The sequence below is a fragment of the Aquarana catesbeiana genome, linkage group LG01, assembly GCF_042186555.1.
Source record: "Aquarana catesbeiana isolate 2022-GZ linkage group LG01, ASM4218655v1, whole genome shotgun sequence".
Classification (NCBI taxonomy): domain Eukaryota; kingdom Metazoa; phylum Chordata; class Amphibia; order Anura; family Ranidae; genus Aquarana; species Aquarana catesbeiana.
In genome coordinates, this window is record NC_133324.1 from 439,581,709 (window position 1) to 439,653,797 (window position 72,089).

Here is a 72,089-nt window from a genome sequence, read left to right on the forward strand (position 1 = left end):
TGGGACACTCCCAAAATGTGTGAAGTAGGGAACCTATATGGCCACAACCTCTGAAGCAGAGGGGCGAAGAATGTGGATAAAATTTAGTAATTCGGGTGGGTACCAGGTACCACCTGGTCATGACTTTAAGATCCGCCTCCATTAGAGAGGAACTAAGCATGCCCTTAAAGGATCGGGAGACACAAGTATGCCAGGTATCCATGTCCCAGTCGAGATGCAGATCCCGCTCCCATTGCAACATATAATTCGCTTTCTCCCAGGGCTCCGCTAGTGCAGAGTATATTAGGGAAATTCCTCCCCTTACACCCATGGCTGATGAGCACCAAAATTCGTAGGGGGTAACCGATAGTGGGGTTGGCGAGCTTTTCCAGACTCCCCGCAAAAAGTGTGATAATTGGTAATAGCGGAAAGTTTCTGATGCTGGCATCTCCAATTTAGAGATGCAGTACTTAAGTGAAATGGGACCAGAATTAATGAAGAATTGCCCTATTCTGTAAAGGCCCTTGTCGAGCCACCACCTAAAGGCCTCGATGTTCATGCCCGGCTGGAATTGTGGGTTGTGGAATATGTGTGCCAGGGGTAACCATGGGGAGGTGAGGTAATGTTTTTTATGTAGTGTGTCACACAGGGCCATTGAGTGAGACAAGGAGGGGGAGAGAATCGGGGGTCTGTCCTTTTGTGGTCTCCAAACCAGGAAGTCTAGAGTGTGGTTGGGAGTGGCCTGGCGTTCAATATCAACCCAATCAGGCTTAGGGCCTTTAGAGTAAATAGCTGAGAATTGGCAGAGTTGGGCAGCTTGATAATACCACCATAAATTAGGGAGCCCTAGGCCCCCTTTTTTCTTTGGACGGTATAGCACCTGTTTGGAAAAGCGATGTCCCTTCCCCCCCAGATAAATCTGGTGATTGAAGCCTGTAGTTTGTCTAGTGTGTGTTTCCGGATTGGGATAGGTAGGGAGCGAAAGAGATATAGGATCCTAGGAAGTAATGTCATCTTGACCAAATTTATTCTACCTATCCAGGACATTTTATACCGGGCCCAATGCGCGAGATCATCGGAGAGTTTCTTGAGCATTGGGGGGTAATTGTGGTGGTAGAGATGTTCTATTTTTGCTGATAATGAAACACCTAAGTAGGGAAGGGAGGAGTCACGCCAGGTGAAGGGAAAGTGGGTCTTGAGCCTCTCCACCAGCTCATGGGGGGAGGAAATGGGGGGAGGAAATATTCAGAGCCATTGATTTAGCCATGTTAACCTGGAGTCCAGAGATGCCGCCAAACAAGTTAAGCAGTTGTAGAATGTTGGGGGTGGAAATTAGAGGGGAAGTGACAAACAGGAGGACGTCGTCGGCAAAGAGGGCACATTTATGTGTCTTCTGGCCACATTGCACTCCATGGATGTCAGGGTTTTGTCTTATGGCCAGAGCCAAGGTTTCTATCGCTATTGCGAATAGGATCGGCGAAAGAGGGCAGCCTTGTCTAGTCCCCTGCAAGATAGAGAATTCTTCGGACAGGTGACCTTGTATTTTAATACGTGCTTTAGGGAGGAGTAAAGGGAGGATATAGTGGTAATGAAGTCCGGGCCAAAGCCCCATTTCCGTAAAACAGAAAAGAGGTATGGCCAGGTGACCGTGTCGAAGGCCTTTTGGAGGTCTATCGAAAGGATAAATCCTGGTTGAGAAGGACCCCCATCCCATGTTGATTGCATAAGGGAAATTAAGTCTACCGCTCTCCTAATCTGGTCCGGCCCCTGTCTTCCGGGGATAAACCCTACCTGGTCCTTGTGGATATAATTAGCAATGAAGGAAGTCAGTCTGTTTGCCAGAATTTTCGTCATAATCTTTAAATCATTATTGATCAACGAAATTGGCCTATAGTTGCAAACGTCACTGGGGTCCTTGCCCTGTTTGGGGATTACTGATATGTATGCCAAGTTTGCTGACGGTTCCAGGGGGGACCCCGCGCGAAGTGAGTTGAAGAGGCGGGCCAGATAAGGAGAGAGGGCGTCTGAAAAAGCTTTATAATAATGTGCGGAGAAGCCATCAGGGCCTGGGGCTGATTCTGTTTTGAGGTTCTTTATGACTTCATGAATTTCCTCCACTCTGAAGGGGGATTCCATAATGGACCTATGGGAGTCCGAGAGTGTAGGAATATCAAGGCTATTCAAGAAGGAATCAATAGAGTCTGCGCTGTGAGGGTCGGGGGCTGAGTAAAGCTTGGAGTAAAAAGCCTGAAAGGTTTCCAAGATCTTTTGGGGATTTTGGGTGAGAGTTCCCGACTGGGATCTGATCTTGGGCAGGTTTTTATTTTAGGGGACAGTTTAGTAGCCAACTGGGGACCAATTTTATTTGCTTGGATATAGAATCTGCCACTGAGCCAGGTAAGATGTTTGTCTGCATTTGATGTAAGGGCCAGATTAAGCACTACTCGGGAGGCTTCTAGCTTGGTTAGGGTTGTGGAAGATGGGTTAGCTTTATGGGATTTGCTGAGGGAAAGAAATTCCCTTTCCATTTTCCCTCTAAGGACAGCCTTGTGTGCTCCCCATAGCACACTAGGAGAGATGTCTCCTGTATCATTAAGACGGAAAAATTCCTTGATTTCTTTTTCTAGAATTATGCAGTGGACAGGGTTGGAAAGTAGAGATTTACTTAGGCGCCACTGTGGAGGCCCAGAGGGTAAAAGGGAGCAGGAGATTTTAAGTGTTACTAAGGAATGGTCTGACCAGGGGACTTCCTGTATGGATGCGTGGGATGCTGTGTGGATATCTGAATTTGGGAGGAATATATGGTCAATTCTGGCGTAGGTATTATGAGGTGCTGAGAAATGGGTATAGTCCTTCACCGTGGGGTTTAGTTCCCTCCACATGTCTATCAGGCCCATATCATGTAAAAGGTGGGCAATTCTGAGGCTTTGAGTGAGCGGATTCCTTAGCCGAGATCTCCCATGGGAGGACTTATCCAGCAGTTGATCAAAAGTGATGTTAGAGTCACCACCCATGATCAACCTGCCTTCCAAATGCGGGGCTAGAGTTGACAGCATAGAGGTGAAGAAATGTGCCTGTCTTTGGTTAGGAGCGTAATATGAAATGAAAGAGTACAAAATCCCCCCTATGGTTCCTTTTATTAAAATGTACCTGCCCTCTGGGTCTTTGATCGTGTGTGTGAGTGTGAAGGGGGTATTTTTAGATAGGAGAATGGCGACACCTCTTTTTTTGGTGTCAGCATTCGCCAGAAAAAAGGTCGGGAATGTGCGGTGTAGGAAGGTGGGGTTATAACTAGCTGGGAAATGGGTTTCCTGGAGCAGAACAATATCGAGGCCCCTAGAGTGGTAGCTCTGAAATGCCTTGCGGCGTTTAGAGGGGGAGTTGAGTCCCTGGACATTATGCAAGGCTATTTTTAACTAATGTGTCTGGGTAGTCAGATCAGCCATGGGTGCAAGGAGTTTGGAGCGACATGAAGCAAAGGGGACTTACCTGCACCATCCGGGAGTGGTCAGCGGCTCGGAGAGGAATAAGTTCAGAATTCTTCCTGAGGGCTGGGTAGAGAGGTAAATTCCGCAAGGGTTCCTGGAGAGAATGGGATAGAGAGGGAGGGGAGTGGGGAGGAGACACAGGAGAGGTTGAGAAAGAAAAGGGAGATAGAGGAAGGGAATGAGAAGAAAGTATGACATGTAGATTAATCAGGCATAATAATACCGCAAACATTAAGTGCAAAACCAACAGTTAATGAGGTCAAAACTAGGAAACAATATATATAAGAAGTAATCAAAACTCGGACTAGTAATACTAGTCCTAGTCCGGATTTCCCTAAGCGGGGGAGCCCGGAAAAAAAAGGGGGAGAGGGCAACCTCGAGTAGGGTTGTCTACCTGATGTCACCAGAGGGGTACTGTGTCCCCTCGAGTCACAACAGAGAGGGTGGAATGCAGGGCTGCTCCGGCCGTCTGGATCCCCCAATGAAAGGGGAAAAAAAAGGTGGTATCGGTCACCAGGATGTAGTGTAAACTAAATTACTAAATTGCAAGTTGTTTGTAGGTCAATAGGCACAAATTAAATAACCGAGATCAAAATGTAATAAAAGAAGGGGAAAGTCACTGCAGGGGGGGGGGGTAAAAAAAAAAAAAAAATGAAAAAAAAAAGTATAGTCTTCTTTTTTGAATTTACAAGGGTCTCCTTTGTATTGTCTACTGTGACATGCCGTGAGGTGGATGTCCTCGTCGGAATAATACGGTGTAGCCCGGAAAAGGAACCCCCATAGCTATAAAAAGGGGCTAGAGGGGCCTAACTGTGGGCATAGACCGGCTTAAGGAGGTTGCCGAGGTTAGTTTGACGTAGGGACTCCCCTACTCAAAAGAGAAAAAAAAGGAAAAGAAAAAAATACATGGTCCTCGGTCCATCAGGTAGGTTGGAGAAAGAAATTCCATTCCAGACGTGAGGGGGAACGTTCATCTTGTGGAGCGAGAGTCCCGTAGCCGCTTTGGTAGCTGCTTGTTCCACAGTGGAGTAAGGGGGCTGCCCGGGGGGGGGCCTCTTGGAAGAACCCGGGGTAGGTGATTCGTGCAGAGGGGCCAGGGTCTGTGAGATCAGGCCTAGTTGCAAGAGCAGGTGCTCCCCCTCCTGGAAGTTGGAGAAGTGGTAGGGAACATCTTTGAAGTGAAATTGAAGGCGGAACGGGAATGACCAGCGATATTTGATGGAGTTTTGGGCGAGTATTACCAACAGTGGCTTGAGCGCTCTTCGTTTTTGAACCGTGGCTGGCGAGATGTCCGCAAAGATTTGAATTTTATGCCCTTGAAAAGACAGGTTATCCATGTTGCGGGATCTTCTCATGACCTCCTCCTTTACACCATAAAAATGGGGCTTGACTACAATGTCCCTCGGGAGGCCATCTTGGTGGGGAAGCTGGAGGGCTCTGTGTGCCCTGTCCAGTTCAAGTCTGTGACTTTGGATGTCTGGAATGAGGTCTTTGATAAATAATTGGACGGTATTCGGTATATCCGTTACTGTTTCGGGTATTCCACGTATACGGAAATTGTAACGTCTATTTCTGTTTTCCAAATCGTCTATTTTAGATAGGGCAGTATCTAGCTGGTCTTGTAAGGACTGAATACAGGCCGTGTTCTGGTTGGTGCGTGCAGCAGTGTTGTCCACCACCTGTTCAATCGCATCTATGCGGGAGCCCAAATTTTGTAGATCAGCCTTGATAACGGCTGTAATCTGCGTAGCATTTTGAGCTAGGCCTGCTGCCAGCATGTCTGAAAAGCTCTGTAGCAAGAGCTGCATGTCCTGGGTCTGGGGCTGCTGTGAGGCTGAGGGAGGGATGGGCCCTGCTGGGCCTAGAGGAGAGTGGAGCCTTGGTGGGTGAATAATATCACCCAGGGTCCTGTTGAGGAGGGAGTCTGTGTTAGCAGGGGGGATCCCTTGAGCGATGCTGTGACTTACAGTTGTTGCCAGCATGTCAGCGCGCTGCTGGGAGGGGGGTGAGTGATCAGTGACTTCCATGCCGTCCCTCAGATAAGCTGCGGTCGCCATCTTGGACGGGTCAGGGGCCGCCTGATTAAAGATCAATTGACGGCTCACCTCGCTCTTCTGCGTGCCGCTCGGCATATGAAAGTGGGCTGGAGGGGTTCGGTGAGCCCAGGGGAAGTATTGGTGCCGGTTCCGCTCGATCTGAGAGCTCTGGGGGAGAAGAAGGGCCGGAGCGGTGCGGAGCTCTCGATTAAAGCGTCTTCTCGGGAGTCCCGCGCATGCGCACCTCTCCATTTTGTTTTTTAACAACATTTGAAAAAAGGCATTTTATCCTCATCACTTGTTATTAAAGTCTCATGCACACTGAACATTATAAAAATGCCAGTAGCGTTAGCTGTAGAAAGCTGTAGCTGTAGAATTATTTTTGCAGCATTTTTGCAGTGGTGGTTTTCAGCGTTTTTTAGCTGTTGTGTTTCTTTAGATTTTTTGAGGCAAAACTTTACTCCCATGAAAGCTTATGGTTTAAAAATACTGATAAATGCAGAGTAGCTGCATTTTTCAGCATTTTTAAAGCGGTGTTCCACCCAAAAGTAGAACTTCCGCTTTAAGCACTCCTCGCCCCCTAACATGCCATGTTTGGCATATCATTTTTTTTGGGGGGGGGAGTGTGTACCCTCTTTTTAGTGGAACTTCCTGTCCCACTTCCTCCCTCCTGTTCTCGGCCGCCTAGGCGACTCCTCCTCTCGCCCTAGGCGGCCCCTCCCTGCCAGCGATCTTCTGGGAGACACCACAGGTCCCAGAAGATTGTCTGTTCAATAGTAGAGCGCAGCGTGACTCGCGCATGCGCAGTGCGCGCCCGGCCGTGAAGCCATAAGCTGTCATGGCCGGGTGCCCACAGTATCAATAGAGGCGCCGAGGAGAGAAGGGGGAGAGGAGCGAGGCCCCGGGCAGCCGCATCGCTGCACCGTAGGACAGGTAAGTGTCTGTTTATAAAAAGTCAGCAGCTACAGTATGCTTTTTGTAGCTGCTGACATTTAATAAACTAAAACACGGGTGGAACTCCGCTTTATGCTGTTATCAGAGTTAGAGCATTTTACAGCTCTAAAACTCCTCCTAAAACCCACTAGTTCTGGGTTTTTTTCCAGCAAAAAAAACGCCCCTGCCAAAAACGCTGATAACAGCCTATTGCCCCGTACACATGGTCGGATTTTCTGATGGAAAATGTCCGATCGTCACGTGTTGTCGGAAATTCCAACCGTGTGTGGGCTCCATCGGACATTTTCCATCGGATTTTCCGACACACAAAGTTGGAGAGCAGGAGATAAAATTTTCCGACAACAAAATCCGTTGTCGGAAATTCCTATCGTGTGTACACAAATCCGACGGACAAAGTGCCACGCATGCTCAGAATAAATATAGAGATGAAAGCTATTGGCCACTGCCCCGTTTATAGTCCCGACGTACGTGTTTTACGTCACTGCGTATAGAACGATCAGATTTTCCGACAACTTTGTGTGACCGTGTGTATGCAAGACAAGTTTGAGCCAACATCCGTCGGAAAAAATCCTAGGATTTTGTTGTCGGAATGTCCGAACAAAGTCCGACCGTGTTTACGCCCTATAAGAATGGAAAAATCCACAACATTGTGGTTTAGCATGTACCATCTCTGATTTTTGGGGTTAGCCCCCTGTATGTAAGTCCGACCGTGTGTACGGGGCATAAGTGTGCATGGACACATAGGATAACATGCTGGGGAGTTTATTGGCTGCAGGAAAAAACTGCTGAAGCCAAAAACAGCAGCTGTAAAAACGTCCAGTGTGCATGAGGCCTTAGGGTTATGGCTGTTCCCATAACTTTGTATAGAATATCAGTACAATCCCCTTCCAATTATGCTCATGTCTTTGGCTAGTATTTGAATATCTTCAGTGTCTCTAAATATGTCTGTATTTGTGGTGACACATCTTATTGGCTGATATGATACCAAATAGTATCCACAAGCAACATTTATTAAAATTACACAGTGGAGATCATGTTTTTGTCTTGATATTAACCTGCCAGTAGTCATCTTTCAAAAAAAAAAAAAAAAAAAGATTATATATTTTTTCATTGATTGATTTCGATTTTACATTCTCAGGCAATCGAGCAGGAAAAAATATAAGTGAATGTCAATTTCACACAAATAAAGTGCTTTCCTTGTAAACAATGAAGCACTTAAGAAACGTTATGATCTTTGATACTAACTTCCCCTTTGTTTCTGGCATCTTTATGTTTATCATACCAATCAGCTTAACCGCTTGCCGACCAACTCATGCTGATATACGTTGGCAGAATGGCAATCCTGCTCAAACTGATGTACCCAAAAGCAGGAAAGCGGGCACGCACGTGCCCATTGCAGGAGTGTGCTTACGTGTCCCACGGACTCGATGTCCGCTGGCACCCCGCAATTGCGATGAAGAGAGGCAAAACGGGGAAGTGCCTATGTAAACAAGGCATTTCCCTGTTCTGCCTAGTGACATGACAGAGATCCACTGCTCCCTGTCATCGGGAACATCGATCTCTGTGATGTCAGTGGTAGCCCATCCCCCCTACAGAACATGGAAAGGAAACACACTTAACTTAACTTTTTAATTCTGATTGCGGTATAAATGTCAATGGTCCCAAAATAGTGTCAAAAGTGTCTGATCTGTCCGCCGCAATGTCGCAATGTCACAGTCCTGCTAAAAATCACTGCCATTACTAATAAAAAAAAATTTAATAAAAATGCCAAAAATCTATCCCCTATTTAGTAGACGCTATAACTTTTGGGCAAACCAATCAATACGCTTATTGCGATTTTTACCAAAAATGTGTAGAATACATATTGGCCTAAACTGAGGAAGACATTTTTTTTTAAATATTTTTTGGGGATATTTATTCTAGTGTCAGTTTAACGCTGGCCAACACAGGCATGCTCACAGCAACCCTGTTCTTCTGCTTCCTACACATGTCTTGTCTGTTTACTCCCTTCCGGACTGCGGCACAGGCTTTTATAAAAAATATTGAGCCAGAATTATTCAGGAAAACCTGTTCTGACACCTCTACAACTCCCAGATTATAAATAGACATGGCAGCTGTGAGCACCACAGGAACAATGCTGCTGTGAGTACAACTACTGTATGTTGCTCAGTGTAAACTAATGCCGCGTACACACGAGCGGACTTTACAGCAGACTTTGCCCGGCGGACTTTTCAACGGACTTTACGACAGACTTTCTGAATGAACGGACTTACCTACACACAATCAACCAAAGTCCGACGAATTTGTACGTGATGACGTACGACCGGACCTAATTAAGGAAGTTCATAGCCAGTAGTCAATAGCTGCCCTAGCGTGGCTTTTTGTTCGGCGAACTAGCATACAGACGAGCGGACTTTTCGACCGGACTCGAGTCCGTCGGATAGACTTGAAACATGTTTCAAATCTAAGTTCGTCCAACTTTTGAGAAAACAAAGTCCGCTGGAGCCCACACATGATCGAATTGTCAGACGAAATCCGGTACGCCGGACCAAGTCTGCCGTAAAGTCCGCTCGTGTGTACACGGCATTACATTCCTTTTTGTAGCAGGAAATTAGTGGACAGAAATCGAGGCGCACTTAATTACAGCCATTTCACAGATTAGGAAAATGGAAGTAATTCAAATCAATTCTAAGCTGTACAGAATTATTTCAGTATTCAGAATGAGGCGTGTCTGTGCTGGAAAGCTGTCATGTATGTAACTGTTTCCTACACAGGGTACTACCCCCAGTCGCATTCAGTTGTTGGCCCGGGAAAGCTAAATGTAAACAATGGGGCCGGGGATATTGGTGATGTCATTGCCCAAATAAGGCAATGCTCATAGTTGGGTCCTGATTTGAGTCAATGGGTGGGTGGAGCCTGATGAGGAAATGAGAGTTGATCTCACCCATCAGTCTGCCTTACTTTTGATAGGCAGTGTATGACAGTAGGTGCATTTGAAAGCAGCTAATGGACTGAATAGCAGCTATTGATACAACCACTGCAATGTGCTGTTAATCAAAAGCAAGGAGACCATACAGAACTAGTCTCTCAGCCATCAAGCTCCATCCACCCCTACTACAAAACTCCTTGGCCATGCACTTGTCAGTTTGACGATGCAGTGCCTGGGGAGGTAGCACACTGAGGAAGTCCAGTATGGGCACTCAGGCCTTAGTGCTAGATTCTGACAAGCACTGCAGTGGCCTTATGGTACCCCCCCCCCCAGTGCTTAGCTTTCAGGTTCATCTATATCAGAATAATAAAAATGATTTGCACCTCTGTTGTTTGACACGTAAATAGTTACAATAGTTGATAGTTAATAGTTGACAAAAAATAGTTACATTGGTTGTATTCTGCTAACACCTATTTTTTTAACTGTTGTGTACTTGGAGATCACTATACATCACACTCTTGGTGTTTTACAGTACAACTTCAAGCTTCACAGTTTTCTAGTATTTAGGGTAATTTTAGTCAGATGGGTAGTTCTGGTTTTGGTTATTTTTTTTATTTTGATGTTACAGTCTGGAATCAGGCTTGAAGGCCAGTAGCTATAGCAGTGGAGCAGCACCCACTGACAAATGGGACAGGTATACAAGCAGGCCACCCTAGCTGATGATATGGGTTCACCTGAGGTGTGGAGACTAAGTACTAACTGATATTCACCAGAGCTCCAGACGGTGGAGATGGGTTTTGCTGCGTGTTAGTACCAGGTCGCGGTCCTCAGAATTGCCCCACCAGAAGGTGAGCAAGCCAGTGTCCAATAGCAGAAATAGCGGGTAGGGATCAGGCAGAAGCGTAGTCAGGAAACAAGCCAAAGGATCAGTAACGAATGGTTTCAGGTTGGGATTAAGCAGAAGCATAGTTGAGGAACAAGCCAGAGGTCAGTAACAAATGGTAGGGAAGATATGGACGGCAGCAGGAGAGACAAAAGCGGGATATTGGCTGGAGGGAGCACAATAATCTGGCAAACAGGAAGTGCAGAGACCTGGGGTTGATTTACTAAAGGCAAATACGCTTTGCACTTCAAGTGCGCTGCAAGTGCATTTGGAAGTGCACTTGGAAGTGCAGTCGCTTTAAATCAGAGGGGAAGATCTGAAATGAGGGGAAGCTCTGCTGATTTTATCATCCAATCATGTACAAGCAAAAATGCTGTTTTTTATTTTCCTTGCATGTCCCCCTCTGATCTACACCGACTGCACTTCCAAGTGCACTTCCAAGTGCACTTGCAGTGCACTTGTAGTGCAAAGTGGATTTGCCTTTAGTAAATGAACTCCATGGTTTCAATCAGGAAATTCATGGGAGGAGCCAAGTGTTCAAGACAAATAATATTCAAGGCAGAATCTTTCAAGGTATTGTCCAGGGAACTGTACAGCACTCCAGGTGGCTCAGCAAGCATTGCCAGACAGAGCAGAGGTCACAAGTTTGAGTCCAGGCCCTGACATTTGTTTTCCCAAGGTTTTTTAGGGATAATTAGCCCAATGTTTGATCATTAAATGTACATTCTAGTACCGAGTATAGTCACCTTAGGTTACTCACAATTCCATTGTCTTGCTTGCACACACACACACACACACACACACACATGAAAGTTTGAAAATGTTATTTTGCAAGACAATGAACATTAGCTTTTTTTTAGTTGTTCCTACTATTTTATTGCAATCCAATAAAAAATGACAAGCCTCATCCATCTCTTGTTTGCCCATTTCCCCTTTAGAACTAGGGAAATAAGAGCAATTCAAGTTCATCAAGTATCAAGTATTTTGTTTATTAGTCTATACAGAAAAGCTTCTATGTGCACCTTACTCTAATGCCCCGTACACACGGTCGGACATTGATCGGACATTCCCACAACAAAATCCTGGATTTTTTCAGACGGATGTTGGCTCAAACTTGTCTTGCATACACACGGTCACACAAAGTTGTCGGAAAATCTGATCGTTCTGAACGCGGTGACGTAAAACACGTACGTCGGGACTATAAACGGGGCAGTAGCCAATAGCTTTCATCTCTTTATTTATTCTGAGCATGCGTGGCACTTTGTGTGTAAGATTTGTGTACACACGATCAGAAATTCCGACAACAGATTTTGTTGTCGGAAAATTTTATAGCAAGCTCTCAAACTTTGTGTGTCGGAAAATCCGATGGAAAATGTGTGATGGAGCCTACACACGGTCGGAATTTCAGACAACAGGGTCCTATCACACATTTTCCATTGGAAAATCCGACCGTGTGTACGGGGCATAATAGTATTTAAAAATTGGAGTAGTGGCCATTTTTGTCTAGCTTGCTGGAATTGATGTGGATGCCTTCATCTGCCATTGTGATATGCTAAGCTTCTGGTGTATGACTTTAAGGAATGGTCTCACTCCAGGCATACCTGTCCTTCATTTATCCACTGATATATATCCTCTGACACTGAGACTCTCATAGACTAAAAGTAGAACTGTACCACACAGAGGGGCCTTAACGAGGCATTACCTCTGTTTTTAACACATATTGTTAGACAGTGTAATTCTGTTTTTTTTGCTGGATAGCTGGTAAATGTGCCTGGAAATGCATTTAGCTTTGCTTGCTCTTTGCAAAGCTTTTCTATGTGCATATTACTCTTAAAGTTAGTTATATATTGAGGTGGTTGACATTTTTTAATTGGCTTGCTGGAATTGTCATGGGGACACCTTCATTTATCCTTTGCCTGCCCTTTGCGTATCCATTGCTTTAGATGCTTTTCCATGTGCATCTCAGTGGTTGCCATTTTTGCTTAGCTATACAGAAAAGCTGGAGCTTTGACTCCACAAATTCCTTTAAAGAAACATATCAAGGGCATGGACTAAGCACCACCTACTCTTTAAATACACATTTATGGATTACCTACAGATATATTCCACAATGACCCACATGCATGTATGTTGGAACAACCTTTATTAACCTGTACAAATTCAACATGTATGAAACTAAACACACTAAAAATGGTAAAATATTTTCTCATTCATTGCCAGGGTGAAGGGGAGGGATTTTGTGGCAATATAAATTAAGAACATTTGTACAAAAAAAGGGTTCAGGTTATTTGGTTGTGCTTTCATGCTTAAGTCCACTATGGGAAGCTATACAGAGACAGGCATTAGTAGTGTACAAAAAATTATAAATACTGCGCTATCTGTGAAACAACAATTATTGAGAAAAATTAATATTATTTTTATTAGTAGTGTACAAATTGGTACTTTTTACTCCCAGACTATTTCATTTATAATTAAACAATGCAGAAAAGACAGCTAGGTGCACAAGTGCCATCTCCAGCCCTGATTATGCAGACTACAATCACATCATATAGAGGATTTATTATGTGGACAAACACTATCTTTTCTTTTCTTTTGGTGTTCTTACCTTACCTGCTCTGCTCAATAGTTTTGCACAGAGCACCCCTGATCCCCCTATTCTCGATTCCCCCACCGTCACTTCTGGCTTCTCCCCCTTGCTCCCTCATCACTGGCTGTGATTGATAGCAGTGGGGGTCAATGGCTCCCAATGCTGTATCTGAGCAATTGAGGAAGGAGAGAGCCGAGAGAGCCTTAGCCCTTGTGCACGCTGCTGGATTAAGATCGGCTCAGGTATGCATTTGGGGGGCAGGGGGCGCTGTGGGGGGAGCTGCATTCAGAAGATTTTTTTACCTTACTGCACAGAATGCAATAAGGTAAAAAAAAAAAAAAAGTTTTGCCTTTACAACCACTTTAATTTAGTACTTGCACAGCTGATATAATATATGTTTTGTTTGGATTAATAGCCACTAGAGCTTTTACAAACATGTGTTAGTAAAAAAAAAATGTTTTTTAAAGACATTCGCATAGTATTTAGTAATGTTTGTTTAGTATATGGCTTATTAAAAACCAAGAAAAGCAAACAAACATTGTTTAATATCAATAAGTCTCAAAGCATTTCCATGTTTTTATTGTCAAGCAGATTATAAGTGAAAACCATAATCAAAGATGACATATTACAGGCTTCTAGCCAATATATCTATACGATGGCCTAGAGAAAGAGAGTCCTTAAGTGATCTTTGCGTTAGTATTTTCCCAGAAACAGCTGACGTTCTGTACATTCTGCATCTTTGGCAGCAAAGCTTGTGAGAGCTTATAATAAGAGACAAATGGCATCCATGTTCATTGTTGGGTGACAAGTTATAAACAAAAAAAGATCCTTTCAAATATTAACTGTGAAGTGTAAAAGAATTGTAAGAGATCTCCAAGTATATTTTGGTTTAATATTCAATGTTACATGTAGTTCACAGTAACAGAGTAATAGTGTTAGCAGTCTTAGGTTTTTGGTTGTTTTTAACATGCACATATACTGTACATGTACCTGAAGTTATGCAACTTGATGTAGAATCAGGTTGTGCAGGGTGACCCCAGTTCACCCATATGTGGAATGTAGATTATCAGCCAAATGCAGTGCAGGTATTACAATCATTTGGTATAGACACCTGGGGCAGATGCTGTGGGTTTCCAGTCATCTGAGGAGAAACACTGCAACCAATCTCATTTTTAGTAAAAAGGTAATATAAGTTGTACCTGATCAGTACAAGGCACCACTCAGAGCTCAGTTCACCATCAGAAAAAATTTCCAAAGATCCCCTATGCAATTCCAAATCTTCTAATTGAAATGTAGTACAGTCTTAAATGCTGCTCCTCCCATTACACATACAGATACAAACATTTCAATTGTGCACCCTCTACTGCCCATTCCTAGTGGTCCATTCTAAGATTAAGATTGAGACAAAACAGATCATCTTGAAGCAATTCAGTAGTATCATAAAATCTCACTAAAACATTTCAATGGAAGTAAATTTCCATTAGCCAGAGACACCTAATGTTGTTGTTCAGTCGTTTAGTTGTGTCTGACTCTTTGTGACCTCATGGACCATAGTGCGCCAGACTTTTCTGTCCTCCACTGCTTCCCAGGGCTTGCTTAAAGGGGTTGTAAAGATTCATGTTTTTTCACCTTAATACCTCCTATGCATTAAGGTGAAAAAACATTTGGCGACTGCAGGCCCCCCAGCCCCCCGTTTACTTAACTGAGCCCTCGAAAGTCCCGCGCTGAGAACACGCTTGATGTCGGCCCGGTCTTCTCAGCTGTTCTTGGCTCTTCATTGGATAGATTGATAGCAACGCAGCCATTGGCTCGCGCTGCTGTCAATCAACTCCTATGATGGGAGGGCCAGGGGGCGGGGCCGAGTCCTGTAACTGGCGGCTTATGGACGCCAGATACAGGACTCGGGAGTGCTCCCCCAAAGCTAACCCACTTGGGAGAGCGCTTCCCAGAGGGGGTTAGCTGATGTGGGAGGAGCCGAGACAGCCGCCAAGGGACCCCAGAAGTCGGGGATCGGGGCCACTGTGTGCAAAACGAGCTGCACAGTGGAGGTAAGTATGACATGTTTCTTATTTAAAAAAAAAAAAGTGAAGCTTTACAACCCCTTTAACTTTGTGTTCATTGTTTCAATGATGCTATCTATCCATCTTGTTTTCTGTTGTCCTCTTCTCCTTTTTCCTTCCATGTTTCCCAGCATCAGGGTCTTTTCTAATGAGTCCTCTCTTCTCATTAGGTGGCCATAGTATTCGAGTTTCAGTTTCAGGAAAACCTCATGAACAGAATCAAAAGACACCTAATGGCCCTGTTGTAAATAAGTGTAAACAGTCTAGTAAAGGATACATATCTGTTAGAGGAGTATTGACCTATACTGACATACAGATGAACAACACAGAATTACGTTTTTATACAAATACCTTAATTCTTACAGTAATTGAGGTACGTTCAAAAAAAGTGGTTCTTCTGATATTTGAGAATATGCCAATTGGTTAGACACCAAATACACCTACACTACCTGGTCCAGCAGACTAATCAAACAAATTAGATCATAAGATGCATATCATACTTTGTCTCTAACAAGTTGTAATTTCATTCTGTTCAAATTCTGTTGGCTGTCAGATTGTGAAATCTTGAAATTAATGCCCTGTACACATGACCGGTTTTGCCGTCGGAATAAACCATGAAGGTTTTTCAGATGGAGTTCCGACAGAATTCTGAAAGCTGTCTTGCATACACACAGTCACACCAAATTCCGACCGTCCAGAACACAGTGACGTACAACACGTACGATGGAGCTAGAAAATGGAAGTTCAATAGCCAGTAGCCAATAGCTTCTGTCTCGTACTTGCTTCAGAGCATGCGTCATTTTTGGTGCGTCGGAACAGCATACAGACGAGCGTTTTTTCCAATAGTAATTTGTTCCGTCAGAAAAATATAGAACATGTTCTCTATCTAAGTCTGTCTGAATTTTCGACAGAAAAAGTCCGATGGGGCATACACATGGTCAGAATATACAATGTAAAGCTCCCATCGGACTCTTTCTGTCGGAAATTCCGCTCGTGTGTACGCAGCATTAGATATACTGTAAATAAATAGAATATAAATGAGAATAAATGGCATTAAAGCAGTGCCCACTGGAGCATATTAAAACATTTCAACACCTTTTCAGCACACCCCTCAGACTCAATTGTTTGTATTAAATCTGTAAACTCCCTCTACAGGAACATGAAAAGATGGCTGCATTAGCAGCACTGGAATTAATGTCAGAATCATAAAGGAATGCAAAGGCATTATTCACATGGCTGAATCAGCCATGGTGCTGGTAGTGTCTTGTGAAACACTATGTATAGGAGCCCAGGTGTGTTGCAGACAGCTGGTGGTGTGAAGCCCATAGAAAGCAATGACAGGCTGACCGTGACTGCAGCTGTTCATCGGTGCATTCAGCAGGAGGCAGAGAAACAACAGTATACTGTTCTACCCAGTGAAGAGCTGTGCAGAGGGGTGTGTCAGTAGGAGGCAGAGAAGTACAGTATACTGATTTTCTCAGGTAAGAGCTGTGCTGGGGGGTGTTTCAGTAGCAGACAGAGAGACAGCAGTACACTTATCTTTCCAGTGAAGTGCAAGGCAAGGGACATGTGTCAGCAAGAGGCAGAGAAACAGCAGTAAAGAGAAAATTTGTATTATGGATGGGACTTTACAGGCACCGTAAGGAAAAACACAGATAATATACAAAAAGTTTATTATACAAATATATTAAAAGATCAAGGGGATTAAAAACAATACAGATCCCATATACATAATTGACATATCAAAAGACAAATGAATACCCATCAACAAAGATCCCTTTGGGGTTAACTCTTAGAATTTATGATATTGGTCTTTGTTGATGGGTATTTACATGTCTTTTGATATGTCAATTTTGTAGAGTATATAGGTCCTGTATTGTTTTTAATGCCCTTGATCTTTTTTTAATATATTTGTATAATAAACTTTTTGCATCTTATCTGTGTTTTTGTTTACAGTGGCTGTAAAGTCCCATCCATAGTACAATTTTTCTCTTTATCTCTTTAAAGGATGTGGCGCCAGCTACCGTCTGACATAAATTTTTTAGAGAAACAGCAGCACACTGATCTTCCCACTGAAGAGTTGTGCAGTTGGTTATGTCAGCAGAAGTCAGACCACTGAAGTATAGGCAGGATGTGCTCTCAAGTAGAATGCGAAGAAGCAAACCAACCATAATTTGATGGATGAGTTTCCATGTCCTGGTTTGGTCAGTCAATAGGAAAGCAAGGGGACTGGCAGGATCTCCAGGGATTTCAAACAAAGGAAGAACTGCAAAGAGAACATGACACTTTTTAGTACAGTATAAGTACATGGTAACACAGACCATATCAAAAATATGAAATGCTGGGTGGGATAGTATACATTTTAACAATCAGTATTAGTCTGCTGGTGCTTAGATTGTTGTCTCGTGAACTTTGATCATCGCAGTGGGCTCTATAGGCTAAATGCTTTTATCTAACGTTAAGGGTGCACTGAAGTGCAACAGGACTTTAGGAGTTGTAGCATGAGGGCAATACTGCAGTTCCTGTTACTACCCACTGAAAGGTACTGTAGCACTGGCCTATTCTATATGTGTATAACAAGTAGCTGTAATGGAAAAGGGTCATTTAATAAACAAAAAAAAAGCTCTATAAAATTGAAAGCTGGAATCTAAGTGGTTGCAATTAACCACACTCATTTTCTTTTCTTCAACACATGACAACAGGAGCATAATAAAAAATGTATATATACTCCTAAATTTAAAAAATTTATATATTCTAATGTTGCTGATCAGAAAGGAAAATTACATACTTTTACAAGTTTTTCATAAAATGTGTTCTTCATTAGAGTTGTATGAAACATTAACAGCAGGGGTGGGCTTTGTGGTTATCCAGATATTGTTAAACTACAAGATCTTCACACAGCTGCTGAGGAGTGATGATGGGACTTGTGGAACAGAAACAGCTGTAGGGTCACACATTTCTAGATTAATAATTCAGCTTTCAGTCATTTTTCACTAAATAACAAAAACACAACTGAAAATGAAACACAAATCAATTTTAGGGGGAGACAATTAGGCAAAAATATTTGTTTCCAACTTAAATGATAAGAGATAAATCCATTATTGATTTGGAAAAGGGATACAATCTTTTTTTTTCTGGGGCCCTATTTGTTAATGGTACTCAGAAATGTCTGAAGGATGACCTACCTGCCCATTTGTTGTCTGTTTAAAAGGACCCCCAGACCCAACTCAATAATACTGACCTTGCCAGCTCTCACCCATAACTTCTTCCTCTGTCAGAGCCAACACCAAAACATGCCCTGTGTAAAGGGCCATGTGCACTAGGCCTGAGCATTGTCACATGGGAGGATGTCACATTCTCCCCCATACCCAGAAGACTAGGCAAATTGCATTGGCTGGGGTGGTGGACGGAGCAGTGGTGATGCACAGGCAAGGTAAGTATCAATGTGGGAGAGAATTTAGTCATTCATCTGACTCTCCCCATTCACAGATCAAGTTATTTGCAGTTTAATGCACAGGCTTTCCTCAATAGATGAGAGGTGAGGAGAAGGTGGGCAGGCAGCCGTAGAATGTTTTTTTGCAGCAGCTCACAGTAGACTCTGAGATACCAGCCCCCTTAGTGCTGGAAGTTGAGCAGCAGGAAGAGGACTTGCCATCACTTCAAAAAAGATTTCTATCTGTACCTGACAGATGTGGGACATATACCCATTAGACTCAATTCACAAAGCTTTAACACAAGCATACGTATCTTTATTTTACCCATGTGACTGTACTTTTCAAACCTCATTGGTCTCCGCTGAAATTAACTAGCTTTTGAAAATAAGTATCCTTATGCTGGTGTGTTAGCTTTGTGAATTGAGCTTAATGTTTTTTTTCTTCTGGATTCCGTAAACTCCAAGTTCAAGTTATTTGAATTTGTCAATGCTCCCAGCTAATACCACTACTTGGGGAAGGGAGTTCCACATTTTTCCTGCTCTGACTATAAAGAACCTTCTCCACAATTTCAGTTAAGTTGTGACCACATGTCCTTCCCTTCTGCTGTCTGTGTATAAGAGCTTTGCCCGATATTTCTATATAGAACAAAAAAGTACAAAGGAGAATTTAGTAAACTTTCCATATCTCTGGAAAATGAATTGTGGATGTACACTATAGGCCCCTTAACCTCCCTCAAGGATGATGAATAGACACATCTTGCCAGACCAACCTTTTATCATTCTTTGAGGAGGAAAGCTGTAATTTAAGTAGAGGAAGGAATATGGATGTAGTGTATCTAGATTTCGATAAGGCATTTGATACAGTAATCAACAAACGCTTCAATTAAAAAGGAAGGTATTTTAGTATTAATGAAATTGCATGAATCTGGATAGGAAACTGGTTGCAGGAGCACATCCAGTGAGTAGTGAGAGTTGTGAGTGATGTGCTCAAGGGGTCTGTTCTGAGACCAACAAGATATTTGGGGGGCACACCCTAAAAGATGCATTAAAGATGGTGCAGTCATAAGGCCATACAACAGAACAAAATATTACAGCGCACACATGCAAAAAAGACATTTACCTCCAGCAAGGCTTATTAAAAACACCTTGATACTTTCAAAAAACATTATCAAAAAATATGGGGATTTGGTCACACCATATTGCTATATGGTGCTTAAGCCCACTTACTGCGACAAAGTACTACATGATTAGTGGGTCCTACACTATCCATAAATTGGGAGATCCTGCTTCTCTGAACCATGACAGCAATACACTCTTCTATATGGGAGAACTTTGAGGTCTGTTCTGAGACCAATTCTATTTAACTTGTTCATAAATGATATAAAAGATAAAATAACTAGCTCAGTCTATTTGCTAAAGATATAATGCTAAGTAGCTCAATAACTTTGCAACAGGATAGAGCAACCTTTCAGGTCAGACTGTTGAAAACAAAGGAAGAGCCCAGCCGTCATTACCTGACATAGAAGCATTCCTTAGCGAGATTAACCTCCCCAAACTAACTGCAGAACAACTAGACTCCCTGAACACCCCATTTACAGATCTAGAAAACAGAAATATAATTTCCTCACTACCCACTAACAAATCTCCAGGACCAGATGGTCTTACAGGAGAGTACTACAAACAATTCGGAAGTATACTAGCACCCTATCTGACCAAGATGTGCATCCTTCACGCTGCTTCATCCTCCTCTCTCCCCCCAGAAATGCTGAATGCCCTAATCGTTATATTACCGAAGCCAGGGAAAGAACCTACCTCTCCACAAAACTTTCGGCCCATATCTCTTCTCAATGTGGACACAAAAATTTATACCAAGTTAATAGCCCACAGATTACTTAACCTAATGCCCCTTCTAATACACAAAGACCAATCAGGTTTTACAAAAGGGAGACAGACAACTGATGCTACTCGCAGAATTATCAACATAATCCACCATGCTGAGATGTCTCGAACGCCTTCTCTGCTCCTATCCTTGGATGCAGAGAAGGCGTTCGACAGAGTTCACTGGAAATACCTTGAAGCAACCCTAGGCAAATTTGGCTTCCAAGGTTCAATTCTGACGGCCATAATGGCCCTATACCCCATCAGCGCAGGTATATACCTCGGAGATGCTATCCAAGCCATTTCCCATCACTAATGGCACCAGACAAGGTTGTCCACTCTCATCAATCATCTTTAACCTAATCATGGAACCCTTAGCAGAACATGTCAGATCCCACTCCAACATATCAGGATTCACCATTGGCACCATGGAACATAAAATAAAACTATTTGCAGACGACGTGATAATGATGATCACACACCCACACTCTTCCCTGGCTTCGGTCCAACTGTTGTTGAAAAGGTTTAGTACTCTATCTTACTACAAGGTTAATGAACATAAATCCTACATCCTAGACCTAGGCATTGATGCAACCACTAGAAATCTACTTCAGACCCAATATCCCTATCCGTGGGCGGATGATGGTATTCCCTACCTAGGCATTACTCTTACCAAATCCACTAGAGGGCTTTTCGCACACAACTATACGGGCGCCAAACAAATGATGATTACTGAAACCACAAGACTCTCTAAACATGAATTCTCATGGGCAGGCCGCCTAGCAGCCTTTAAAATGATGGTGTTGCCCCGGTTGCTTTACATCTTTCGCACACTTCGAATACCACTCTCATCGTCCTACCTGAAATCTCTCCAATCCGTCCTAAGCCAATTTGTGTGGCAAGGGAAAAAATCCACATGTAGTCACACTAAACTTATTAAGCACAGATCCACAGGTGGGATGGGATATATAGACATCAAAGATTACTACTATGCCACCATTCTATCACAAATAAAATAATGGATGAATACATCACCCACAACTCTCTGGAGCGATGTAGAAAATCACATGACGCCGGGCACAAACCTCGCCAATTGGCTATTTAGTACCTCTACACACAATACTCACCTTTTCCATTACTCACCGACAGTCCAAGCCTCAGTTAAAGTCTGGCATGCACTGCACATTACAAAATGCGCACGACTGATGACAAAACCATTACACATTCCTTTAAATACCCTGAAGCTTCTTACACCTGATTTATCAATCCCATCTTGGATTACAGACCGGGTAAACCACACACAAGAACTTCGCGACCTCACAACCTGCAAATCCTTTTCGCAAATCAGCAAAGACCTAAAGGCACCCTCCAAAGACTTCCTCACTTACTTCCGACTACAAAAATGTTTAACGGCACACGTATCTATAGAAGGAGCACTGCCCCTAAAACTTTGGAACTACTTCTTTACAGAACACTCTAACACAAGGGGGACCTCCCTTATATACTCACATGTACAAGAAAAAAGTATGTTCATCAAATCCAAACCCCTCCTTGACTGGGAAAATGACCTACAAACACAATTCACAGACGCCCAATGGCAAACAGCAATCACATCTATTTACAAAGCAACAAACTGCACCTCCCTATGGGAACTCACACAAAAAACCTTAATGAGATGGTACCTAACTCCGATCAGACTGGCCAAATTCCACAAACACACCCCACAGGAATGCTGGAGAAACTGTGGCCACTCAGGCACACTCCTCCACATTCTTTGGTCATGCCCACATGTAACACAACTATGGAAAAATGTGGAAACCATGCTCCGTGAAATACTCCATTGCTCGATAACAATTACCCCACAGCTAGCCATTCTTCATCTAAACATAGACGATTTTCCACCATACCAGAGATCAATGATCACACATGTTCTCCTAGCTACCAAACTCTTGATCACTAGAAACTGGAAATCAGACTACATCCCTACCCTCACTGAAGTAACCAACTTAGTTCAAACTCATTTCACGTATGAAACCCTCCTGTCACGCAGCAAACAATCTCACACAAAGACACTGGTCCGTTGGAATCCATGGATTCTCTGGTACAAAACTAAAATGATGTAAGAACTGAAAGTCCTGCTCCACATCTAAACATCCACTTGAGGCTCTCCCCCCCCCTTATCCCTTCCTGCTCCTTTTTCCTTGTACCCCTTCCCTCCCCTCCCTACCCTACCCCTCCTCCTACCATACCAGGTTAACTGTTCTGACTTATGTTTTATACACACTTTGTTAACAATTTATTTCTTCTTTAGGAACGTTGTTCATATACTCTCTAATCAGACCACACTTGCAATAACCAATCTGTATGCTTATACTTGCATGTTTTTGTTCCTCACTGTGACCACATAACCTGTAATTTGTAAAACCCAATAAAAATCTATTGGAAAAAAAACAAAAAAAACAAAAACAAAGGAAGAGAAACACAGTGCCTCTAAGTGCAGTATTGGTAAACCATTTAATGATAAGTCAAAAGTGAAACTACTCACAAAGGGAGCATAAACACAAGCATGATAGTAATCCTGAAGTAAAATCTGGGGGTGGTTTTTTCCTAAACGTCCGTGTCTCTGAAGTGCAGCTGACAGCTAGTGCGGATGGATTCCAGCATTCAGAGCCTATGGGAACAGCAGGGAGCACAGGGACGATCAGAGATGCCATCACTTCCGGTTGCAGGGTGAGAGGAGGCGGCTTTGCATTTGGAGCAAGCTTGCGCCTTCCTCAGACTCCCTTTGTGAGTAGTTTCACTTTTGGGTTATTAAATGGTTTAGCAAAAATTGGTGTCCCCCCCCCTCCACCAACTATAGTCCCCCCTCAGTACAGACTCCCTCTCTCGGTATACAACCCCCCACTAAGCACAGATCTTCCTCCCGCAGTATAGATCCCCCTCCCTCAGTACAGACCCCCCACTAAGTACAGACCCCCATCCATGAGTATAGACCTCCCCCTCAGTACAGACCCCCCCTTCAGTATAGAGCCCCCCAATAAGTACAGATCTCCCTCCCACAGTATAGATCCCCCTCCATCAGTACAGACCCCATTCCATGAGTATAGACCTCCCCCTCAGTACAGACCCCCCTCCATCAGTATAGACCCCCTCAGTACAGACCCCCCTCCATCAGTATAGACCCTCCCTCAGTACAGACCCCCACCTCCATCAGTATAGACCCCCCTCGGTACAGACCCCCCTCCATCAGTATAGACCCTCCCTCAGTACAGACCCCCCCTTCCATCAGTATAGACCCTCCCTCAGTACAGACCCCCCTCCATCAGTATAGACCCCCTCAGTACAGACCCCCCTCCATAAGTATAGACCCACCCCTCAGTACAGATCCCCCTCACTAAGTACAGCCCCCCATCAGTATAGACACCCCCTCAGTGCAGACCCCCATCATATAGACACTCCCCTCAGTGCAGACTCCCTCATCAGTATAGACCCCCTTAGTGCAGACCCCCCAATTAGTATAAACACCCACCCTTAATGCAGACCCCCCATCAGTATAGACACCCCCCCTCAATCAGTATAAACATCCCCCCTCAATGCAGACCCCCTCAGTATAAACACCCCCCTCAATGCAGACCCCCCATCAGTATAGACACCCTCTCTGCCCTCTAATAGCGCCCCCCATGTCCAAAGAGACTACACATAGTAAAGTGTACAGACCTCAGAAAAGTTCAGATGGATTCACACAGCGGTGTTCCTCGGTCTCCTCTCCTGTGTGGATGTGGGAGGAGGAGGCGGCTCCGCTGAGGGACACGAGAGATCTGAGAGGAGCAGATTAGTGTAGGGCAGTGGGCAGTGGCGGGTGTCACCCGAGTGCGAACCACACCCCCCGCACCCCCCTAGCAACGCCTCTGGACTTTGTCCCTCTTATTAAGAGACTTTTTTAATCTTTTTATTTATATTATTACATTTATTTGATCTGTGTACACCTCCAGGGTCTCTCCTCAAATGAGCGCTGAGTTTATTTTTTGTCTTTTTTAGACTTTTGAAAACATGCAACAAAGTGAAAGCAAAGGGAGGGGGAGTGTGTGCTGTGCTCTCTGCCTGCCCCTACAGTGCAGTACCCAGCTGTGTGAGGGAACGTACTGTACTGCAACTTTTTAGAAAGCTGTATACAACTTCCAGTCTGCCTCTCACCCCCACAGAGGCTCAGGTGGATTGACAGTGTTGCTGCAGCCTCCAGCTCAGAGCTCCCCCTTCACACAGCCAACTTGGTGGACGGATGCCTCGTGCATCTCCACAACCCCTTCAGACTCTGCTAATCATACGGCAGCAGTGCCCCCTCTGCCCGAGGAGCAATATGCGGGCTTAGCCCAGGCAGTAGCAGCATTACTGTCTCCCACAATAACTGCAGCGGTTGAGAAAGCCATAGCTGCAGGGATCACACAGCTGAGGAAGGATCTAGACGAGCATGCCACTAGGCGAGCACGCCACTAGGCTCTCTGAAATAGAGCACCGTGTATCTTATCTGGAAGATGAGATGCAAAACTCCTTCACCACAGAACAGCAGTCCAAACAGGTGTAGCAGTTTATTTTTGACAAATTGGATGACCTGGAGAACCGCTCCAGACGCAATAACCTGCGGGTTTTTTGCCTCCCACAATCATACAACGCTGAGTCACTGGTGCATTCCACGTGCCCCGGGAATTTCATGCCCCTGCACAGTCGAGAGGGCCTACCAGCCAGGGGCTCCTTTCAATGACAGACATACACCGAGACCCATCATTGTCCACTCTCTGAATTATGCTGACAGGGTCAATATCCTGAAATCATTCAGGAACTCAAAATCCTTACAGCTGGAGGGCAACAAACTACTTTTATTTGCAGACTACTCTCAAAAGGTCTCCAGGAGACGCAAGGCATTCCAACCTATATGTGCTGCTCTCTTCCAAAAGGGAGTTAAATTCACTATGGCTTACCTGGCAATACTCCGCTTTTCAGATACTGCAGGCGATCCCAAAACCTTTTCTCATCCGGAAGAAGCTATGCAGTACCTTCAAGCCTATCTCCATATTCTAATGGATACCTCTGCACCCCCTACCCCCTATCGCACTACCGATCCGAAAGAACAACGCAGCCTGAGGAAAGATCCGGCTAAGAAACTACGCCTCTCTGATTCATCTGGCTGTAACAGAATTAGTTGATTCCTGTCCTTGGTCATTGACTTTGCATCACTAATGTCTCCTTCTTAGTGCAACCACACTCTCAAAAGTATCTGCATTTAAGACTCCTAGTTCCAGCAAAACGTATCTTTCTACTGTTTATTGTTATATTGTTTTATTTTAGGCATGCACAACCTTACCATGGGACAGTCCAACCTACACAAATTGAGAGCACTTCCGCCTGAGTCGGGGTACTTACACCATTCATCAACTCCATCGACTCTCTAGGACAGAGACTCGCTTCACAATCCGCAGGCGAGAATCGCAGCATTCCCAGGTAACGCTATTCGTTGACATAAGTATCACATGTGGAAAAAAGAGAAGCACGGGCTCCACTGGGTATGTTATTGTTTTATTCTTTACCTAGCATGCTCTTGTCTTGCTCTCCATTCTCAACCCCCCTCTCTAAGACTCTATTACGTTCCACTCCCCTGTTTCACAGTGACACCCTAGTCGCCACTCGCCAACATAAATCTATTCCTAACATCCACTATTTTCTTCCCCAACATGCTATCAAGACTTTCAATGTTTTTTAACGTTTTTGCAATAGCATTTATTAGCGTTTTTAGCATTTTCCACGTTAGCGTTTTTTTAGCGTTTTTTTTTAAGCAATTTTTTTTTCCATGGATCAAAAATGTTAAAAGACACCGGTGAGCCATGTTTTTGAGTGTCTATCGAAGTTTATCAGCTTTTAGGCACGTTTAATGTTTTTAAGTGTGTTTTGTGGTCAGAAAAACAGCTCCTGAACGCGATTTTAGGGCATTCAGACAACAGTCCATAAACTCCACTGCTGATAAACATCCAAAAACGTCTATGTGTGCATGGACACATAAGATAACATAAGGGGAGTTTATGGGCTTTAAAAAAAATGCCCAAACACCCAAAAACAATCGTTTATGAGCTTCAGTGTGCATGGAGCCTTATACATAAAAACCTCCCCTGCAAAATAATCTCGACCCATTCAGACAGTGAAGGATGGCTTCTCACAGCGATACTCAAAACGTATAATCCTGAGTGGGTGGTAACTAATGTTTATGCCCCAAATTCCCCTTCAAAACAATTCTTCCAAAACCTAACATCCAGTATAGCACCACATAGCCACCTACCCCTTTTGGCAGTGGATGACTTCAACACAGTTGCAGACACACGGGAAGATAAATTAGCTGACACATGTCGTGATCCCTCTTACATCCCCTCACACCTGCAGCAATTTTCGGTCTTAAACTGACGGACTTCTGGAGAATGACCCATCCTGAGGGAAGATAATACACCTTTTTCTCACCCCCTCATAAATCACTCTCAAGAATAGATGATACCTTTCTGAACCCCCCTTCTTGAACACGCATAGGAACCTTGCATTCACGACATTGGCATTTCTGACAACGTGCCAATCTCTGTCACGCTGATGGGACTAGTAACCCAGAACCCCTTAAGAATATGGCGATTCCCTGCCTACCTAGCCCATGGGCAGAGACACAGGAAAGAACTCGCCAAACACTACTAGATCTCAAAACAGCAATAATTCAGGCAAACTTTTTGCCCGTATGTGTAAAGGCCCCCACAATCCACACACATAGCTGCTCTGAAGGACAAATCCGGTAACCTTATCACCTCCCCAAAACAGATCAGCCTCCTTTTAGAGGAATATTATGCCTCGCCACATCCTTTTTAGAAAAGATCCTACTCCCTGCTAGAGATGAGCTTGATGTTCGGGTCGAACATCATGTGTTTGCCTGTTCGCAGAACAGTGAAAATTATGGGGCATTCACGGCAAATTCGAGCACTTGCGTTCAGTCTCAGTGCTTCTGTCACAGCGGTCATGTCATAGCGGTCATGTCGTAACATGTTCTGTCATAGCAGGTCGGTGCCATGCAGTTCGGCCTACACCAACTGCCGTTTCATCTTTGTTTATTTCCATGTCTCATTGTACCTTTCGTTCATGTTCCTGTGTTTATCTGGGTTTAGTTGGCTAGTGATCACATCGCAGGATCTGTCATGTCTACAGATCCATACGGGCTGAGGTTTCGTTTTTAATGAATATTGACCACAATCTTCTCGCCCGTATAACACACGTCATACGATGCATGTTTTTCATTTCATTACACCTTTACGACTACCCACCGTGGTCTGTGGGTACACTAGCCCTGAGTGTTCAGTTTAATTACCTGTCTGCACTGCAGGTTACTCTGGCTCACTTGCATCATACACTGGGGGGGAGGGGCGGCATCAGGGTCATTCATGCACTATGGTCTGGTTATTACTGCTCACATAATTTCTCAGGTAGGCACAGAGGGGTGGCGTTCTCATGTCTGGTTTTCTGTTGTCAGTTTTTCTCTAGGTTGTGCTTCCTTGGGTTTGGGCATGCCGCACTGTCATGGTTATGCAGTAATCTTTCTCTGTCAGCTTACCTTCTCCTCATGTGTTCAGACTAAGAGGCCAGCCACTCACACCTGGCTGGTTTTATAACCTCTCCTATAAGCATGGCCCCACCCCAGGCCCTATCAGGGAACCCTATATTATTCTGTGCACTGCAAGCCAGTAGTGCTGATCAACCACTGTGTGTTAGCTTTCGTGTGTACTTGCTGTGTTTCCTATGTCTGATTCCTGTTACCGACTTTGGCCTGTTCTCGACTTTCCCTGTCTGCTTGTGACCCTGACCTTTGCCGTGTTATGTTTATCCTTGTCTGCTAGTCGCCCTGACATTTGGCTTATCCCTTACTTTCCTTGTTGTTCCAGCCTGCTGCCTCCTTCCTCTTCTCCTGTAGTCTACCGTGAGCATGAGCTGTGAAACCCTAGGGGCCGCGACCTGAAGCCAGACTGCAGCTCAGTCCATCCTCACCACTAGAGGCTCTGGTGAACACCTGCTGGCTCTTAGACTCTACGCCCTGGGGAATCTATGCTCTGGCTCCCAGTGGAATCTGTGTTAGTGATCCAGTAGACCTGCTTCCTAAACCTCCCAGGGTTCAATCCGCAGCAGTCAGCCCTAGGGTCCACTACCTAGTGGTGCACGTCCGACTCCTACAGAGTGCATCTGTCACCTGGACTCAGGTGACATGACAGTTTGATCAGCCATGGACCCGGCTGATCTGCCGCTACCCACAGATGATCTCTTGCAGGGCTTAGTTCGCAGACTGGAGACCCAGGAATCGCATCAGACCCAGGTGATGTGATTCCTTCAGGATTTGGCATATCATTTTGAACAGGTTCAGGCCTCATTAGGACCCCCAGTTCAACAACCTCAACCGCTATCTGCTGCTGCACATATCGCACCAGTCACAGCCACACATTCATTACAACTGCCAGCTCCGGCCCATTTCTCTGGGGACTCCAAGGCTTGCAGGGGGTTTCTTAGCCAGTGCACAATTCATTTTGAACTTCAGCCCCAAAACTTCCTGTCCAATCAGGCGAAAGTAGCCTATATTATATCCCTCCTGTCCGGCGAGGCGCTAGCTTGGGCTGCCCCTCTGTGGGAACTGAATGATCCAGTGGTTTCTAGCCTGTATGATTTCCTGAAACTTTTTCGGAATATCTTTAAGGAAACGGGTCATGTCTCCTCAGCGGCTAGCGCTCTTTTACATCTCCGTCAAGAGTCCGCTTCTGTGGGACAGTTCCGTATCCTCACAGCTGAATTGAGCTGGAATAATGAGGCCCTAGTTGCAACCTTTTTACATGGCCTCTCTGATAGAGTGAAGGATGAATTGGCAGGAAGATCCCTTCCTGCTGATCTGGACGGTGTCATCACCCTGTGTAACCAGATCAATATTCGCTTTCAGGAGAGGGCCCTGGAAAAAAGACGCCAGCACTCCCCGTTCCTTAGGCAGCCTGAGCTCCCAGTCCCTTCTCTTTGATCCGAGGAGCACCCCCTGCCCGCTGAGGAACCTATGCAGCTGGGCTGGACCAAGTTGTCTCCTGAAGAACGCGCTAGGCGCAGAACTCTGAGTCTGTGCCTCTATTGCGGGGTCAAATGTCATTTTCGTGACACTTGTTCTCTTTGTCCGGAAAAACGCTCGGGGCTAATACATCTGGAAGGTGGAGTATTAGACCCTGAAATATCACATTCACCTTCTCGTCTTCTTCTTTCTGTGTTCCTTCATGTCGGCGCTTCCTCTCGTTCGGTCTCGGCACATCTGGATTCTGGAGCCGCTGACAATTTCATGGATTGGGAAACTGCATCTTCCATGAGACTTACCCTTTTGCCCCTTTCAACGCCATTGGTGGTCTTGGCAATTGATGGAACTGTTCTCCCAGGGGGTCCTATCCGCTTCCAGACCCTCCCTGTTAAGATGTCGGTAGGGACACTCCACCAGGAGTGGATATCCTTCCTTGTCTTACTTAAGGCTTCATCTCACATCATATTAGGTCTTCCTTGGTTACGGTTCCATTCTCCACACATTGACTGGACTGCTGGACGTATCCTGGCTTGGGGTTCCTCCTGTTCCTCTTCCTGCCTACTCAAGGTTACCCCAAAAGAGAAACTTCCTGTTGCCACCATCCCAGTATCTTCTGCTCTTCCCACTGCATATGGCGATTTCTGGAATGTCTCCTGCAATAGTCGGGCTGAGGCACTCTCTGGGTCATGTGGCACTCTGGATGAGGAGCCCACCTGTGAACTTGAGCTGATCATTCACTCCAGTTTGCATGGTCATTTACCTTTGCCTTTTCCTGGACACCCTTGGACGCACACCCAGGCTGACTCGTCCACCAGTTCCACAGTCGCTATGCCCTGTGATGCGATTCTGGTGGTCAGTGCACCTGGCAATGCTGTTCAGTCGGCCTCTGCACCAGTTCAGCCTATGCCCAGTGAGGCAATCCAGCTTGACTTCTGTGACACATCACTTTCTAACCAACCTGGTCTCAGGGATCCACTGACTTCTGCCCAGTCTGATGATCCTGTGCTGGATGTCCAGCTCATCTTTAAGGGTCTGGGGGACCCTGCTCAGACTCCTGATGCTCTTCCTATGCCTTTATCCATTCCTAAGAAGCCTTTAGCCCTCAATAAGTCCTCTCGTCCTCACCCTACCTCGGTTTCGGTCTCTGAGGATAATCTTAAGTACGAGGTTAGTCAAGTTCTGGATTCCCGGCGCCGTAGAAGCATTCTTCAGTACCTTGTACATTGGGAAGGGTTTGGTCCTGAGGAGAGGTCTTGGATCACTGCATCTGAGATCTTTGCGCCTCGTCTGTTGAGGAGGTCTCATCTGGAGTTTCCCTTTAAGCCAGGGCCCAGGCGGGGGAGGGGGAGGCCTCATAAGAGGGGGGGTACTGTCATGGTTATTCAGTAATCTTTCTCTGTCAGCTTACCTTCTCCTCATGTGTTCAAACTAAGAGGCCAGCCACTCACACCTGGCTGGTTTTATAACCTCTCCTCTAAGCATGGCCCCACCCCAGGCCCTATCAGGGAACCCTATATTAATCTGTGCACTGCAAGCCAGTAGTGCTGATCAACCATTGTGTGTTAGCTTTCGTGTGTACTTGCTGTGTTTCCTACGTCTGATTCCTGTTACCGACTTTGGCCTGTTCTCGACTTTCCCTGTCTGCTTGTGACCCTGACCTTTGGCGTGTTATGTTTATCCTTGTCTGCTAGTCACCCTGACATTTGGCTTATCCCTTACTTTCCTTGTTGTTCCAGCCTGCTGCCTCCTTCCTCTTCTCCTGTAGTCTACCGTGAGCTGTGAGACCCTGGGGGCCGTGACCTGGAACCAGACTGCAGCTCAGTCCATCCTCACCACTAGAGGCTCTGGTGAACACCTGCTGGCTCTTAGACTCCGCGCCCTGGGGAATCTATGCTCTAGCTCCCAGTGGGAACTGTGTTAGTGATCCAGTAGACCTGCTTCCTGAACCTCCCAGGGTTCAATCCGCAGCAGTCAGCCCTAGGGTCCACTACCTAATGGTGCACTTCCGACTCCTACAGAGTGCATCTGTCACCTGGACTCGGGTGACCTGACACGCACGTTACAGTAGCAATTTCAGGTTCATCCCTTCAACCCCACGTTGGGGTTCAGAGCATGGTAGCACTCTGTCGTCAAGAAGTTGGTCCATACTTCAGCACATAGCAGAGTTTGTCACAGGGGGCTTTTCTTCCCCGGCCACAGCTGGGTCAGCGGTACGTTTCGGATTGTTTCTAATTCTGTCCCAGCACTTTCATCTACTAGTGTGGAACATGTTCTAGGCTTTATTCTTTAAACACAGATTCATGTGGGCTAATATGCTCTCTACGATCTGTTACAATTGCCAGACAGGAAGGAGGTGATCAAAGCTCACCCAGTCAGAGGTGGGGTGTCGGCGCACACCCAGCTCCTACTCTTCCAACATTCCTGCAGGCAAGTCAGCATCCGCTTAGTCCACCGGTCTCACAAAGCCTTCTGATTCAATAGTTCTGAGCCAAGGATTGTTCCTTGTCAAGGGCTGTGTGGGAATCTCCCATCCAATCTTCTGACAGTCCCTACTGGAAGAATTTTGCAGGCCTGCACGTGGGAGTCATCACCATCTCGTTGGACTCTTTTGTGTGTGGTATCTTGGTTCAGCAGTCATACTTTCATTGCCGATCAAGGTTCTGTAGGCAGTTATTTCCAAGGGGGTTTGGTCTGGTTCTTCACCTCCAGTCTGTGAGTTGGCCCACTGGGATGTCCTATGGCAAGTTCCGATATTGGTTGTTACTTTTCATTGCAATACTCGTCCGGGGATATCAAGATTCAGCACTTGCTACAGTTGGGGGGGGCGGTATATTGGCTATCCGAGCTGATATTACCATGCTTGAAGCTATTTTCATCAGACCTGCCGTGGGGAGGGCAAGATAATGGTGCAGATGTTGTTTCACCATTGGGGTTACCCTTGGGTTTAGCAGTCCTTGCTTCGGGAACCATTTTTCCGGCACTCCATTGGTTCTAAGGTATCTACAGAGGGGTCAGGGTTTTTTTAATTCATTCAGTTGATTTATGGTTGCATGGAGACCCTTGTTTCTGCCCAAGGATCTGCAGTCCCTCTCATAGTGTGTGCTGAGCCAACGTCCTCTTGACAGCCCTCAAAGTGATAGGTCCGGGCCGTTATGATCTTTTCCTGGGTTCCACTCTTGGCTCCAGTCTCTTGTTTGCAAGGTTGCCTGGGGAACTGCTCAGTTACATCAGACCATTAATTTTTTGTCCGATCCCCAGTCTGTTCTGACAAAGGGAGGCTTACAGTCACTTTGGGTATACTGAATCATGCCACAAGACTTATTCAACAGGAGGGAGTTTGGCCTCCTTCCCCTGTTCAGGCCTTCGACTTGGTGGTCAGGTCACTAGCAGAAGCACGACCCAATCAAATCATGTGGGACCATTTTCTGTGTGTCTGGCATGGTTTCTCCATGTTTACCGATGCTTATTGCCATTGCGCATTGGCCTTATCCACCCAATCCAACACTTCAGACCCCTGCACTCCTGCCAGTTTGTCCAGTTCGTCTATTTTTGCAGCTCACCCTCTCACTTCCCCATACCAAGTATAGGTAGGCCAGGGGTTTGTGGGAATTTCACAGAGCTACTTACTGATATCCGTTTGAAGTATTTCGATCTTCTCTGCCATTATTTTGCAGGGGCTATTCGGGCCAGCCCTTGTTCCTTTTCCCCCACGTATCCTCTCATCACAAGCAGTTCATTCTCATGTCTGGGTTGTCTCGGGGATCAGGCTCAATCCAATCTTTCACGGGACGTTTAGTTGGGTTCTGGGCAGCTTCGCAGGTTCAATAGGGGGTTCCTTCTTATCACTAAGTCATGAGACGGTGGGTTTCTCCTGTCATGGCGGATACTTACCGGATACATATACAGTTGCTATCCGGGCGCACGCTACTCTACTTGACGTATTGTTACCTACCCTTCTTCACCTAAATATGTGTCTTTTTGCCCTCTTTTCAGGCATACTGACCAGCTAGGCCAAGGCACACCTCAGGCCTTGGTTGTTAGGGTTATCGCATTTCCTACTTGAAGACTCTGACTACAAGTGAGAAGGCTGTGTTTGTGGGAGGAGTCTGAGGGGTACATAATCCTACTCCCCTCTCAGGTTCGGTGTTGGCGTCACATTCAGGGTTCCCACCCACCCATTTCCCCCAGCCTTCATACATACTTAAACACATCTTTTTGGGTAATACCCACAGGAGACACCTTATGCTCTACGTAGCGACTTCATGAGCAGCAAAGTATGTGAAAAACAGATGGGAAAGTCCGGCAAGCAAATGCAATCTCAGGAATTTTAAATATTGACTGTTTTGAATGTCAACTGTTTGAAAGAGACTTTTTGTTTATGGTAAAAGTGCTACTTTATAAAATCAAGCTAATTAAAAGTAAAAAACTATCATATTACACACCAAGGGATTTGTGAGAAGCCTCTGCCCTGCAAAGCCACTGCCATCTTAAGATCTCTCGGTTTTTCAAGTTTTATCCTTATTACAGCTGCTACTCTTGCCATGCACCTGTCATAACCATGTAGGCTGTTTGCATATCTACTTGCCACACTTAGCAAAAATAAACACAGCCAGCGGAGGCAAGTTGATCAGAGTTGGCCCTACTTGGGGGGGGTAATACTACGGGGATGTGCATCGTTATAACCAAAGCTAAATCCATGGCTTACCTTTAATAGTACTAAAACGCAGCAAAAATAAGGTCTGCCGCGCCATTGCACTGATAACTGTGGGATTGAGGGACTGGTGTACGTACTATGCGGCATCCGCCACGGAATGTTAGGCTACACTATATAACACGGTTCCACGTTGTGTGACACAGACAGGCTGGCAGGCGAGTATATCAGGTACAAAAAATTACTTATCAGGGAACTGAGGGTCTTATGCCTATGTTCATTTAACTATCTAACTTACGGAAGCCATCCGCTAAAACACGCAGAAGCGAATTAAGTAAATTAATCACAGTGGTTCTATGGTGTCATTAGCAGCCAGAATTGGTTCTCACCGTACATTTCGTCACAGGTTCCCCGCTCACAAGTGGCCTTGAATCCGGATCCCCCACCCTGTCAAAAGTAGGGCCCCCTTGGAAACTCTCTGGATATCTTCCATAAGCTCCCATAAGCTCTTCCCATTAAACTCCCAAAATCTATTACAGATGAGGTAAACTCAGAAGGAGCTTTCTTGGGACCAAGATTGGTGGACTTGGAGAATAGGAAGGGAGGGTAAGGAAGAGTAAGGTGGTGCAAGCGCCCGTATCAAGTGCAGCAATTAGGAAGAAATGAGAGGTAAATCAACGAAGGGGGAGACTGCTAACCCTGCCAACCCACCCAGGACAAGTGCAAGCCTGGGAACCATTAGAAAGTACATGGTGCATGATATTGGCAAAGATAGTCCGGGCAAACAAAAAGAGACTAAAAGCAAAACCCCTGAGTGCATTCCAAGGACAGGGACGAGATGACAGTTAGCCGAGGCCGATATCCACACAGGAAGCAGCGAAGCATTAGAGGATACAACAATGGAACCCCAACAAAAAAAACTGCTTCCAACTAAAGGTGAAATGGCAGAAATGTTTGCGAAGCTTGAAGTAACTATAAAGGAGGAAATAGGCTCTCTCCGTGAAGACATGAATCATATCTTACAAAGAGTTGAAGAAGCAGAAACAAGGATGGACAAGCAAGAAGATGAGATAAAAGATCTCAAATCTCAGATGGAAGAGTTACAGAGAGAACAGAGAAATCTATGGTACAGATTGGAAGATCAAGAAAACCGGAACAGAAGGAAAAACTTACGGATCAGGGGCCTACCAGAGACACAGGGGGAACAGAGGATCTACAAGGAATAATGGATGAAATCTTTGGCGGTATGGTAAACCCCCCAGATACACGTAGTAAAATAAAGTTTGAAAGAATCCATAGGATCAGAAAACCTGTTGAAATAAGAGGGGAGGTCCCAAGAGATGTCATTGCAAGATTCCACAATTTTAATGACAAAGAGAAGATTTATGCCGCGTACACACGGTCGGACTTTCTATCCTACTTGGTCCGGCACACTTTCCGACGGACTTTGTCCGCCAGGTGCGCCGGACTTTAAAACGGACGGACTTGCCCACACACGACCGGACTTTCCGGCGGGCTAAGTCCGCCCGTCTTTCCGACGGACTTTCGCCGGAGTTACGGCGGACTTTCAGAATGAACGGACTTGCCCACACACGGACAAGTCCGTTCATTTTGAACGTGACTCAGGTGCGACGGGACTAGAAAAGGATGTCAATCTTGCCGCTTTTATCGGCGAGATTGACACCTTGCGAGCCCCGTCGCGGGGCATACCAGGCCCTTAGGTCTGGTATTGATTATAAAGGGAACCCCCTACGCCAAAAAAACGGCGTGGGGTCCCCCCTAAAATCCATACCAGACCCCGATCCGAGCACGCAGCCTGGCCGGTCAGGAAAGGGGGTGGGGACGAGCGAGCGCCCCCCCCCTCCTGAACCGTACCAGGCCGCATGCCCTCAACATGGGGGGGTGGGTGCTTTGGGGGAGGGGGGTGCCCTGCGGGGCCCCCCACCCCAAAGCACCTTGTCCCCATGTTGATGAGTTCAAGGGCCTCTTCCCGACAACCCTGGCCGTTGGTTGTCGGGGTCTGCGGGCGGGGGCTTATCGGAATCTGGGAGCCCCCTTTAATAAGGGGGCCCCCAGATCCCGGCTCCCCACCCTATGTGAATGAGTATGGGGTACATGGTACCCTACCCATTCACCTAGGGAAAAAGTGTAATAAAACACACTACACAGGTTTTTAAAATATTTTATTAAACAGCTCCGGGGGGGGAGATCTTCCTCCGGCTTCGGGGGTCTTCTTCCGGCTTCGGGGGTCCCTGCGCTTCATCTTCTCCCGTCGTCCGGTTGGTTCTTCTCCCGGTGTTCCAGTTCTTCGGCCGGCTCCTCTGCTGTCTTCAGGTAGCTCTCTTGCCAGCAGAGGTCCGGACTCCTGGGCTTCTGGGCTTCTGGGCTTCTGGGCTTCTTCTCTTCTCCAGATGTTGACACGACGCTCTCTCCGGCTGGACTGCTCTCCGAGGGCTGCGTTGTGACTTATATAGGCGGAGACCCCGCCCCCTTTTGATGTCACAGTCCCTGGGCTGAAGCCCAGAAGCCCAGAAGCCCAGAAGCCCAGGAGTCCGGACCTCTGCTGGCAAGAGAGCTACCTGAAGACAGCAGAGGAGCCGGCCGAAGAACTGGAACACCGGGAGAAGAACCAACCGGACGCCGGGAGAAGATGAAGCGCAGGGACCCCCGAAGCCGGAAGAAGACCCCCGAAGCCGGAGGAAGATCTCCCCCCCGGAGCTGTTTAATAAAATATTTTAAAAACCTGTGTAGTGTGTTTTATTACACTTTTTCCCTAGGTGAATGGGTAGGGGTACCATGTACCCCATACTCATTCACATAGGGTGGGGGGCCGGGATCTGGGGGCCCCCTTATTAAAGGGGGCTCCCAGATTCCGATAAGCCCCCGCCCGCAGACCCCGACAACCAACGGCCAGGGTTGTCGGGAAGAGGCCCTTGTCCTCATCAACATGGGGACAAGGTGCTTTGGGGTGGGGGGCCACGCAGGGCGCCCCCCTCCCCCAAAGCACCCACCCCCCCATGTTGAGGGCATGCGGCCTGGTATGGTTCAGGAGGGGGGGGCGCTCGCTCGTCCCCACCCCCTTTCCTGACCGGCCAGGCTGCGTGCTCGGATCAGGGTCTATTATGGATTTTAGGGGGGACCCCACGCCGTTTTTTCGGCGTAGGGGGTTCCCTTTATAATCCATACCAGACCTAAGGGCCTGGTATGCCCCGCGCTCGCCGCAATAGGAAAATGTGTTTTTCCTATTGCAGCGAGCGCGAGATGCAATACCCTGCCCTCGTGTCGTATCTGGTCCGTCGGACCAGCATACACACGAGCGGGCTTTCCGTCGGACCAGCACACACACGAGCGGACTTTCCGCCCGAAACTGAGTCCAGCGGAAAGATTTAAAACTTTTTTCAAATCTAGGTCCGGCGGGCTTTTGGGAAAAAGTCCTCCGGAAAAGTCCGCCGGCGCCTACACACGGGCGGATTGTCCGGCACACTCTGGTCCGCCGGACCAAGTATGCCGGAAAGTCCGACCGTGTGTACGCGGCATAAGGCTAATTTGAAAAAGAACCATTCAGTGAAGTTTGGAGAAACAAATCTGCAGATCTTTCTGGACCTGGCAGCTGAGACGTTGGCCAGGAGAAGAACACTGAAACCACTACTAGAACAGTTAAAAGCATATGAAGTTCAATACTCTTGGGGCTTCACAGCCTGTCTAATAGGACGCAAAGAAGGCCGTTCAGCTACCTTAAGATTCCCGGAAGAAACAGCAAAATTTTGTAACCGCTTATGCCGCGTACACACGGTCGGACTTTCTATCCTACTTGGTCCGGCACACTTTCCGACGGACTTTGTCCACCAGGTGCGCCGGACTTTAAAACGGACGGACTTGCCCACACACGACCGGACTTTCCGGCGGGCTAAGTCCACCCGTCTTTCCGACGGACTTTCGCCGGAGTTACGGCGGACTTTCAGAATGAACGGACTTGCCCACACACGGACAAGTCCGTTCATTTTGAACGTGACTCAGGTGCGACGGGACTAGAAAAGGATGTCAATCTTGCCGCTTTTATCGGCGAGATTGACACCTTGCGAGCCCCGTCGCGGGGCATACCAGGCCCTTAGGTCTGGTATGGATTATAAAGGGAACCCCCTACGCCGAAAAAACGGCGTGGGGTCCCCCCTAAAATCCATACCAGACCCCGATCCGAGCACGCAGCCTGGCCGGTCAGGAAAGGGGGTGGGGACGAGCGAGCGCCCCCCCCTCCTGAACCGTACCAGGCCGCATGCCCTCAACATGGGGGGTGGGTGCTTTGGGGGAGGGGGGCGCCCTGCGGGGCCCCCCACCCCAAAGCACCTTGTCCCCATGTTGATGAGGACAAGGGCCTCTTCCCGACAACCCTGGCCGTTGGTTGTCGGGGTCTGCGGGCGGGGGCTTATCGGAATCTGGGAGCCCCCTTTAATAAGGGGGCCCCCAGATCCCGGCCCCCCACCCTATGTGAATGAGTATGGGGTACATGGTACCCATACCCATTCACCTAGGGAAAAAGTGTAATAAAACACACTACACAGGTTTTTAAAATATTTTATTAAACAGCTCCGGGGGGGGAGATCTTCCTCCGGCTTCGGGGGTCCCTGCGCTTCATCTTCTCCCGGCGTCCGGTTGGTTCTTCTCCCGGTGTTCCAGTTCTTCGGCCGGCTCCTCTGCTGTCTTCAGGTAGCTCTCTTGCCAGCAGAGGTCCGGACTCCTGGGCTTCTGGGCTTCTGGGCTTCTGGGCTTCTTCTCTTCTCTTCTCCAGATGTTGACATGACGCTCTCTCCGGCTGGACTGCTCTCCGAGGGCTGCGTTGTGACTTATATAGGCGGAGACCCCGCCCCCTTTTGATGTCACAGTCCCTGGGCATGCTGGGACTGTGACGTTTTAGGGGGCGTGGTCACTGGGTGATGTTGACCACGCCCCCTAAAACGTCACAGTCCCAGCATGCCCAGGGACTGTGACATCAAAAGGGGGCGGGGTCTCCGCCTATATAAGTCACAACGCAGCCCTCGGAGAGCAGTCCAGCCGGAGAGAGCGTCGTGTCAACATCTGGAGAAGAGAAGAGAAGAGAAGAAGCCCAGAAGCCCAGGAGTCCGGACCTCTGCTGGCAAGAGAGCTACCTGAAGACAGCAGAGGAGCTGGCCGAAGAACTGGAACACTGGGAGAAGAACCAACCGGACGCCGGGAGAAGATGAAGCGCAGGGACCCCCGAAGCCGGAAGAAGACCCCCGAAGCCGGAGGAAGATCTCCCCCCCGGAGCTGTTTAATAAAATATTTTAAAAACCTGTGTAGTGTGTTTTATTACACTTTTTCCCTAGGTGAATGGGTAGGGGTACCATGTACCCCATACTCATTCACATAGGGTGGGGGGCCGGGATCTGGGGGCCCCCTTATTAAAGGGGGCTCCCAGATTCCGATAAGCCCCCGCCCGCAGACCCCGACAACCAACGGCCAGGGTTGTCGGGAAGAGGCCCTTGTCCTCATCAACATGGGGACAAGGTGCTTTGGGGTGGGGGGCCCCGCAGGGCGCCCCCCTCCCCCAAAGCACCCACCCCCCATGTTGAGGGCATGCGGCCTGGTACGGTTCAGGAGGGGGGGGCGCTCGCTCGTCCCCACCCCCTTTCCTGACCGGCCAGGCTGCGTGCTCGGATCGGGGTCTGGTATGGATTTTAGGGGGGACCCCACGCCGTTTTTTCGGCGTAGGGGGTTCCCTTTATAATCCATACCAGACCTAAGGGCCTGGTATGCCCCGCGCTCGCCGCAATAGGAAAATGTGTTTTTCCTATTGCAGCGAGCGCGAGATGCAATACCCTGCCCTCGTGTCGTATCTGGTCCGTCGGACCAGCATACACACGAGCGGGCTTTCCGTCGGACCAGCACACACACGAGCGGACTTTCCGCCCGAAACTGAGTCCGGCGGAAAGATTTAAAACTTTTTTCAAATCTAGGTCCGGCGGGCTTTTGGGAAAAAGTCCGCCGGAAAAGTCCGCCGGCGCCTACACACGGGCGGATTGTCCGGCACACTCTGGTCCGCCGGACCAAGTATGCCGGAAAGTCCGACCGTGTGTACGCGGCATTAGATGTGCCTCTAGTGGAAATCCCGGGTTGGTGGGAAAAGACTGGAGACATAGAAATTTCTGGGGAACAGCATGCTTTGAAACCAGTATTTAAAATGAAAAGATCATAAGCAGAGAAGAAACATGTGCTAGTGAAATTGAAATTAAGTAGGATCTTTTGATCTATAGGATGGCGAATCCGGGGGGGGGGTGGACAGGCACAGGCACCCCACTATTTTAGGGGGGAGTATTGGGTCCAGGGTCGCCCAGTCCGAGCTCAACCTCAAGGGGGACAACCGAAGGGCCGGGAGGTGTCGGAGGGGCCACGGTTTCTTAGGTCATGGGATGGCCTGGTACCCTCATCAGGGATGGAGAGGGGTGGGGGAGAAGGGTGGGAGGATGGGTGGGAAGAAGGGGGAGGGAGGGAAAGGGAGGTGGGATCGGGAAGGGGTTGAAGTCCGATAAGAATTTCCAACGAATAAACTTATGTTATAAGTGTCCTGGATACCACTCTGTTGCAGGGCTTAGGATAGTTATCTCGAAGTATAGATGAGTAATATAAAAATAATATCATACAACGTACGCGGTATGAACTCCCCCATAAAGTGTGCCAACATCCTGCAGGAATTAAAATTCCTCTGAGCTGACGTGGTTTTTCTTCAGGAAACGCATCTTTTCCTGGGAAGAAACCAAAAAATCTTCTCCAGGGAGTTTCCAGTTTGGTTATACGGAGACTCACCTACACTACGCGCAAAAGGAGTAGCCATAGGGTTTGCCAGTGGAATAAGGTTTGACTTACACGAGAGAAGGACAGACCCGGGGGGACGGTTCCTGTTCCTGAAAGGGAAAACATATATGGCCCGAATAAAAACCCAAATAGATTTATGATAGCGAGGTTGGCCGAATTTATGGAATTCAAGGAAGGTCAGCCCATAATGGCTGGCGATTTCAATCTTTGCCTGGAGCCAGGAAAGGATAAATCGTCCCATGTACGGGGGACGAGCTTGGCCTGGAATAACAGGGTGAGACAGAAATTGCATCAGTCTCAATTTGTGGATGTATGGAGGGCGCAGCATGCCAACTGTAGGGACTATACGTTCTACTCCCCCGTGCATGGGACTTATTCCAGACTTCATTTTTTCCTGATTGAACATCGCTGGCTGGAGGCAGCCGTAGGTTCAAACATTGGGGTAATGACCTTTTCCGATCATGCGCCTGTAAGCCTAACAGTAAACATAGGACAGATTCATAATAAGAGTCCTAGCTGGAGGTTAAATGAAGAATTACTAAGCGATAAAGAGATAAGTAAGCTGGTAACAAATGAACTAGAGTTCTACTTTAAAACCAATGAAACAGCGGAGGTATCGGAGTCCATAGTGTGGGAGGCCCACAAAGCCATATCAGGGGGATTTTGATTAAGGCAGGCACGGAAAAGAAGAGAAAGATAAAGGAAGATAAACTCACAATAATGAAAGAGATATCTGAACTTGAGCAATTGCATAAATCAGACGGGGGGGGAAGGAGGTGCTCCTAAGACTCCACTATAAAAGAGAGGCCATGAGAGATTTAATAGAACAAGAAACACGTGTAGCCTACAACCTACTAAAGAAAGAGAGGTATGTGGGGGGAAACAAACCGGGGAAGTACTTAGCTAAGACCCTAAAAAAAAAGAAGACCAATAACTATATCGAGAAAATCAAGACTACGGACGGGGATGTGAGATATAGAACTAGTGATATTGCCAAAACCTTTCAAAACTATTACGAGGGACTGTATTCTATCAATAACAAGATTTCAACGAGTGAGGCAGACAAGAAAAGGCAGAGAACAAAAGTTTATTTTCATGAGCTGGGACTAAAAAAAATAGAAGAAGATAAATATAATTTACTAGAGGCCCCTATAACAGAGGATGAAATAAAAAAAACACTGAGGGAGACGTCGGTGGGGAAAAGCCCTGGGCCGGATGGTTTCACCATACTTTACTATAAAAAATTCCAAGACTTACTAATTCCTAAATTATGTTCGTACATGAATGGAATAGGAGTAAAGTGGGAGATGGGGGAAGAAGCGTTAGAAGCCATTATGACCATTATATTGAAGGAGGGCAAGGACAGCACACTCTGTTCTAGCTACAGGCCTATAGCGCTCCTCAATGAGGACACGAAATTGTTTGCGAAAATATTGTGCGGAAGAGTGAAGAACATATTGAACAACATGGTCCATCCAGATCAGGTTGGGTTCACCCCTGGTAGGGAGGGACAGGATAACCATACAAACATAATTAGGGACAGTGGAGCCCCAGGTCTACTCCTGTCAATCGATGTGGAGAAAGCCTTTGACAGGGTAGACTGGGGCTTTATGTTCCGTATGTTGAAGGAGATAGGATTTGGGCCTAACATGATCAGATGGATAAAGGCACTATATGTCTGTCCTTCTGCGAGGGTCAAAGTCAACGGAAGACTCTCTGAGTCATTTTTAATGACCAACGGAACTAGACAGGGGTGCCCACTTTCCCCCCTTCTGTTCGTGCTTGCGCTCGAACCCCTGTTAACAAGGATAAGGCGGAACCCAGATTTCATGGGAGTATTCGACGGAGACAAAGTACACAAGTTGGCTGCCTTCGCAGACGACATTCTTTTTTATATCACCAGACCTAGGATAACTCTCCCTAACCTGCTTAAAACCTTGAAAGAATATGGTGAAATTTCAAATTTCAAGATCAACCCGGCCAAATCAGAAATACTAGAAATCAAAAAGATGGATAAAAAGGATTGTACGGTCCATAAGGAGTTCCCATATGCGTGGGGAAAAAAAGAGATAAATTACCTTGGGATAAAGATAACCAGATCAAGAGAGTCTCTATACCAGGTTAATTTTGTTCCTCTCCTTAATGAGATCAAGGGGGAGCTGAACAGAATTACAAGAGGACAGCTGTCATGGGGGGGGGGGAAGGATTAACATCCTTAAGATGGCAATATTGCCAAAGATTCTATACAAAATGCAAATGCTCTCTATTCCATTACCACAAGCATATTTCAAAAAATTGCACTCACTTTTCTTAAAATTTATTTGGAGAGGGAAAACCCACGTATAAGTTTTGCAACACTGGTTAGGGACAAGGAGAAAGGGGGCTGGGGAGCACCAGACATTAGATGTTACCACGAGGCAATTATTTTATCAAGAATTATAGAATGGGCAAAAGGTAATAAGGAAAAGCGTTGGGTGAAAATGGATAACACGATTAGTAAAGTAGACATGAGTAAAGTAATCTGGATTCCTCCACTTTTTAGGAAACTTAGTTCTTAGACACATATTATCACCAGATACACTTTAAAAGTATGGGATAAATTGCATAAAAGGAAGAAATTGGAGTATAACTCCCCTTTGATCCCTCTGAAGGACACAGAATTTTTTGTACCAGGTATGGAGATTTTGAGTGGGAGATGGATTCTGCAAGAAGGAGCACAGCTTAAGGATGTTATGGAGAGGGGCAAACTTCGTTCTTTTCAGGACTTAAAAAATAAAAGTGATCTTATAGCCATCAATAGATGTTGATACTCCCAATTAAAACACTTCATTGAAACACTCCCCCAACCTATTAGAATGGAGGATAACTTACAGCCGTTAGAGAAATTGTGTGTCGATAAGGCAGGGAAGAAGGGGATTTCGAAGATCTATAGGGTGTTGATTGATTTGAAGGGAACAGACATTCCGGTATTCATCAAAAAGTGGGAGACAGAATTAAAATCAAAACTCACAGACGTGGAGGCTACGATTTTATTAAAGCGAGTTCATAATACATCAGTAAACTATAAGGTGTCCGAGTTAAACTATAAATGTTTGGCAAGATGGTACATTACCCCAGACAGAGCATCTAATTATCAGAGCGAAACCTCGCAATATTGTTGGAGGGGATGCAAAGAGCTAGGTACAATGGCACACATCTGGTGGCAATGCCCAGAAATTAAAATATATTGGTGTGAGATAAGGAAAATTATTCGTGAGATAACCCAAATAGTAGTCCCTGACGATCCATGGGCATGCTTATTTCATGGCTTCAGAATGTCAACTGAGTCATATCTGAGAACACTTATACCACAATTTTTAAATGTAGCCAAAGGCCTCATAGTGAGACAGTGGCAGGAAAGAAGCGACCCAACATTGTGGTACGACAAAACAAGTGAAACCCAGAATTTAGAATATCTGAAATATACCGAGGGAGTGGAAATGGACGAGTATGAGGAAAAATGGAGGGGTTGGCAAAAATTTAGATGTTCAATAAGATTCGCAGAGGTATTGGGAATCTAATAGGTCTAACCAATATGGTCCTCGTGTAGTTAGTTAGAGATCGGTAAAATGCAACAGGAGTGGAGTCCATTAGTGGTGTTGAATTAGTTGGCTCTGAGGCTTATGGTTGAAGGAGATATAGGACTTCGGGGGGTTGGGGGGTTTTTGGGGCGGTTGGGAGGGGAAGGGAAGGGGGTTTAGATAAGTGCGGCATTAGACTTGCTTTACTTGCCATTTTTGAAGAGGGCTGCTGCTGTGTTGCGGACTGTAAGCGATGTAGATTTCATCTAAGCGACATTTGTAAAAATAGGCAAAAAGGGTTAAAAAAAAAAAAAAATGTAATAAATGCCACTATGATGTGAATAGTGAGTCGGGTAAATATTGAACTGTAAAGTTGAAATTTACTTCCCTGAAAATGGACACTGACGTGGCAAAAAAAATAAAAAAACAAATAAAAAATAAACACATAGTACATTTTTCATATTCATACATTCAGGGTATACCCTCTTTTCAGGCATACTGACCAGCTAGGCCAAGGCACACCTCAGGCCTTGGTTGTTAGGGTTATCGCATTTCCTACTTGAAGACTCTGACTACAAATGTATTTTAATGTCTGTTTTTAAGACATAGCAAATAACAAACATACATCTTTTGTAATATTTGAGTTCAGTCCAGGAAGCATACCCTTTCGACATTTCATAACCTTCTTGATTGCTCTTTCTACATACCAAGCTTGTTCTAAAACCTGTTTGATGTATTTTCTAGACCTATCCCACATCAATTAATTATATGCTGTCTTTAGCAAAGACTATTCATTTGTTTGGAATGTTCCATTATGAATTTTACATTGTACAATTTGTGATGCTTTCATTAAAAGAATAGCAATTATGAGTTATGCCTCCTACTCCTCTAAGCACTTAATAGGGTGCACTGTAAATCAATTACCAAATACATTTCATTCATTTCAACTGTTCAGGGCAGACCATCATAGTAAGGAGTGAGGACAAAGCGCAAACCAGTAAAAGCATGACACACTTCCAAACTACACATAATAGAGTACTAGTAATGTAGCTATAACAATAATAGTTTTTTTTTTAAAAGTTGTGATAAAACATATTTAAAGTTGTTTTACCTGCCAAAGGATTTGTATTTCTGCCCATTGCATTGTGAGATTACACAGCTCTTTCTCACAAAACAGACCTGTCTGGCAGGGCAGAAGGCCCAATTTTTCTCTGCTGCAGTTAACATTTACAGGCTTTTTTGATCCTTCAGCCTGTGACTGCACAGTGAAAGGAGAAGCAGCACACATTGATTAGCTCAATTCTGCTCTCCTCATATCAGCAGGCTCCTTATTAGAAGACGGTTCATTGACTGGCTCCCCGTACTGCTTCTCCCCATTCTCCCTTTCCTAGTCTGATTTATGTTTTACAGTGGAATACACCAAGACAAATGAAAGTTCTTAAACTTCTTGCATTAAAACAATAAATAAATAAAATGTATTAATAAATATAGAGATGCAGTCTTTTTTGCCTTGTATATCTACCTGCAGTTCAGGAAACCACGTCTTCAATAAAATCCAAATACTGAATTCAAGTAATACCTGTGCTGCCATTAACAAGCTGCCAGCTTCCAGGTGTTCATGCTCCTCAATATGTAATGAATCACTTATCTGAAACAAGTATGCAGATTTGCCATGCTGGCTTTACCACACGTCACATTTTTGAGTAGAGCACACATCTATATTAAAATATTAAGGGGGCAGCCCATGTTTACAAGAATATTGGAGTAATTTGCAATTATTTTATTCAGTCAGTATCAGTCAGCTGACTGTGTAATGTCACAGGTGCCTGGTCAAATCATGGATAATCTTATAGATGTCTTGCTGTCCTCTAGGACTGGGGTCATCCTGACAGTGCTGTAAGAATAAAAAAAAAGGGGGGGGCAGGAGGCGGAGCCTAGCGGAGAAGACATGCATTGTTAGAGCTCCACACCGCTGAGGAGAGAAGAGAAGGACAAAGCGGAGCCTGCAGGCTCAAAAGGTATCCATTTGAACCTTTTTGCCCCAGGGAACAAACTGTGAAAGTTTGGGCAGGAAATATGGTACTGGGAGGAAACCGTGGCAGAAATACAAATCACCTCACAAAGAGCTCACAGGCACTCACTGCAGCTGAAGCAGCTCCAGTCACCTCACAAGATACAGCATCAGGGCACTCTCACAGACAGAAAATGTCACAGCAAGACTCTCCATTTGAGTCAGATACAGAACAAATCCTCTCACAAACTTCTCCACAAGCCTCCTCAGTATCCCCAGTAATATTATTACAATTTGAAAAGATGCTTCATAAGGCTTTAAAACAAACCTCAGACCAAATAACAAACAGCCTAACCAAAGAAATAAGAGAGCTGGGAAACCGCACCGCAGCCTTAGAAATAAAAATGGATGAAATTGAAATTACAACCCAAGAAAATATAACAGAATTGGAACAATTAAAAAAAGAGAATTTAATACTTCAAACTAAGCGCAAAGATTACGAAAATAGAGCCAGACGTTCAAACTTGCGCATAAGGGGAATACCTGAAACTGTGACAGACCTGCAATCTACTATTACTGCTCTATTACAAGAACTAAAGCCAGATATCCCTATTGAACGTTTAGAACTGGACAGAGTACACAGAGCCCTCACAGCCAAAAAGAAAGATGGATCCCCACGTGATATAATCACAAAATTTCATTATTACAGAACGAAAGAACAAATACTAATTGCTGCAAGAGAAAAAAAGGAACTTAATTTTCAAGGACACAATTATCAAATTTTTGCTGACCTATCCCAACTTACTATTACTAAAAGACGATCCATGAAACCCCAACTAATGGAACTGCAACGCCACAACATTATGTATCAATGGGGCTTCCCCTTTTCAGTCAGATTTAACTACCAAGGTACAATTTACAGAAGCAGATCAGCAGATGAACTACAACAAACCCTTTTAAAATTAAATCTGACAGAACCCACAAGCAGCAACACTCCCACACGCAGAAGAATGGCATCATCTTCACCTTCAGGCAGCACCCAGAAAATTTCAGAACAAAATGGGAATCATCATTCTCACAAAAGAGGCCGTTATGCCACATCATCCATGGACCAAGAAGATTCAATGGACTGACATCCTAATTCCTGATATCTCTTCATTTATTATACTAAGAGATGGTTCTCTATAAAAAACCTATATTTATAACTGAATGTAACTGCATTCTGATAGTCACACACTGTGTGGGATCATGTTACATTCCAGTTATATTTCTTATTACTTCTGATTCATATAGCCTTAGAATATATAAGTGAAATAAGGAAATTCTTGTTCAGTTATATATTATCAGGTAATAACAATAGATTTATTACTTTTTAGGACAAATATGTTCAATAATCCAGAAGTAATGGAAGCTTTTTCTTTCTTTTCTTAAAACAAATATATTATTACCTAACTAGTTCCTAGAATTATGTTTTTGTTTATTCTAATCTGAAGCAATACAACCTCAATTTTATGAGTTAACATATCTAAACAGTTGCATATGAATAAAATATGTAATTGTTTACTCTAAAAGGGTTAAAATCCCAAAATAATTCAAACTATCTTCATCAATACCAAAGTTATTAACAGTACCTTTCTAACTGAATTATTTAGCCTAGGGCAAGACTAACCATATACAACCACCCTGGAATAAATAATTTCAACAAAAACTATATTCTGCACTCCAATTAATGAAACATCATTTTGATGTCTTTTGACATAGCACTTCTCTCCTGTAAGCGGAAGATCCGTGTACCCCCATTAGCCCTCCTCATTCTCCCAACCATATTATGTGGGAGTGTGACGAAGGCACTTATTCCCCTGAGAGAGATATTTATTCTCTTTCACGGGTAAATTGTGATTACTTGCAAAAAATAATTTATACAATGTATCATCTAATCTCATATGTTTTTTGTTTACTCTTTACTCCAGAATTCACTGGTTTCTTTTCTATCTATTCATCTCTTCAGTCCACACAGGTTGATCTGCGCAGTCAGCTCTGCATAACAAAAAGTAAGTCAAAACTATTTGATCTGTTGCCATGGCACCACTGAATATACTTTCCCTGAATGTTCAGGGAATAAATGTCCCTCAAAAAAGGACCAAAGCCTTCCGTACTTTCCATAACAAGAAGGCTCACATAGTATGCCTCCAAGAAACACACTTCACCAAAGATTCTACTCCAAAATATATTTCACCTTTTTATCAACAAATTTACACGGCTTCTGCCTGTACCAAGCAAAGGGGAACTCTAATTGCATTTCACCGATCCACACCATTCACCTTATCATCAGAAATTAAAGACCCAGGAGGTAGATACCTGATACTCATGGGTTATATAATGGATACAGCAATCACGGTGATTTCCTACTACGCTCCTAACAAACAACCTACACCATTCCTCTCACATATATTACAAGTGATTAATACACACAAAATAGGAACAGTGATAATGTGTGGGGATTCGAACCAGGTCCTTCTCCCATTTCTAGATAAATCACCTTTTACACCATCCAAAATAACCTCTAGATTACCTTTTTCTCAACTTCTTTCCAAATACAATCTGGTAGATTCATGGAGAGAAAGTAACCCAATGAAAAAGAAATTCACTTATTTCTCGCACCCTCATCAAACCTTCATCAGAATAGATCATATTTTTCTAACAATAGGAATGTTACCAGAAATTATTGCATCAGATATAATTCCGATTCCGTGGTCTGACCATAATGCAGTATACACTACTATAGCCTCAGCCATACCAAAAGCGCATGACCCAACGTGGTACTTACCGGACATAATGCTCAAACACCCACTACATCAGATGGCCATTGAACAAGCTTTAAAGGAATACATATCAATTAATAATACAACAGACATCTCCCCAATAACACTGTGGGAAGCTCATAAGCCTGTCTTGCGTGGTACAATACAAAGACAAATGGCACTATTTAAACAGGAACGCAAAAATCTAGCAAAAAAACTAGAACTCAATTTTAATGCAGCCTACATATCATTTCAAGATAATCCATCTCAGAGCACAAAATCTCATCTGGAAAAATCTAGATTGGAATACGATCTATTTCTCACTGAGTCAGTTGATAAATCCCTCAAACGCTCCAAACACAATTTCTACATGAATACAAACAAACCAGGTACATATTTGGCTCGGGCATTAAATTCAACTAACAAATCTTTCAAACCAATACGTTTGAAATTATCAAAAAATGTTTACACTTGTAATCCAGTTAAAATAGTCCATAAATTTCACTCACATCTCGCAACTTTATACAAGACAAACAATGAATTTAATCCTACAGAGGCTGAATCCTTCTTCTCAAAAATTACCTTACCTGAGTTATCTCAGAATCAAAAAAGCAGTTTGGATGAGCCTATAACTATAGATGAAGTTGCTAACGCCATAAAAGACCTAAAACTTAACAAAAGACCAGGCCCAGACGGCTACTCGGCTTTATACTATAAAACATTCTCAGAAATACTCTCTCCCATTCTCACTGAAACTTTTAACAAACTTCTAGATGGATATTCTTTTCGGCAAGAAACACTAATGGCAATTGTTTGTATGATCCCAAAACCCCTTTCTGATGATACTTCCTGTGTGAATTATCGGCCTATCTCTCTGTTAAACCTCGATATTAAATTATTAGCAAAAATAATAGCAAAACGCCTCAATAGCATTATAGGAAAATTAATACATAGAGATCAAGTAGGCTTCATGCCAAATAGACAGGCAGGCGATAATATACGCAGGGCAGTGTTATTGGCACATATTGCAAAAAAACGGAAAATCCCTTTATGATTTCTATCTCTCGATATTAAGAGGGCATTTGACACAGTATCCTGGCAATATATGCAATATTCATTACAAAAATGGGGTTTTGGACCCCACTTTTTAACATGGATCAAAGCATTATATAATAAACCCAAAGCCTATATAAAATATGCTGGATACAAATCTGATGCCTTTAATATCGAAAGAGGTACCCAACAGGGTTGCCCATTATCTCCCTTATTATTTGCCCTTATACTCGAACCCATGGCCCAATACATCAGAACAAACCAAACTATAACTGGCATTGAAGTAGGAGGTATTGCACACAAATTATGTATATTTGCAGACGATATATTACTTTTTCTATCATCACCACAGGTCTCTGGTCCTAACTTAATACCAGCTCTTGATGGATTTGCAGCCCTATCCGGCCTTATGATTAATCCTAAGAAATGCCTAGTGCTTAATATTTCACTCACAAACATGGAACTGATCCCGGCTAGGGCTGCACTCCCATTCACATGGGCAGAAAAATCAATCCCATATCTTGGAATTCATTTAACAGCATCTCATTCTGACTTATTCTCAACCAATTATCCTCCTGTATTAAGACAGATCACAAATCTAATAAAACAATGGTCGCAACTTCCTTTATCCTGGATAGGGAAGATTAATGCAATCAAAATGACTATTCTACCCAAATTGCTTTATCTATTCAGAGTCCTCCCTATTCCAATTCCTTCCTATTTTTTGAGAATAGTACAAAAAAGAGCAACTTCGTTTATATGGGGCTCTTCTAAACCACGTATACCTATACACACACTACATCTTCCCAAAAATAAAGGAGGCCTGGGATACCCTAATTTTACTAACTACTACAGAGCAGCACATTTGGCCAGTCTGTCCAAATACCATGCAAAACAGGAAATCCCATTATGGGTATTTATAGAGGCTTCAGAAAATGACCCTCTATTAATATCAAATTTATTATGGCTTGATCCTAAAGACCGCTTTAAAATTCATAATCCCATAACTAAACACTTCTTATCTCTCTGGGATAAACTAAAAACCAAATATCAGTTACAATCTCCACACAATCCTCTCCTTTCTTTTATCAGAAATCCGGCCTTTTATCATGCATGGATCTACCCAAATTCTTTTAAAGCTTGGACAACATCAGGCATTCAGACACTAAATGACTTCATAGCATCTAAATCATTCCTTTCATTCCCATCGCTTAGAGAAAAATATGATCTACCAAACTCTGAGATATTTAGATATCTCCAAATCAAAAATTTCTATACACCATTCCTAAAGGGGGATACACCATTATCCCAATTATCCATTTTTGAATCAATCTGTACAAAAGATCCATTTGCTAAAGGTACAATTTCATCACTTTATAATCAATTATATGGAGTAGCAAATCTTAATAGACCCTCTTACGTTCAGAGGTGGGAGGAGGACCTGGGACGAACTTTAGAAGACACGGACTGGTCTAACACATGGCTCACATCTAAGTCATCTTCACCCAACATCTTAGCACTGGAGACAAATTATAAAGTCCTAACTCACTGGAACCTTGTACCCGCTAGAGTGGCAAAATATTCACCTAATACCTCAGCTCTTTGTTTTCGAGGATGCCCAGAAATAGGCACATATTTACACATATGGTGGACGTGCCCAGTAATCCAAACCTTCTAGAAGGAAGTCTTCGTGATTGCATCTAAAATATTTTAAAAAATAATACAACCAGATCCATATTTAACTTTACTTAATCTAAAACCGGAATGGTTAACACTCTCTCAATTCAAACTTATGATCCAACTAATAACAGCTGCAAAACAAACAGTGGCCAAGGCATGGAAATCTCCTACATTGGTACTAGCAGAAACAATTCACAGAATGAATAATACAATGTCCCATGCTAAGATGGTAGCCATCGATCAAAATCAAATTCCAAAGTTTGAAAAACTTTGGCATCCTTGGATAAAACAACAGTTCCTGTCAAACTTCAATGACTCTGTCCTGTTGCCATGGTAACAGATTAAATGACTTACAGAGACACCCATTCTAAGGCTTCAAAGAGAACTAAGAAGAATAATAAACTGACGAGCGGGACAACCTTGTGGACCATACCTCTACCTTTCAACCCTTTTTCTTCTTTCTCTTTCCTTTTCTCCACCTTACGATTAAAGCTCATTATCAGAATTTATTTGACCTATATACACTCTACTTGTAAACAATATGTATAGTAGGTATAAATCATTTAAATACCTACAAAAGTAACTAAGGAAATTATATATATCTTTAATTTAGGTTTACGTGAACCCAATGTTTAATATTTGAAATTTCATGATATTTACCTATATAAACCCTACTGTAAAACAATGAGCTTACTTTATAGATCCTTGTAAACTTACTTTATGTATCTTTATAACATTGTATACTCAATAAACTTCTTTTGACAAAGAAAAAAAAAAAAAAAAGGGGGGGGGGGGCACCCTGGCCTAGCGCATTATCCAACAGATTTATTAAAAGATATGAATAAAATCATAAAGATGTCTACTCACAAACATAATTTAAAAACACGTTCTTCAGGTCACATGTCTGGCTATCTCTCATCAGTTGCTCAAATCACCGAACCTGGGAGTGGGGGGTCCTGGATGAGACACCTCAGGCTGACACGTTTCGAAGGACTGGCCTTCTTCTTCAGAGCCTAGCTTTAAATGGCTTAATTCACAGTACTTCTAATCGAGAGGGAAATGGGGCTTTAAATGAAGCGGCTGGACTGCGGAGGTGATGATATAAATATACAATTTTATTTATAACAAAGTAAATATGGTAATTTTCATATATACATAAAAGCACAAGGTATAGACACAGTGATACAAAGTATATAAATATAGACATAAATAAAGATAAATTCATGAGGTTAATGAATAGTATATGACAGCAGTCTGGCCTTAAAATGCTAGACACAGCATGCCCGGCATCTGTGTTAATAATCACATAAAGGAATCTACAAATGTTGGGTTCATGTTATAACATCGTCAAAGCGTAGTATGTGTCTCTGCAGCATCCAATAGCTCTACGCGTTTTGTGGAATTGTCTCCACTCGTCAGGAGCAGATGCAACAGGTTCCTGTAGATTAAATGTTTATGGTGAAACCACATTATGTATAAGAGTAAAGAATATTATTTATAAAAAATTAACCAAATACACTCACCAGTCCCGGCAGTGGGAGCGATAAGGGGCGAGCGAGACAGGTGAACCGGAAGCCCCATTTCCCTCTCGATTAGATTCAATTTATGGATGGAGGCGCTTACCCGCACCTCATTTAAAGTCCCAAACCTTTCCCCCTCTCTTTTTTACAGTTTGTATAGGGATGGAAGCGGCTGGAGTATTGGATCAGCAGTGTTCCCCTGCCATCCATGCGTGAGGTGCAGTTTCAGATGTGTACATTCCCTACTTAGGGATTTACACATCGGGACTGGCTAAGCAAATTCAGGGTATATTGATACATGTATTTATTTATTTTATTAGCGACAGCAATTTATGGCATTCTCGGCATAGGTTTTACGTTTAAACCTCATAAGTTACATTCCCTATATGATTACACTATTTACAATTCTTATATCCATGCGCTCCTGCCGCTCTGGCGATGTGTGCAGGTTTGGGGTCTTGAGCCTGGGGGTCTTTTCCTTATCGCGGGAGCTGCGATGCGCCTCGTGGGTCCTCCCTTTTCCCGTTGCACAGTGGTGTTCGGGAGATCGGGAGGACGCCCCTTCGCGCATCGGCGCCACGGTCCTCACGTCCAGCGTTTGACGTCGATCATGACGTCATTACGCTGCCATTGAGAGCATCTTCTGCGTGACCTGTGTGGGAGCGGTTTGGCGCCAATCGCCTGGCGGTTTGACCCAGGTGTGGACGCCTTCTCCCGCCCCCCCCTGCGTTCACGCACGTGGTGTTGGTGGCGTACCTTTACATATACCCTCAGTCAGAGCCGGCTGTTCAAATGGCCGGTCTCTGCCTGGGGCTCCTGCACACCAGCTATTCCATCGCCTGGTGTTGCATGGCATGCAGCTTGGGTAAGTGTCCTTTAGTTCAGACCCACACACAACACGATTGGTTTTTGCACTTTTTTGTTTATACACAATTGTTTTTTACACTTACTTCACTTTTAGGTTCGTTTTTCTCAGACCATTCTCACGTATAGGTCAGCCCATCTCATACACATTACACCAATCACACTTCACATCTCATCCTTTTTCTCTATTATTTACACATGCTGACACATTGGGCTTACAATTTTACACCACCATTATTATTTTTTCATCATTTTTTTTTTTATTATTCCCCTTACACATACCTTGCTTGTTTTTACACATCCTCATCATCTCACCTCACACACATTTTCATTCTTACTTTCAGAGGTTTTGATTTGCTCATACTTTCAAGCCAGCACCTACATTCATGGGGACCACCTTAGGCACCATACCACCACCCCAAGCTGCCCATGTACAGTTACGCCGCCTCAGCTCCCGTGGTGTGGTCTGTGCTTCCGGTTCACCTGTCTCGCTCGGCCCTTATCGCTCCCACTGCCGGGACTGGTGAGTGTATTTGGTTAATTTTTTATAAATAATATTCTTTACTCTTATACATAATGTGGTTTCACCATAAACATTTAATCTACAGGAACCTGTTGCATCTGCTCCTGACGAGTGGAGACAATTCTACGAAACGCGTAGAGCTATTGGATGCTGCAGAGACACATACTACGCTTTGACGATGTTATAACATGAACCCAACATTTGTAGATTCCTTTATGTGATTATTAACACAGATGCCGGGCATGCTGTGTCTAGCATTTTAAGGCCAGATTGCTGTCATATACTATTCATTAACCTCATGAATTTATCTTTATTTATGTCTATATTTATATACTTTGTATCACTGTGTCTATACCTTGTGCTTTTATGTATATATGAAAATTACCATATTTACTTTGTTATAAATAAAATTGTATATTTATATCATCACCTCCGCAGTCCAGCCGCTTCATTTAAAGCCCCATTTCCCTCTCGATTAGATTCAATTTAGGGATGGAGGTGCTTACCCGCACCTCATTTAAAGTCCCAAACCTTTCCCCCTCTCTTTTTTACAATTCACAGTACTTATACCCTGCAGACACACCCATCATGTGAGAGCCATGGCCCCTCCCATGGGATTGAATGAGGGAGAGCTAAGAGGTGAAGTGCACCAATGCACCACCAATATAAACACCACAAAAATACAAAAACACGCACAAGGCAGATATGCAGCTACCAGGGAAGGCGAAATGCACATGCTGCATTATGATACAGAACCCCCAACAGTCAAAACCATCACATCTGTACTACACTCCAAACGCTAGTAATGAGTGAATATATCATTAAATAGCAAAGAGCTAGGGGATCCAGAGATGTTGGCTGTATTGTGAACATAGTATCACTGTATGTGCACTTACCACAATGACGCAAGTGGCTCAATAGGGGAGAATATGCCCATAGGGTGCAACATGTTACTAAAGCACCTGCCTGCACCCTGACCTTGATCTCCCACTGTGACAGCGGGCATCTTCTCCCTGCTCCCATTGTCTCAGTTCAAAAACAGCACGGCCGCATACGGCTCTTTCCACACAGCCACGTCATTCATTCACAGAGTTCTGTGAATGAATGAATGAATTACAAGTACCATCTCTGCCACTGTGGCAGACAGCTTGTAGTTCTCAGTGAATCAGTGAATTGCAAGGGCATTGGTGAGCGCTCTCATATTTGATTGATGATCCTGGATTTCAGTAACTGCCTGCCCATATGGGAGGTACAGGCAGACAGCTGTACTGATAGTCTGCAGGGGCTCATAAGAAAAAAAATATGCACATTTGTTTACCTGCAAAAATATGTGCATGCATAGATAGATAGATAGATAGATAGATAGATAGATAGATAGATAGATAGATAGATAGATAGATAGATAGATAGATAGATATTTTTATGTGAACTTATCCTTTAAGATTTGCAGCAGTCTTTAGTGAAGTCTTCTTAGACTTCAACACTAGGGATCCCACGCCCAGCTAATATTGATGCACAAAAAAACTACAGACTTAACCAGACCTTTTAGTAAAAATCATCATTAGCAAAGCACACCTCTTGTCCCAAACCTGTCCTTCTGGCATATTTGTATTTCCCAAAGCAGAAACTTCAGGTCTCATGTGTCAGAAAAGCCATGTTTATACATTTTCTGCCCTAGGTCAGCTACCCTGTGCCACCCCCACCCCCGTTGTCAAAAACAGCTGAGGACTCTTTCCCCTATCAACACATGTATGTACAGGACACAATTCCACTAAAACATAAAGAAATAATCATACATGTATAACAGAGTGTCTATTTACTCACCATTCTCAGATACAGGTACAGGCCCCTTTTACTAAATTTCCTGGACATGCCCAGGTAGTTGAAACTTGTCCTCTGTCAGAGCCAGCATGCAGGCACACATCTTCTCAACTTTATTACTGAAGGGAGCCCCTCCCTGATTTCTACCATGGTATTCTAGTTCCAGCAGGGTGGCCCATTGTCTGTGAGTCTTGGATTCCTTCCAGCCATTCTCCTGTGTTACCAGAGCTACTCTGGACTTCAGTGAGAGGAATGCTGTCTATAAGGATTATAACAAATAACTGTGTTCTGCACTGTTTTACTGAAGTAGTAATTCTCAACTTGACTCTCTGTTGTTATAGAGTCTTATAGAGATTATGCAATGCAGGCACATGTTACCCTGATTGTATTGCTAGGAAGAGTCCATGTTTGTGCAGCTTTCATTATTCTGCAATATATGCATTTATTTTTCTATCCGGAACCTCTTTTGAATTCTTGATTCTAACGTTGCACCTGTTTAGGAAACTACATGTTACAGTTACTCCCTATCTCAGTGGTTCTCAACTCCTGTCCTCAGGACCCACTAACAGGCCACTAACAGGCCAGGTTTGCAATATAGCTGAAATACATCACAGGTGATATAATTTGCTGCTCAATGATTGCAGTATTCTAGTCTGCATCTCCCAAGGTAATACTTAAAATCTGGCCCGTTGGTGGGTCCCGAGGACTGGAGTTGAGAACCACTGCCCTATCTGATCATTCTGTCATTTGCCTGTTCTGTTAAACACCCAGTGGATCATATATTTCTTAAGTTTATTTTAATATAAAATTGCCCAAATAACAGGGCAAAGTAAACATACCCAATGAGAGTCAATCAGTAGCCAACACACATTATAAATGACTAGCAACATGCTGCTCCTGGAGACCATGGTGCTATTAGCCATAGTCATGTCACCCAGTAAGAAATGCAGCTCTGTGTGTCTCTGTACACTGACATTTATTTATTAACTGCAGTATTTGTATTTGTGTACACTTAAGCTTTGAGTACTTTATGCTTTGAATAGCTACCTTCTCTAAGGATAACATCTTGTTTATTGAAGGGAATGTAGAGTAATTTCAGTTATTTTTTATATCCTGTACATGTAAACAAGATCAGCTTAATGTAAATTTTAATATCAATGCATGTTTGTTTTTTAACCACCTTCCACCTGGCCTATTGTAATAATATGGCTGAGCAGGAGCACTACTATCCTGGGTGGACAACATATGACGTCCTCCCACTCGTAGGCCTTGTACATGTCCTAGGGACCCTGAAGCAGTGCAATCTGTGAACCACTGGATCACAGACCATTGTACTGGGCCACTGTGAGCGGCCCTGGTACTATCTGATCGCTTAGACCAATCAAAGTGATCACATGTTAGCTGTAAACAATGGCTTTCATTCATCGCCAATATGTACTATTGTGATGATCTCTGTGATTGGTCACAGTGATCACATGGTAGAGTGCCAATCACAGCAGACCAGTACCATGTGATATCTGTGGCAAATCACAGTTTTACAAATGATTGCTTATACAGTGATTATCACTGTGGTAAGCAATCGTAGTGTAAAAAAAAAAAAACCCTGATCACTTCCCCAGAATATTGTAGTGACACTGTATTGCTCTGGTGACAATATGTAAAAAAAAAAAAAAACAAGATTGTAAAAGAAAAAATGTCTAGAAAATTTGCAGGAAAAATATATATTTTTTCTACATTCTGTCACCAGTCAGTGTTTCTGATCACCACGCCAGTCATATGGTGATGCTGCACTGATGTGGTAAAAGTATGTAAAAAAAAATGTGGAAAAAAAAAAAAGAATTATTACATTTTTTCATTTCCAAAAAAAGTGACAAATAATTACAACTCCAAAAAACTCACCATGCCTCTTACTAAATACCTTTGGGTATCTACTTAAAAAAAATGGGTCATTTGGGGGGTATTTGTGCTGCCCTGGCATTTCAAGAAATTAGATAAGCAGTCAGTACATCAGGATTAATCAATTTTCAATTATACATATTCCATAGTTTATAGACTCTATAGCTTTGACACAGACTAAATAATATACACTGAACTGGGTTATTTTTACCAAAGAAATGTAGTAGAATACATTTTGCCCAAAATTTATGAAGAAAGATTATTTATTTGCAAAATGTTATAACAGAAACTAAGAAAAGCTTGTTTTTTATTTTTTTGCAAAATGTTTGGTATTTTTTCTTTTATATAGCAAAAACTAAAAAAAAACCCAGTGGTGATTAAATATCACCAAAAGAAAGTTCTGTCTGTCTCAAAAAATGATAAAACTTTAATTCAGGAAGTATTGCATGACTGAGTAATTGGCATTCAAAGTGGGACAGCGCTGGAATCTGAAAATTGGCCTGGGCAGGAAGGGGGTGAAAGTGTCTGGTAAATAAAAATGGGATCCCAAGGACACTTTCAAGCTATCCAGCTTAAGGGCTCTTTCACACATAATGTCTGTTTTTGAGGGACTCTGTTTGCTCAGCAGGGATCGATCCGTTGATCCCCGCTGAGCCGGTGGATGACAGGTTCATCTTCACTGTGCAGGGACAGACCTGTCAGAGGCCCGCTCTCTCCTATGGGGGATCTGATGAAAATGGACTGCTTGTCCAGACGGATGGAAAATAGGGTTCCATCCATCTGCATTTAGCGGATCGGAGCGGAGTAGATGTCAGCGGACATGTCACCGCTGACATCCATTGCTCCATAGAACTGTATAGAGTGTCCGTTCAGGTCTGCCTAAAAAACTGACAGATGGACCTGAATGTGTGAAAGGGGCCTAAAAAAAAATAATAATAATAAAAAAAAGGAATATGTTTGTTTCAGCTGCACACTTTTGTATACATATGTAGAAGCCAGACAGTCTCGTCAAGCCACCTCTGAAGTGTGGCCTGTAACTCCAAACTATTGAAGTTTGCCAACTATAAGACATATTTAGCAATGTACAGATAGCCAACATACCTGGAGTCAGCGCTAACCTCCTTAAAGGTGAAAGTGAAAAAAGTGAGTTATTTTCAGTGTTCAATGATATTTGGATATTACAGTCACATGGCTGTGACAGTTTTTGTTGTGTATATATGCTAACATAAGTGATGCTACACTTCCGCAGAGTCATTTAACCCCTTCTTTCTAGCACAGACTGCCATTGGATAGAAAGGTGGAAGGACAATGTAAATAGCCACAGCTTTGCAGCCAGCTAAGGTAAGGGGGGGGGGAGGGACATTACACGTGGTAAATATGCATCTTTTTCTTTAACTGCCTGGTTTTAGCTCAATTTCACACTGTTAGAAACAGGGTCACTTTAAGCAATCTGCAGCTAAAGTGCAATTTCTTGGAATAAAAAAGTGATTTCTAGCAGTCCCTTAAAAATGGAAGCACTAGCAAACAAAAACAAAATAAAAATGTTTTTGATCCTACTTAAACCCACCCACTAGAGTATGCCACACCCATCTCTCACTGCTGCTTGATTGAGCACCTCGTTTGGGGATCCTCCTGTTCACAGGCCCCAATAACTCCATCCTCAAAGTCTAAAAGCTCCAACGTGCTCCAGCACAAACAGGAAATTGTATAGAATGTAATTATTAGAACAGTTTATAGCATGTATATCACTAGCTTAAAAATGTTACGTTAATCCTTTCACCAAGAGGTCAGGCAAAATGTTTTATGTAACATTTAATGTTTTTAGTGTTCAACCAAGACAAGGCTTTAATGCCAAACCTTTTTATTTATTTATCACAAGTCTCTGTCAATAGGCTTTTATTATAACCTTTTAATATAAACCTTTAAAACATTTTAAAGGTTATTATGTGTTTTGCCTTGTAAAGATTCTTGAAAATGTTTTCCAGATAAAGAGTGTGTTAAATGTAATGTTGACTTTCATTCTAATGAAAACCTTTTATAAAGTCACATATAGTCCCGCTGTTTCACAAATAAACAGCTTTTAAATTCAAAAACAAAAAAGAACTGCTGTTTATGTCTACACCAACAATCAGACAAATTAGCTATATCTCAGAAAGGTCTATATAGCTTAAATGAGTGGCTGACAACCCTGGGAATTTACAAATGTCATTTAGGAACAATGAAGTTTTAAAGTGTACACAAATGTTAAAGATCTCAAATGTCAAAAGAAATTAGTAAACTATAAGTTATAATGTAACATATTCACCTTGCTCATAGGAAAAAAAATTATGAAATACCTGATCTTTTGTATTTTATAAAGCAGTCTTGTGAACATTATTCTTTGTAGTATCTACAGTATGGCTAGTGAGGGCTGATTGAGGAGATTGTGTGTCCTCCTCTCTCTTATTCCCTGAGATGTGGGAGTGTGCAGTGGGTCTCGGCATGGCACTTACTTTGCAAAGGGCAGCGCTATAGGCATGTCACTTATGGGGTCAAAAGCTGATTTGAGGAATGTAGGCTTACTGCGCAAAAGCTATTCCCCTTACTGGCTGAACTGGCTGTCAATGCAATCATGGGTCTGAACTTGTGGATATCTTTAACAGAGTGCAAATTAAGGTGTTAGAGATTCAGAGTTGCACAGCAGATTCATGATTCTCGGTGCACTTTTTTAATGTGAGAATATCTTATGAATATTTTTAATTACCTTTTAATAAAACCGATAATATGGTGCTAGAGTACTTGCGCGCTTCTTTGCCCTTGATGAGTATTTGTTAAGAGAGTTGTTTGTAATTGTACAGCAGAATTTCCTTAATTTTTGGAATGCAAAACAAGACCTTTATAGCTTGAGGTCCATCATTTTCTGTGAATGCGGATTTTGAGAGAGGTAGAGAATTCTCACAGGGGCACTTTACATTTTGGAGTGTGTCACATCTGATGGACTTAAGATGTTTATTTTGGCATTTTATCTATAGCAGTTTATCACAGCACAATATATCTGGGACTTTTAAATATTAATATTTTTTTATTTATTGATGTATTGTTTGTTTGTATGTGTTCACATATGTTTTGCATATCTAACATTTTGGGATTTTTCTGAAAGCTACAAAAAAAGTTTTAGCAGTTTTTCCTGTATATATTATATTTAACACTGCCTTTCTGTAGAAAAAAAAAAATCTTCTTTTGCTTTTACTTTATGTATTCATATTTCATTATTATTTTTTTGTTTTCAGTTAGTTAACAGAAACAATGGAAAAAATACAGGATTGGGGTTTAGTGTTTTAGGTTTGTAGTTTAATGTTTTAGGTTTCATTTTTACGGGGTAGGTACATTTTATTTAAATATAATTTTGTTAGGGTCTTTCATCTCATACTAGTGCAGTACAATTTACTGCAGCATTGCATTTAAACCATAAATCCCCTTATTGCCTCGGGTACTAATACAGTTAGGGATTGTATGAAGTCTGTACCATATTTATCTTGCTTTTTATGTGAAATAAATACACTCTAATGTGTATTTTTGTAATTAAAAGCGGAATGTTGTTTCTCTAATTTAAATATGGCTTACCAAAATAAACACTACTTATGGAGTCAGTACAGAGTTTCCTTCTTTTTTTGTGAAATGCAGTATATACATTTTAATGTGGATTGTTGGGATTTAAATCTGCATGCTGTGTGTCATTTTTAAAATGTCGCCTACTGCTGCAATGTACTGGTGTCTATGGAGTCTGTGTAATATTTTTTTTATTCTGTGAAATATATAGATACATATATATTTATTATTATGGATTTTTGTGATGAAACTCCTTGTTTAATTGTTATGAAAATATATTCCTTGGCTTGCTAATACAGAGGAGAACAACATTGTGGAAATTTGAAAATAGATTTCCAGAGATTAAAAGTAAACTGGTACCTTTTAAGGAATTGCCAGATTATTAACAACTGTGTGGCAAGCTACAGGAATGTCTAACAAAAAAATTTTGATGTTAAAAAAAATATACATATAAAATTCAGAGAGATATTAGTGATTACAAAAAAGTATGGGGACATACAGTAAATGGCAGGTGGCATGAAAAACTGCCCAGGACTCTGATGTCGCGTACACATGAGCGTACTTCTCGTCGGAATGAACTCCGAAGGACTTTTCGACGGAGTTCCAACGAAGTTTCGACGAAACGGACTTGCCTACACATGATCCCACCAAAGTCCGATCGTTTCGAACGTGATGACATACGACCGGACTAGAAAAGGATGTTCAATAGCCAGTAGCCAATATCTGCCCTTGCGTTGTTTTCGGTCTGTTGGACTAGCATACAGACGAATGTTTTTTCGATAGGAATCGAGTCTGTCGGAAAGATTTGAAACATGTTCTATTTCTAAGATCCGTCAGATTTTTCGACAGAAAAGGTCCGATGAAGCCCACACACGATCGGAATGTCCGACGGATTTGTTCCATCGGACCTTTTCTGCCAAAAAGTCCAGTCGTACGCGGCATAAGGAATCTTCAGGATTAAGGAAAAAGTGAGGGAATTTACATTTAAGAGAAGAAATAGAGGAAGAAACCATTTAGGGAACTTTTATAAACATGGGGAAAAATAATTTTGGGGAAGGGATTTTTAACCTGAGCAACACTGTTTTAACCAAAGGAGATACTGAGATTTTAGACCTGGTATTACATTTGCACATAAGAGACCAATTAATACATTTATTACCTACATAGTAATTACATGTGGAAAAAAAATACCTTTTTCTAATCTAGGCACTACAACTAAAGCCAAAACCATATCTAGTAGACCTCACTATGCTCATAATGGATTGACTAATAGGTCTGTGTTTATTCCCTCTATGGTATCTAATCAGTTTACTAAAGTATTTAAAACCATGGTGCATAAAGATATTAGCAATTTGAGTACAAAAAATAACAAACAACTATATTGTATTAAAGGAGGGATTAAAGAATTAGAAATGAAGAAGGACCTTGTTATCAAACATGCAGATAAGAAACGGGGACTGTCTTACGTATTAACAGAAGAAAAAGATGACTAGAATTTAATCAAATAATGGAGTATAAAATATATTTAAAATCTTGAAAGCAGACCCAAAAGGTAAATTTATGAAAGAACTGGTGAAAGAAGAGAAAAAAAGGAATGATATGTACATTTATGAAAGAACTGGTAAAAGAAAAGACAAAAAGGAATGATAGATACAGTGCTCAGCATAAATGAGTACACCCTAACAGATTTTTTGACACCATGGGACACTATTGTCAGAGAAGGGTATTTTCCAGCCACATCTGCCACAGTCCTGCGTGCGTGCACGGTGGATTGGCACAGGGCCTTTAAGAATGCCTGCTCTCTCTACCTAGCCCTCCAGACCAGGACTTTTTCTTCTGACACAGTAAAAGTGGTGTTTGTCATCTCCCTTCTAGCTGAGGAGCCACAAGCTTGGGCTCACAGTCTGATGGAACAGAGGAGCCCTGTCTTGAACTCAATTACCTTTTTTGAGAGCATGGCGCAACTCTATGATGATCGTCAGTGGACAGCCACAGCTGAAGCAATCCTGCATAGTTTGTCTTAAGGGAGAATGCCAATATAAGACTACACAGTGGAATTCCGTAAGTGGGCAGCCGACAGTGGCTGGAATGAGCCTGCCTTGAAATACCAATACCGTCAAGGTCTGTCCGAGATCCTTAAGGACGAATTAGCTAGGATAGAAACTCCAGCCTCTCTAGAGGAATTGATCCAATCAGCCACCAAATTGGATAGGTGTCTGCGTGAGCGGTGCTCAGAACGTTTCCAGGGGCCACGACCTGGTTGGACACCCCCCAGGCCAATGCCTATCCATCCTCCGTCTCCGGCTGCTACCACCACCTCGGCTCCTGAAGTCGAGCCCATGCAACTTGGACTGGCCCATGCTCCTCTGACTCCCGAAGAAAGGCAACGTAGATGCCAATCCAATCTGTGTATGTACTGTGGAGGCTCCGGTCATTTCCTCCGCAGCTGCCCAGTGACGCCCAGTAAGTCTCACCTGCAAAATACTGTGGATTATCAAACCAGTGGTGTACCCAAGACTTATGTTACTCTTCTTACCTCTCTACAGCTACAGGAAAAGCAAACCTGCCTGCCAGCCATAATTAATTCCGGAGCTTATAGCTGCTTCCTAGACATCTCGCTGGCCCAAAATCTACACATCCCTCTTCAGACTAAAGCACAAAGTCTCCAGATACATTTGGCCAATGGGTCTCTCTCTCGTTCTGGACCCATCACCTGGGAAACTAAGCCCATTCTTACTTCCACAGACGCAGGCCATCAGGAGTTTCTGCGTTTTTACCTCATCGATTCACCTATTTTCCCCATAATCCTAGGCCTGCCCTGCCTCCAGGCACATGAACCACAAATTAATTGGAAAACTAAGGAGGTGTTCTTTTCCTCTCCATACTGCTCCCAGCACTGCTTCACCCCGGTTCCTAGTACTTGCTCAGCTATCACACTTGTGCCTGACAACCTTCAACACGTTCCCTCAGAATATCTTGGATTCCGGGATGTGTTCGATAAACAAAAGGCTGATTGCTTACCACCTCACCGGCCTTACGATTGCCCTATTGACCTCCTCTCTGGCTCTGAAGTCCCATTTGGCCGCATCTTCCTGTTCCTGAAACCGAGTTAAAAGCTCTTAAGAATTACATTGATGAAAATTTAGAAAAGGGCTTCATCCGTCCTTCCTCTTCACCAGCCAGAGCTGGTATCTTTTTTGTGGAGAAAAAAAGATGGGTCCCTAAGGCCGTGTGTGCATTACAGGCAATTAAACAACATAACAGTAAAAAAAGATATCCATTCCCACTCATTCCCGAGCTGTTCCAATGGTTCTGGTCGGCCCAGATTTTCTCTAAACTGGATCTTCGGGGTGCCTACAATCTCATCAGGATTGGGGCCGGGGATGAATGGAAGACAGCCTTCAGGTCCAGGTCCAGGTTTGGGCACTACCAGTACCTGGTGATGACATTTTCCACCACTTTCCATCATCTGGTCAATGATATTTTCTGAGAATACCTGGACGACTTCCTAGTCATCTACGGGACGATATTCTCATTTTTTCTGCTACCATCGAGCTTCACTGAGTCCATGTTAAAAATGTCCTCACCATACTCAGAAATTATAAACTGTACCTCAAAGCTGAGAAATGCGAGTTTGAAAAGACGGTTGTGCAGTTCCTGGGATTCATCATCTCTACCAGTAGGGTCGCAATGGACCCACAGAGGGTCAAGGCAATCCAAGAATGGCCATCCCTGTCAGACAAAAAAGGGGTACAATGATTCATTGGATTCGCTAACTTTTATAGAAGATTTATTGTTGGTTTTTCATCCATTGTGGCACCCATCACCCAGCTCACACAACAACACAACCGTTTCCAATGGTCACAGCAAGCACAGGAAGCTTTTACCAAGCTTAAGACCTTGTTCATATCCGCACCAATCTTGCAACATCCTGATCCGGCCGTACCATTCGTATTAGAAGTGGGTGCTTTGGAAACCGCTACAGGGGCTATCCTCTCCCAGAGACATGGGCCCAGGGCGATTTTACATCCTGTAGCCTTCGCATCGCGGAAACTGAGCCCGCCAGAACTAAATTATGACATAGGTGACAGGGAGCTGCTAGCCATCAAGTTTGCTCTAGAAGAGTGGAGGTATTTACTGGAAGGCGCATCTCATCTTGTTATGATCTTCACCGATCATAAAAGACTAGAGTACCTCAGGACAGCAAAACGGTGGAGGCCCAGACAAGCCCGCTGGGCTCTCTTCTTCTCTGAATTCAACTTTCACATATCCTATAGACCAGGCTCAAAGAATGGAAAGGCAGATGCACTTTCTCGGATGTTCTCTGTAACCCTTCAAACCACTGAACCTAGTACTATCCTCTCTCCACAAAACTTCCTTGGAATCACCCAATCTGACTTAATAACCTCCATCAAATCCTCATCCAGTCACTGTTCCGGTCTGGAAACACAAGCTTTAGAAAAACATGACCAGCGGCTCTGGGCCCGGGAGAAAATTTTCGTTCCATGGGATGTAAGGCCTTTGACTCTCAGAACCTTTCATGATCACAAACTCGCAGGCCACTTCGGAACAAGAAAAACTCCTGAACTGATCTGTTCTTTTTGGTGGCCAGGGTGGAGACGTGATTGTAAAGACTATGTCTCTTCTTGCTTATTTTGCCAACGCAATAAGGTCTAAACACCAAATCCTGGGGTCTACTCAAACCCTTGCCCATCCCGTAACAGCCATGGGTGGAAGTGTCAATGGACTTTATTGCGGACCTACCTGCTTCGGGGGGTTTACCACCATCCTGGTCGTTGTTGACCGCCTCTCCAAGATGGCGCATTTCCTGCCCATGGTGGGCACCCCCCTCTGCTTCAGATACGGCCCATACCTTCCTCAAAGAAATAATTAGACTTCATGGTGTGCCCAAAAGTATCGTCTTTGATAGAGGTGTCCAATTTGCCTCCAAATTTTGGAAGGAGCTCTGCAAGACCTTGGAAATTAAGATGTGCCTCTCCTCTGCATACCATCCCCAGAGCAATGGCCAGACGGAGAGGATGAATCAAACTTTGGAGCAGTACCTCCGGTGTTTCTTCTCCGGTTCTCAGGATGATTGGGTGACTCTTCTGCCATATGCTGAGTTCGCTTACAACAACTCTGTCCACTCCACAACTAATCAAACACCTTTTTGGGCAAACTTTGGGTTTCATCCTTCCTTTCTCCCTAACAGCATTCCTAAAATGTCTGTCCCTGCCGTACAAGACCGGATAGCCTCTATCCAATCCAACTTTCAGAGAATTCAGGACACCTTACAGAAAGCTCAGGACAATTATAAGAGACAGTATGACCGAGGAAGGAAGGAGAATCCAATCTTCAAGGTTGGTGAGGAAGTCTTGTTGTCAACCGCAAATCTGAGATTACATCTGCCCTCACGGAAACTTGGGCCAAGGTTCATTGGGCCATTTAAGATTAAGAGGATGATCAACCCTGTGGCATTTGAGCTGGCATTACCAACTTCCTACAGGATACATCCAGTATTCCACGCATCCCTTGATGGCCGGCCCTTTCCCCGGGAGAAAGGAATCTCCTCCTCCGCCAGTTAAAGTGGACGGGGAAAACGAATTCGAAGTGGAGTCTATCTTGAGTTGTAGGAAGAGGGGCAGACAGCTCCAATATCTAATCCAGTGGAAGGGATACCATCCTGGGGACAATTCCTGGGAGCCCGCTAGGAATCTGCATGCTCCTCGTTTAATTCAAGCTTTTCACCGGGAACATCCAGAATTGATTTTCAGTCTGGGTGTCCGGAGTCCGCCCCTCGGGGGGGGCACTGTCAGAGAAGGGTTTTTTCCAGCCGCATCCGCCATGGTCCTGCGGTGGATTGGCACTCTGGCGTGCGCGTGCGATAGCACGCGTGTGCGCACGGTGACCTACGCACGCCTGTTGTGACGCTTTGGCGGGGCTATTCAAAATGGCTCCAGCACCCAGACGGGTTTCTGGTTTGTCGTCAGCTTCCTGTTGGTTCCTGCTTCCTTTTTGACGTATCTGATTACCTGTTGTGACCCGGACCGTTCTCACCACGCTACTACTCTCCTGGATTGACCCTCGGCCTGCTTAATGGACTTGTCTTGCCTGCCACCAGTGTTTGACCCCTGGCCTGTTTAACGGACTTTGCCTTACCTGCCACCAGTGTTTGACCCTTGGCCTGTTTAACTGACTTTGCCTTGCCTGCCACCAGTGTTTGACCCTCGGCCTGCTTAACGGACTTTGCCTTGCCTGCCACCAGTGTTTGACCCTCGGCCTGTTCTACGGACTTGCCTTGCCTGTTACTAGTGCCTGACCCTCTGCTTGTTTACAGATTTGACTTGCTTCTCCCAGCATTGGATCCTTGGCCAGTTCCAAGACCCCTGCAATGTTTGATCTGGCTCTGCAGTCTTCCTTCAGGAACTCTATACCTGCTGGTGGCCCGTGCTCCTTAGTGCCACCCATTCCCTGTACCATCTCCAGGGGACGGGGTGCGCTTAGTTGCAAGGGCGAACAGCTCTCAGCATCTCTGCCTTGGTAAGTACTCTCCTGACAACTATACTACAAAATATTCCCACAAACAGGGACCATTAATTGCAACCAAGACTTGTTAATTTGCACACACAAAAAGTATTTTTCCTAACAAATTAATTCAAGACCATGTTGCAAAAATGAATACACCCCAATGAAAGTCTTAGGAGCACAGCTAAATTTTAGACAACAAAATCCTAATTAACAAGAATTCAACTACAGTTAAGTCTAGTTATTCATTAAACAGGTGTCCAGCAGATGTTGATTTTAAAAGGGCGTTACATAACAAATAAAACCCCTTCCCATGTCATGCTGTCAGCAATGGCATCACATGGAAGAGAAATGTCACAAGGCCTGAAAAAGAAAACACAATACGGCGTACACTGCAGAGGAATGGCATACTTCTCCTAAAGCCCATGCACAAAAAAGCCTGCCTAGAATTTGCCAGAGCCCATGCTGAAAAAGAAAAAGACTACTGGGACTCTGTACTCTGGAGTGATGAGACCAAGATAAATGTTTTTGGAAATGATGGCTTCAAAACTGTATGGCGTCGCAAAGTTGAGGAGTACACAGAAAAATGCATGGTGCCTCCAGTGAAACATGGTGGTGGCAGTGTCCTTCTGTGAGGCTGCATGAGTACTGCTGGTGTTGGGGAGCTGCATTTCATTGATGGTATCATGAACTCACAGATGTACTGCTCTATATTGAAAGAGAAGATGCTACCCTCACTCCGTGCCCTTGGTCATCGGGCACTTTTTCAACATGACAATGATCCAAAACACACATCCAAGGCCACTTGTGAAGAAGAACAGGGTGAAAGTGATTCAGCAGCCAAAAATGTTTCCTGATCTGAACCCAATCGAACATCTGTGGGGAATTCTGAAGAGACAAGTTGAGCATCACTCTGCAGCCAGCATCCAGGCTCTAAAAGAGGTCGTTCTTGAAGAATGGAAAAAGATAGATATTGCAATATGTCACCAACTTGTCCTAGAAGACTTGGTGCTGTTCTTACAAATCATGGAGGTCATATAAAATACTAGATGTAGTAGTTTTTGTTGTGGGGTGTATTCATTTTTGCATCAACTAATTTGAGTAAAACTGAAGATTTTGTAATCTAAGTTACAGTATATTATTAACCTTACTTTCATCAAATGAGCTATTGATTAAAATCTTACTTTTCAAAAGGGGTGTACTCATTTATGCTGAGCACTGTAGATAGATAGATAGACAGACAGACAGACAGACAGACAGACAGACAGACAGACAGACAGACAGACAGACAGACAGACAGACAGACAGACAGACAGACAGATAGACAGATAGACAGATAGACAGATAGACAGATAGACAGATAGACAGATAGACAGATAGATAGATAGACAGATAGATAGATAGATAGATAGATAGATAGATAGATAGATAGATAGATAGATAGATAGATAGATAGATAGATAGATAGATAGATAGATAGATAGATAGATAGATACAACCAATGATTGCTATGGCCCAGTCTTTTTTAAAAGATAGCCAACATTTGAGTGCATTATTAGCGAAGTCCCATTGAATGAAGATGACATTTTTATGGCAGTAAATGTAAATTTATTGTACATGAATAGGTCGATAGAAAAGGTGGTCAAATGGATCTTAGAGAAGGAATTTAAGTTGCATAGTAAACTTATTAATTACTGTATAATATGTCTTAATTTTGTAATGAGCTGAAACTATATTTTGGTATGGGGATGAATTTTAATGCAGGCTAAAGGGGGTGCAATGTGGGCTAAAATTTCTCTAGTGTTACAAAGTGCTTTGTGGAAAAATCTAAGGATGAGTATATTTTTAACCGCTTCAGCCCTGGAAGATTTTACCCCCTTCCCGACCAGAGCACTTTTTGGCACTGTGTCGCTTTGACTGACAATTGCGCGGCCGTGCACCATTACACCATAACAAAATTGACATACTTTTTTTCCCACAAATAGAGCTTTTTTTTTAATCAGTAATTTTTTATTAATTTTCAAAGAAAATACATTGTACAATTGAACATTGTACGTCGTGCAATGACGTTATAGTGAACAATGTAAGAAAGATAACTCCATTATGAATAGCGTACAACTTTTGTCCATAAACAGGAATCTATTGTTATTAGTACGTAATAACCAGTGTCTATAAAATTTTTTAACATTTCTAGAGTTGTGGCTGGTCCACTTCACTAGTGTGACACCCCATGTGGGATCACTAGAGCCACAGGAGCGAAGTGGACCATCTAATCTTGTAATATTTCAAAATGGAAGTTTGGTTTGAAAGGTTACCAGATGAAGCATATGCATGTAATATTATGCTATTCTTGGTATTGCTCAGTCAAGAGGCAAGGGCTGTACTGCGGTGTATTTAGACGTGAGATGCGCAGTGTCTAGTCCAGGTGGTCCATGGTTGCCAGCTGGTGTAAACTTTTTTATAACGGTTAGTGCCAGTAACGGATGAATGCTCATAGCTGCAGTGTAATGATACCAAGTCGACGATTTGGGTTAGAGTTAAAGGTGTGACGGACTTCCAGTGTCTAGTTATATTAAGTCTAGCTGCCATTAGGACATGGGTGGTTATTAGTCTAAAAGGGTGGGAAATGTCTTCAATAGTTAGGTTTAGGATCGCAAGTGCTGGGGAGGTGGGAGTGTTGATGTGAGTGATGTTCGAGATTAAATGGAAAATACTATCCCAGTATTTTTTAAGAAGAGGGCACGTCCAGAAAATATGAAGTAGATCACTGGGGGATGAGTTACATCTCCAACATGTGTTGGGAATTTGGGGATTAATGGATGTGATTCTGGTTGGGGTCATATACCAACGCAGGGAAATTTTCTGCGCCAGTTCCCAAAGGGCTGCGCATTTTGTGGCTTTGTATATTGACTTAAAGGCTTGTTGCCATTGATTGTCTGTGAATTTGTGGTTCAGATCAATTTCCCATTTCTTATGTGGTTTTAGTTTGTTGAAGGTATGTTTTTGGTGGAGGGAGTTGTAAAAATATGAGATACCCCTGAGGTTAGTGTCAGAGTTAGTAAGGTAATCCCAAGCCTTGGGATGTATGATGTACAGAGGAAGAGGGACAGTTTTGAGGCAGTGTTGTATACGAAGATAAGTGAAATTTTCAGATGTAGGAAGTGCATATTCAGATTGTAATTGGGAGAATGGTTTGAGGGAATTGTGTTGTAGCAATTGTTGTAAGGACCTTATGCCTTTATGTGTCTATGTTGATACTGAGAGGTCAGGCATTATATGTTTCAAGGAAGATAAGGGAATACGCGTTTGTGGTTCAAGGGGAGTGTAGTTCGTTGCTGTTGACACTTTTCTCCAGGCTTGCGCTGATGCTTTAATAGTTGGAGATAGGGACTTTGGGATCGGGGAGCCCAGTGGGATGCTCAGTAACCAGGT

At 43.8% G+C, this 72,089-nt stretch overlaps 1 long non-coding RNA gene across 1 annotated transcript; it reads right to left on the minus strand.

Annotated features, from left to right (window-relative positions):
• Positions 1 to 12,554: 12,554 nt before the first annotated feature.
• On the minus strand, positions 12,555 to 46,009 carry LOC141146161 (uncharacterized). The gene is made up of 3 exons (XR_012244758.1): positions 45,898 to 46,009; positions 17,085 to 17,182; positions 12,555 to 15,155 (listed from the first exon to the last, which is right to left on the minus strand). It is a non-coding gene; the product is annotated as an uncharacterized lncRNA (long non-coding RNA).
• Between the last annotated feature and the right edge of the window lie 26,080 nt (positions 46,010 to 72,089).